Source organism: Musca autumnalis, unplaced genomic scaffold (assembly GCF_047663935.1).
Source record: "Musca autumnalis isolate F117 unplaced genomic scaffold, ASM4766393v1 scaffold_3, whole genome shotgun sequence".
Classification (NCBI taxonomy): domain Eukaryota; kingdom Metazoa; phylum Arthropoda; class Insecta; order Diptera; family Muscidae; genus Musca; species Musca autumnalis.
Genome location: NW_027411866.1, coordinates 182,153,217 through 182,225,305, shown reverse-complemented (window position 1 = coordinate 182,225,305; position 72,089 = coordinate 182,153,217). Strand labels below are relative to the sequence as shown.

Genomic DNA, 72,089 nt, shown 5'->3' with positions numbered 1-72,089 from the left:
AGTTCCCATTGAGGTTTGGAAATGGCGCTGGATATGCCACACGCTACGAAGACCTGTCGAAAACAATGCTCGTCAAGCGCTTCGTTGGAATCCCCAGGATAGAGGCCGGTGTGTTGGTGCACCAGCTAAAACTTGGAGAAGGTCGATCGACGCAGAACTACAAACTGCAAACTTTTCATGGAACGATGTCAATCAAGCATCGCACAACAGAGTTCGATACAAAAGAATGGTTGAGGCCTTATGCTCCACAGGGAGTGAAGGATAACATAGGAAGAAGAATGGTATAGAAACTTCCCCACCAAAAATTATGGACATAAGTGCAGGATTTGGTAGCCCTTATATAACGTTACCACATGATTTCAGGCATTTTAAACTTTTTATCTACATTTTCGGCTTAATTTGGCTATAATTTTGTTATGAGGTCAGTGGTTAAAAAAATTAATTACTGAAAAGGTAAAAATAAAAATAATTAAAAAAAAAATTAAGTTACAGTGTTTTATTTATAAATGCACTTAAAACTAGAAAATAATTTTTCATAAAGGATTCTCTCAAATAAAACGCTTACATTTGAATTAAAAATTGTGACAATATTAAAAGGCAAGTGTTGTATTTGAGCATTTATAAATAGAACACTGTAACATAATTTTTTTTAATTATGTTTTTTGTGTTTACGAAGCACTAAAACACTTCAAATCATGCTTGATCTTGCACAGAAATTTAGCAGTGATATCTTGCAAACGTTTTAAAGACCATGATCTGCGAATCTGCACCAGGAAAGTTCGCACTATTTATAGAGAATACAAGGCCGATATATTGCTGCCATACAGAAAATCCGATGGACTGGGAAAAGCTTAACCACAACACCTAAAGGTGACGCACTGTTTTATAGCTTCCACGACACAAAGCTTTAGTTTGGTTGCGGATTTGTAGTTGGCCAGAGGTTAAAATCCAAATTCTTCAACATCAGCTTTTTTGCGCTCATGATCCCACTGAAGACAAGGACGAACGGACCAAAGATATATGAACGAGCGCTTAGAAGAAACATAACACCGTTCTCCTGCCCATTACATTAAAATTATTCTAGGCGTCTTTAATGCCAACATTGGAAAGAAGACTGAGATATGCCCCCAGTCAGTGTGTATTAAAAAAATTATTTTCCCAAAAGTATGTGTTATGGGATATATTAACGTCCCGACAAAAACATAGGGGTTTTGAAGCTTTTGAGGTATTTATATGGGAGTAGGGAGTATTTAGATGTGGAGTAGACATGGAGATACTGAAATGCCGAAAAACTGGGGTTTTGAGAAATACCGGTGCCCGGGATTAACTTCTTTGAAGTTCTGAAGTTACTTATAATGGGTTTTTATTCATACATATGTATATGGAATAATAAGCCTCACCAATATGGATTGGAAGAAATATAATTTATCAAATCTGATAATAAGAGTTAAATTTTAAATAAATTTTTAGTAAAAAATTCAATGATTTCTATGAACCATACCAAAACTAAAAAAAACCTATCGGCAAGTCCTGTTGTTTGCTGAAAACCTGGCTAAGCCGTTGAAACTATGTTGCTTATTTTCTTTTCTAATATGTGTTGATCGTGTGGGCTGCAAAATATGAGTATGTGTGTTTTTTATATTTTTATTTATTTATTTAGATTCTGCACATTATTATGCCTCAGCGCCATATCGGCATTTAACCTTATAAATATATAAACATATTAATAATATATTCTAAATATAATGTGAATTCACATATACATTATATATGTATATTGTTAACAATTTCCCGATAAAAATTTTAGTTCAATTCAGGGTTCTCATGCTTATTTCTTAGGAAATGCTTACATGCTTTTTTAAACGATGAGATTCTTTCAATATTTTTAATGGAAGGTGGTTAAATTTTATTCTCCCTATAAAATCAATGCGTTGCTTTGTTTTCTCAAACCTGTATCTTGCAACCCAAAGATCTAGCCGATTTCTCGTGTTAATATTGTTTTGATTTTGTCTAAATTGAATAGTACAGTGACCAATCTTATTAATTGATTTATATACGTATAAAAGTAGTTGATATTCGTAAGTGCATTCGATTGGTGGCACATTTTTAGCTGTTCCGTGCTGTTTTATTATAGCTACAGTATCAAATAGCATTAGCTTCGCTAGCAACATTTTTGTGTAATGTGTTACTACGTGTTAACGTTTTTCATTGTTGTTGCATACATTTTGAAGAAATTTTAGCAAAGAAATTTCGATGCTTTTGATAATATGGCGTTAGCATTTTAAATTCTGGTCAATTCAATGTAGACATTCAAAATCCGATCCGATTTTAGCAAACTTATTTTTAAGATATTATTATTGTTAAAATATTATTCTAAATATATTTTTTGGTTCGATTAAAAAATTAGAGAAAAATATTTGGGAGTTCTCCAACTATTTCGCTAAAAATCCATACAATAATTAATGTTTACTGCTAAAACTTTATCGAGAAATATGGTTTACCATCACGAGAGCTCAACGGCTTACTGCGATAGCTTTAAGGATAGAAAATTATGAGTAATATTAAAATTGCAATCAATCAAAAAATATGAAAATTAAAAAGCCTTTTATTCGCGAATTAGTTAAAGTCGGTTGATGTGCATCTGATTTTGGATACAGCGAATCAATTTCTTTCAATATCTATGCATATTTCGATGTTTCAGTCAGCGGCCATTGTGTGCCGTCAGTTGCAACTCACAATGCCAAAACCTTAAAGTGGGTAAAAGTCGCGCAATTTACATACGATTTTGATGCACATCCGGCTTCATTAACGCCCATCAGAAATACGTCAATATTCACATATTTCTTATATATCTTCACGAACCGCGGATGTTCCTCCACATTCTATTTTGCGTAAAAGGCCCACATTACTCGCGTATCTCTGTAATTTATGACAAGCGTTTTCGCAAATATTATAATAGCTTATAAAGAATCCCATTAAGGTAAACATTTTTAAAGAAAATCGCGGTTTAGGATGTGTTAAAATATATTTTTGCGGAATTTTATATTGTCGATTGTTTGAGTGGAGTATTCTTTTTTTTTGAAAATTTTATATTTTCAAGGTATCTATATTCGCGGTTTTTGTGGATGGATTCGATCGCGGATGGGCTCAATAGATCCGTAAAAAACTAAATTCACGCGGTGTTCAAAGAAAATGCCACTTGTAAATTTTACACGCAAAAGATATGTTTTTAAAAAAAATTCACGCATCAAATTGTGGCCTTTTTACTCCAATTACGTAAAATCACGAGTTTTATAATCCTATTAAGAGTTTGGATTATTATCCTGTTGTGCGTCCGCATTATTAAATAAATTCAAAAAACCCCGAAATTCCGGCTTCAAAATGTCAGCATCAATTTTAGGTGGATGCACTGGATATATCGAATAATCATACACTAGTGTATATTAATTTTAATGGTCGACATTATGGGATCCCTCCTAAAACACTTCAGTTCGAGAATTCTGAATGGATGAAACTCGGATTCATCGATTGCAAACCATTTTTGGCTTTTACCATATATGAAATAGAAAAATGTTTGTACGTTTGTTTATTTGTGCTTTAGAGACTAAAAAACAGCTGAACAGATCTTTCTGAAAATTTCAGAGTATATTACTGCATCGCCTGAAATTAAAATAGCTTATTTTAAATTTTGAAATTTTGCGTTGATATGGCATCAGAATTGGAGGTACCTCCAGCAAATGTAAATTTTCTATGGGAATATCTATAGAATGATGACAGATGTAGTCTCCAAATTTGGCGAAACTAAGCGGGAAGTAATTATACGTTAACTCTTACAAAATAAGCGGGGTTGGGTCATCAATATAAAATATCATCTATTTTTTTATTTTTATATGCGAATATCTGTAGAATTGTAATAGATATATTCTCCAAATTTGTTCAAACTTAGTGGGAAGAAAGTATACATCATCTTTTACAAAATAAGCGGGGTGGGGTCAATACCAAATATCATCTATTTCAACCACTATAAGCTTGAAAGGCTTTCAACTCATAAGAAGTTATGCTCAAACCAATCTAACGTGTCTCGAGCAAAAAATGCGGGTAGGCAATGGAGGGAGAAGTAACCCCATATAATCCAACTACAAAAATTAATATTTTTACTTTCTTATGGTATTGAGAATTGTGGCATGTAAGAGTCATCACCATGTTACAGTCTATAATGTCATTAAATGAAAAGTAAAGTATGAAATTTGATACTTTCGATTCAACACTGTATTAAGTTTTCATTAACATCTTGCGAATCGTCATCATTGTACGGTGTCGCAATTGGGAGTTGCGTTTTAATGTCAACGATTTTTGTCGGTAACTCAAAAAATGAGTTAGAGAATCGCAATACTGATCTCCCCTTTATAAGCTCTAGAGCTTTTAAACTTATTAGAAGAAATGAATAAAGCAAACGTATATGAGTTAAAAATGTGGGTAGACAAAGAAAGTGAAGTAACCCCAATAGCATTAAACAATAAAATTTAATATTTCAAATTTATTATTGTTTCCGCAATCTACAAACTGTGTTATCATCACTCAAAAGTTCAAAATATCTCAACAGGGTAGGGTAAGCCGATAGTCACATTAGAAGGTCGGTAGTATATCAGTCTTACTATTTGTATCAGAAATTGGAATCTAATATCAATGTCAGATTCAGAGGAGGAAATAACCCTCAAAAGTATTTGTTAATCAGTAGAATATCAATGGAATCATTTAAAGTTATATGAGGTTGCACTTTTAGCAATTGTTAGGGAAATATAATGCAGAAGGATATTAGAAAGAAGTATCACCAATATGACGCCAATATTTCTGCTTCAGTGGAATAAACGAATTGTTCCACATTGTTTCCTAAAAGTTCTACTCCACAAAAGAGGGAATTTCACTAAATTTAGACTGAGGAAAAATAAAATAGATTACTACGTGTTAAACGCTACGGTAATTTAACGTTTCTTAAAGGCAACAATCCAACAATATCTGTTATAGTTTCCGATAAATAGTTATTTCTTTCTCCAGAAGTTTGCAAAATTGACGTATTTTCCAAAATTGGGAACAATTGTCGCCTGTAGGAGCAAGCCATCTAATTTTTTCGTTCCCTTAGTTTTAATATGTTAACTATCGAAAACCATTTAACAATAGGTGACTACAAAAAATTCCCGTTTTGGCCAGGAAAATCGATTTCTGTACCATTGTGTTCCGCAAAAGTTTGATATAAACCAGTTAAGGTCTACTCCTCGTATCGTGTTGAAAATTTAACAGCAGATCATGCTTTCTTGGGACCACTCCTTCATACACTTCTCGCAGTCGAATGTTTAAAAAACCCACTGAAGTGGTATTTTTGCATCATAAGAAGAAATATAGTGTTTTTTTTAGTGTATACTGTGTTAATTAGATCTGTCCATGGAATAATTAAGCCAACCATTTATCACACCTAACTCACAAACGTATTTTATTCTGTAAGTTTTTAAAGCTTCTTTCGTCACCTAAGGAAATGTTGATTTTTTGTACATACAAGTTGAGTATCTCATTTGGCTTACTTATGCTCAGGATACTTAGCTGTCAACAAAAGAGAATTAGTATTTTTTTCTTGTTATCTAAAAGCTTCAAAATATCACACATTAGTGGACCCATCATATGATGGTTAAGCTAAAACTTGATTGATTTTGTTTCACCCAAAACGTGAACCTATATTGATAATAGTTTGTAAAAATTGTTCCATCCAATAATACCGAAATATAGACACTCGTGGGAAATTAATATTACAACGAACAAGTAAAAGAGAGCTATAGTCGGACGGGGCCGACCATGTGATACCCTACACCACTTCCCCTGGGCACTAGTTTTCAGCGGAATTTATTTATATGATTGCGAAGTCTTCCATGTTCCATGATGTTGTGGGAATATACCTACATATGTATGTATGATTGCGACAAGTTGTATATAATTTTCATTACTTCGTAATGGACAGATGGACCATTTTGGCTACATATACATACATTTAATTCAAAAAATTAAAAATTTGTATTACGAAAGAAAAATACCAAAGGCATTTAGAAATAGCTTTTGGTGACTTTATCCGATTCGATCATTGAAAGAGATCAATATTTCGAGGTATTATACATATTACATTTTATCAAAGGTAGTATAAAAACAAGTAAGAAAAGTCTATAGTCGGACGGAGCCGACCATGGGATACCCTATACCACTATCCCTGGACAATCGCTCTCCACGGAACTTATTTTCAATGATTGTGAAAATTTAATTATCAAATATTAGAAATGTAATGTATAATACTTATGACCAAAACCAAAAAGTTATCTAGCATGACAAAGACATTTTTGTAGCAGGAAAGGAAAATTTAGTTCACACAAACTAAAATGTAATGAAACCCATTTATGTAGTACTACTACTTCCGGTGTTTAACCGCTACGTTATTGAAATTTTTACCAATTTCACACAAAAGTTTCAGTCCATTTAACCCGCTAAGTATTCTCTGATTTTCACGTTGGTTTGTACGCTTCTTCTTCATCATAAACTCAAACTTTGTTCAAAATTTTGCGGGTTATTATTTTGACCTACAGAGCCGCTACAAAATTGGTTAAAATTTTGTTTTTGGTCCATTTCATCCCCTGAACATTTCACGCTCATCACCAAAAACTAATCATTTCTATTCTGGCCCGAACCCAACCTCCTTAAAAAATTCGTTACAATCGGTCCATAATTGCGGCCTTAAGTTTGTTTACAATTTTTAATGGACGGACACACATCGCTAAATTGCTCGTCGAGATATATATATATTTGGCATACCAAATATGGGGTCTAGGACGAATATTTCGTGTTGTTACATAAACTTTTGGAGAGACAATATGTAGCATGGGATAAAAATTTGGTTCTCTACACAGAACCCATTATATATTAGGCAGTAGGCCCGTTATCTAGCAAACACTTTATTGCAATTTACATCAGAGGATAGGTCAGCAGTTTTTTTCCCATATGTAGGCTACTTTGCGAAATACATATGTCCTCAAGGAATTGATGTATAATTGCGACTTCTAGCGAGTTTATTATTACACTATAAACAAATAACGGAATATATTAGGCTGTAACTCTGTTATCTGATCATGCACACCAATATAATTGGCATCAATTGAATGGTCAAGCGTTCCACTTTCAAGTATATCTCACTTGTCCGGAATGTCACTTCCAGGAATTAAGATATAAGCAGTATATTAAAAATTTTCACACAAAAGTTTTGGTCCATTTAACCCTCTAAATATTATCCTATCGCCATCTCAAATTGCAAGCTTCTCCTTTGTGATATACTCTTACCTTATTTAAAATTACGCGTTGATCGGACTATTATTGAGACCTACAGAGCCGCTAGAAAATTGGATAAATATTATGTTTTTTGTCCATTTCACCCGCTAAATATTTCACGATCATCACCAATAAGAATAGGGATCTATTCTGATCTGAACCCGACCTCCATACAAAATTTCGTGATGATCGCTCCATAATTGCGGCCTAAAGCGTGTTTACAATTTATAATGGACGGACGGACACACATCTCAAAATCGCTTTATTTCGTCGAGATGTGAAGATTGGTATACCACATTGGGGGTCTCCGACGAAAATTTCGCGGTGTTACATGAATTTTTACCAAAACAAACTTATAATACCCTTTTCCACATTGTGGTATAGGGTATAACTACAAAACCTCGTACAGCATCGTAAATTGCATCAATTTAAGAAACAGAGACGTACTCTCAGCCCGTGTGAATTGAAACTTTCATTTACGGATGTATATATGTATGTTTTTATTTTATTTTTGGACATGCCGACTAAAATGTGGATTAGAATTAAAGTTCAAAAGTGTTGCGGAGGAGATACTTAAAGAAATGGACCGACATAGTCCATTGTGGAAGTGGATCTTATTTGGGAGTCATAATTTTTCGATAGATAGTGTGCCCTCTAGTTATTACAGTGAGTCATCGTATAATTTTTGGACCAGTATGCCAGGGAGCATGGACTTGTCCACGGAAGAGATAATATCGCTGAAAAACGAGATCACATCGAACAGCATCGGTATACATTTCCAAAGGATCTGCGAACAGTCTCTAAACTGTACTTAGACACAAATGTTGAACTTTTATGGAAGAGGTACCCTAAGGAGAGAACCGATATGGGTCATTTTATAAGTTAAACTAAATTTTGACAAAATATTAGGAGATCCAAAGTTTGGACCGAATTGGTTTGCCCCATTCAAGATAACCATTTAAATGCCATTTTTTTAAAATATTGGGGGAAGTACCGGAAGCTGTGGACCGGTATTGCCCATCTTGGAACTGAAAATGAAGTTTGGGAAAAATATGACGAAGGCCAACTTTTGGACCAAATCGGTTGATCAGTTAGAAAGTTATCGTGCTTTCCAGCCACTATATATGGTGCCATAGGGTTTTTACACTTTTTTTACATCTTCGATCTTAAACTAAGTTTTGACAAAATATTACGAAAGCCACATTTTGGACCAAATCGGTTGGTCCGTTGATTTTGATACTTTCCTATCATTATTGCGAAATTTTGTAGCATGGAAAGTAAAGGCAGTTCTTTATAAACAAATAAAAACTATAGAGGAAAAACGCACTTATATGTACGTTAGACAGTAGTTCCGTTATCTAACTGCTACAACGATGTAATTGCATTAAGTGAAAGGTCAATAATTGGTTTTCAAATTTTGTTTTCGTTAGTTGTCCGGCACCATTATGGGCACTATCCTTGACCAAAACTATAACCTCGCGCAAACATGTGTTAGTATTGAACTATAACAATTAAAATTGAGGGATCCCTGTATATACTAGGGTGTAACTCTTTTATCTGACCACGAACATCAACATAATTGGCATCAATGGAAAGGTCAAGAGTTCCTCTTCTTAATGTAACTTACGTGGGGTTAACATATTTTCCAGGAATAAGGATATAGTTATTTCACTAAAAACATTACCAGTTTTCACACAAAAGTTTTGGTCCGCTAAACCAACTCATCTTTATTTACAAGCATTTGTATGTCGTAAACATAAACCTTACTTAAAATTTCCCAGACCCAAAAGCAGTTTGCGGTGCCCACTGTAGCACAAGTTTTTGTGGGATCATTAAGAACATAACAATCTTATCCTTAAGCGAAACGGAATTAAAAATATCCATTAAAAATGTAAACTGTAAAAGTAACAAGTAAGAACGGCGATAAGTTCGGCCGGGCCGAACATGGGATACCCTCCACCGCGAGTAATACTGAAGTAAAATGGAGCAATAAGTTTCCTTTCGTTTATGAAGAAGACTAATTACACTGTACAACAAAATTGAACTTTTTATACCCTACACCACTATGTGGAGTTGGTTTTGGCCAAAAAGTTTGTAACGCATCGAAATAATGGTCGTAGACCCATACTTATATATACCAAAATGAATGTCTCGACGAGCTGAGTCGATCTGGCTATGTGTGTCCGTCCGTCAGTCCGTCCGTCTGTCCATCTAAACCTTGTAATCACGCTACAGGTCGCAATTTTGATCGGATCGTCACGAAATTTTTAATGTTGATGGGGGTCCCGGAGGGAAAGAATCCTATTGATTTTGGTGATGGTCGGATAATATTTAGGGGTCGGAATGCGTAAAAAACTTATGTGGATAAAAAGACAACGTTTTTTTCCAAAGCGAATATCTGAGCTTCTATATGGGAAATACTAAAAGCAAAACCTGACAATGAAAGTAGAAAATATCGCCTTTCTAATGATGTAAATTAGGTTCTCGTAGGTGATCAAACAACGAATATATCGCAATAGCCGCTAATAGAACCCAACTTTTTATTTTTGCGATTTTAATAATAATGACGAATATCACAGCTTCGTTTGGGGATCTTCCAAAAACAAAGTCTGACTATGAAAGTAGAAAATCCCATCTTTACAATGATGCAAACTAGGTCGGCGTAGATATCCAAATAATGGATATATCGCAACAGTCGGTAATACATCCCATTTTTCTATTTTTTTGGAAATCACGCTACAGTTCGCAATTTTGATCGGATCGTCACGAAAATTTGAGGGTTAATGGGGGTCTCACAGATGAAGAAGCCTATTGATTTTGGTGATGGTCGGATAATATTTAGGGGTCGTAATGGGCAAAAAACTTATTTGCATAAAAATACAACGTTTTTTTCCAAAGCGAATGTCTCAGCTTCTATATGGGGTATACCAAAAGCAAATCCTGACAATGAAAGTAGAAAATATCACTTTTCTAATGATGTAAAGTAAGTTCTCGTAGGTGATCAAACAACGAAGATATTACAATAGACGAAAATAAAACCCAAATTTTCATTCTTGCAATTTTAATTATAATGACGAATATCACAGCTTTGGTTGGGGACTTTCAAAAAGCAAAGCCTGACTATGAAAGTAGTAGATCCCATCTTAACAATGATGCAAACTAGGTCGGCGTAAGTGACCTACTAACGGAGATATCGCAATAGTCGGTAATACATCCCATTTTTCCATTTTTTGGAAATCACGCTACAGGTCGCAATTTTGATCGGATCACTCTTTGGTCATGGTCGGATAATATTTAGGGGTCGTAATGAGCAAAAAATTTATTTGGAGAAAAATCCAACATTTTATTCCAAAGCAAATATCTCAGAGTCTATAAGGGGTATACAAAAATCAAAACCTGGAAATGAAAATTTTCCACTTTCACCTTTATAACGATGTAACGTAGGTGGTCAAACAACGAAGATATCGCTTTAGTCGTTAATAGAACCCAACTTTTCATTTTTGCATTTTAATAATAATGACGGATATCACACCTTTGGTTGGGGACCTTCTAAAAGCAAAGCTTGACTAAGAAAGTAGAAAATCGAATCTTTAAAATTAAAGCGTAGGTGGTCAAATAATAGAGATATCGCAATAGTCGGCAATAGTAGTTTTTTCCACTTTTTCTGATATCACACTACAGGTCGGAATTTTGATCGGATCATCACGAAATTTTCTCACAGATATAGAAGACTATTGATGTTGGTGATGTCGATAGTAGTCAAATATAAAATTAAATATTAATTATTTTGGTTCAGTTCGCCTTAAGTCATTTGGTATAAAAGCCATATACGTGAAAACGTTCATATCTCCCTAAAAGAAATGTTTTCGAGTGAAAAGATTATGCACAGAGGTAGTGGTGTAGGGTATCACATAGTCGGCCCCGTACCGACTATAGCCTTTTCTCACTTGATAAAAATTACAATAAACTCCGTACAGATTATGAAAGAGGGCCGAAAAAAAGAAGACACGTGTATCGGCGTTTTGAATGTTTACGTCGAGAAGTAACATAAATAGGCGTGGCAGGTTCCGCCCATTCCTACAGCTTTTGAAATATTCGACATCAGATTCCTTGGAATCCTTGCATTTTAGGTATAAAGTGTTTTTGGCAATATTACTGACAACAATGCGGGGTATCTTTCTATGAATAAATTAACCCTCATGCTAGTCAATAAAGGGGTCTTTTTGGTCAATTTTTTTCAAAAACGTTTAAAAAGTCTTTCAAAATGAAATCGTATCAGATCAGAATATTCTACAAAATTATTTATCATAAAATTTTACTATAGGTCCCCGAATACACCAAAACTCTAAATTGTACCTAAATGCCAGGAATCTGCCAAAAGCAAAATCACGTTTTAGGGTTAATGTTGTACTTTATCTGAGTTTATTACGTTTTGTCCCACAAAACTTCATTCTAGATAGAAGACGTCAAAGACAAAAATATTTTCCATCAAATTCTAGTATAAGTCGCAAAATAAATGAAATATGTATTTACAATATATATCAAGAAAATATATACATCAAGTTGCCAGCAAAATACCCAAATATTTTTTGACAAAATTTATTTTGTTCTTTTTTCGAGTTGATGCATGAAAGTAACATGAAATTTAGTTTTAGACGAAAATTGTTAAAAGAAGAAATATTCTATTTCACTATAAGTCCCAGAACAAACTATATATCTAAGTAAAATACTTTGTTAAGAAAATGACGTTACAAAATTAGATATTATAGGTAGAAATTATTTGTTAAACTTTTAGACTCTTAATTAAAATTTATTCCATACTGAGTCAAAATCTCCTAATATACTTCACTTTTTGGGGATTGTGTCAAAAGAAGAAATATTCCAAATCAAATTTCATTATGAGTCTCTGAACAAAAGAAATTTGTAGCTATAGTATTTAACATCTCCCAAAGCTTTCGCTTTTTATACCCTACACCACACAGTGGTAAGGGGTATTATGTCTTTGTGCATTTGTATGTAACATACAAAAGGAAACGAAATGGACCCATAGTTCCTTTTGGAGATATACATATAATCACTTTCTGAGTCGATTTATGCATGTCCGTCCGTCCATGTATTTTTGTTCGCAACGTACAGGTCGCATGTTTTGTCCGATTCACCTGAAAATTGGGGACTACAACTTTTTTAGCCATAGGAAGAACGCTATTGCTTTTGGTGAAAATCGGTTCAGATTTGGATATAGCTCCTATATATATTTTCTCCCGATTTGACGTATTTGCTGCACCAAACACGCTATATATGTCCGATTTCGATGAAATTTGGAATGTGTGAATTTGATCTAAAAATAAATGTGCCAATTTATATCGAAATCGGTTCAGATTTGGATATATCTCCCATATATATGTTCGCCCGATTTCACGTATGTGCTGCACCAATCACGCTATATACGTCCGATTTTAATGAAATTTGGAATGTTTGACTGAATTTGGTCTAGAAATAAGTGTACCAAAATATATCGAAATCGGTTCAGATTTGGGTATAGCACCCATATATATTTTCAGCCGATTTCGCGTATTTGCTGCTCCAAATGTGGAATGTGTGACTGAATTCGGTCTGCAAATAAATGTGCCAAATTATATCAAAATAGGTTTAGATCTGGATATAGCTCCGATTTATTCACAGTGGTGTAGGGTATCATATATTCGGCCCCGCCCGACTTTGATCCTTTCCTTATTGGTTATATACGATATAGGTCCATATTCTACCGTGTTTATTCATTAGGGTTATGACTTTTTTACAACCTCATATCCCTGTATCACAGCATGATGAGTTTTGCCATAAGATAACATAAAATCATAATTATAAGGTGATTCGGTGAAAAAACCTCACGCACAAAATGATTTTAAAATTTGTTTTTATCAAAATTATGGACAATTTTTTGAAGTCACTGTAAGCAGATATACAATTGAAAATAAACTTTAGAGTCACATGAGATAATTAAACTGACATACCATTAATTTCTCAATTCTAATTTTCTTCAATTTTGAGAATCGTAATAATTTCGTAAACGCTTTTATTTAAAGATATAATTTTTTAACAGAAAACAAAAAATTTAAAATTTTTTCAAAGTGGTTTGTGCATGACCTTTTTCAATATTTGAATGAAATAAACATTATTATAGCCATAATGCATTGAAATATAATTCATTCAATTTTGACAGAGCAGGAGTAGCTGCCACCAATATAGGACTCGTATGTTAGATATATATTCACTGGACAATAGCCGTAGACTATCCCCGAATTTTCACATACAATATCAGGAACCTTTGACTTATCCTGATGACGTTATTTTAGTTTATAGTACTAAAATACGCAATTTTACAAAGTGCGGTCTGGGCTGTCAATATTTTCCCTGTATATATTCACCATAGATAATCCAAAAACAGTTTGGATCGAGCACATGTAATCTTCTGAAAGAATTTATTATCAAAAAACTTCAATAAAATATATATTGTGACCGCAGATAACGAAAATGTGAATAAAAACGGTAGAATATGGTCCTAAATCATACATGAAAAGCGAAAGCTTCTGTAGATGTTAAATATTATAGCTACTAATTTCTTTTGTTCAGAGACTCATAATGAAATTTAATTTGGAACATTTCTTCTTTTGACACAATCCCCAAAAAGTGAAGTATTTTAGGAGATTTTGACTCAGTATGGAATATATTTTAATTAAAAGTCTAAACGTTTACCAAATAATTTCTACCTATAATATCTAATTTTGTAACGTCATTTTCTTAACAAAGTATTTTTCTTAGGTATCTAGTTTGTTCCGGGACTTACAGTGGAGTATTGTGTAAAATATTTCTTCATTTAACACCTTTCTTCTAAAGCTAAATTTCATGTTACTTTCAGGCATCAACTCGAAAAAAGAACAAAACAAATTTTTTCAAAAAATATTTGGGTGTTTTGTTGACAAATTTGATATACATATCAAGCTTTTTGTAGAAAATTAACTTATGTTGAAACTGAGGTATGGGGTATTGTAACTCGCGATCAGTTTTACTATACCATAACTTTTGGCAGCGTTTCGGCAAAATAAACTGTTTTAGCCCGATTCACCGAGGGGTTTCTTAAAATAATAATTTGAGTGAAAGCTGTGGTCGTACTAATGTAAAAAAATCGGAAAAAATCGTTGAAATAAACGAGTTTCATTATGTTATTTTCCAATTAGTGGTTTTACAACACAATGTAGAGCTTAATTCTCAAAGGAGAAGTTAAAGAGCACACTTCAGAGTTGAAGTTTCTAATGTATGATTTTTTAATATATCCACTGTATCTACCTCAAACGGATGCTGACATTTTGAAACCTGAAAAATTGGGTTTTTTGAATTTTTGCTCTAATCGGGACGCGCAGCTGGATTTCCCTAAAAGCTTACTATTGGATTGTAGTACTCACGATTTCGCATGTTTTAATGTATAATATGAGGGTGTAGCCCTCACAGGATCACAGTAATCTGCGCCTAAACACGTAAACACGTTGTGCGTAAACTTTTCTCAAAAACCAATTTTTTTGGTTTAAAATTTACAAACGTCATTCGATTTCCGTGGAAACCCGCGTAAATTTAGTTTTTTTACGTTCTGAATCTAACAAGCCACGACGCGTAAAAATCCATCCACTAGATCGCCGGATATGATACCCCTCAAGTTTCGAAAATTTGCAAAAAATTATTTTGAAAATATCGCATATTAAAACCAGTTTTGGATGTGTCAGTTCTACGTAAATAAATAGATCGATACGCGTGTTTAAACTGCGCGAAAACAGATATTTAAAAACTCTCGTAAATCCAGAGATATTATAGATTTTTTCTAAAAATTGAGTGCGATGCTACATCCACGGTTCTTGATGGATCGCATTGAAACGGCATAGAAGGATGTATTTTTTAATGGTGATTATTGAAATCGGATGCGCATAAAATGTAAATGAACTTCGCGGAAATTATGACCATTTTACTGTATTTTGCACCCTTAAATGCAGCAGATGCTACATCGTGGCCGCCAAATAGAATTTGACAAACTGTACATCAAATAAAAGGGATTGATTCGCTGTGTTGGAAAATCGGATGCGCATCATGTCATTTTCAAAATTACGCGGTTTATATGCGCCTCAAATGTTGTAATATTCAATATAACATTATTTTAACGTTATGCCACAATTGGAATTCCTTGTGATTTAATATAAGGTTCTAATAATATTATCCAATAGGAAAACTATAACCGAAAAAATTTTTACAACGGAATATCATCATTAGTGCGTGAAAATTTGACGAAAATGCCGAAGAACTCAAACATTTTTTCTCCAACTTTTCCTATAAAACCATAAAAAAATAAAATTAGAATAATATGATTTTAATTTTTTTCGTAATATTTTCTTCGTATTTTTGCAAATAACATGAATACTATAGCCCCAACCTTCACAACTTAGGTTTCATTTTATTCCTCAAAATGTCTGGATGCTGTTATAATTTTTTTATATATTTTTCGTAACTATGAGCGCTATTGTTTCAAAAATATGTTTGTAAATACGTGAAATTATTTAACAAATTTGATTTTTCGCGAATCCATTGAGACTTCGCGATTATTTTTTGCATCAACGGAAAGGTTACGAATTCAGTTAACGATAATAGGATATAACAGCTAACTATATTAAACCGCGATTTTTTTAGAATTTTTTCTAGTTATCATAATTAAAACGGTCATATCTTTTGCGCGCAACGATCAAAGTTAGTAACGAAAACAGATTTGGAATGCTGATTTTTTTCTTAATCTATGTATTAAAAAATCATTGATGTAGTATCAAAAATTTTTTTTGATTTTTTTGAAATGGAAAAGACAATTTTAGACATTTTTCCTGATATATATTTTCTTGATATATATTGTAAATACATATGTCGTTTATTCGGCGATTTATATTGAAATTTGATGGACAATATTTTTGTCTTTGAGGTCTTCTATCTAGAATGAAGTTTTGTGGGACACAACGTAATAAACTCAGATAAAGAGTTTTGGTGTATTCGGGGACCTATAGTAAAATTTTATGACAAATAATTTTGTAGAATATTTTGATCTGATACGATCTCATTTTAAAGGATTTTTTAAACTTTTTTGAAAAAATGGACCAAAAAGACCCCTTTAGTGACTCGCATTAGGGTATATTTATTATTAAAAAGATACCCCGCATTGTTGTCAGTAATATTGCCAAAGACACTTTATACCTAAAATGCAAGGATTCCAAGGAATCTGATATCGAATATTTCAAAACCTGTGGAAATGGGCGGAACTTGCCACGCCTATTCAGGTTACTTTCCGACGTAAACTTTCAAAACGCCGATACACGTGTCTTCTTTTTTCGGTTCCTTTTTCATAATCTGTGCGGGGATTCTTGTAATTTAAAAAAAAAAGTTCAATTTTGTTGTACGGTGTTATAGCACTATACAACACTGAAAATGCAAACAACTTATAGTATGAATTTTTTGAAAGTACACATTTAGACTACAAAAGCCCTAGTATGGTTTTGTCCTGTCAGATCCAGTTCGGATTTTATGGCCTCATCTAAACCGGGCTAAGTCTACACTTTTTTGCATTTATCAGGCCTTTATCTCAGAAACGAATAGGAATTTGGCCTTGCTGTCTTTAGCAATATTGTAGCCTTAAATTAGTGGAACTTATATTTAAAAAAAACCACATAAGAAAAACTCCATCTAGGGCATCAAAATCTATAAAATATAGAAAATTTTACATAATTGCGGAAATTCTGTTAAGTATCGGCTAAACTATTGGGAGTTGAACCAAGTGACCTTTTGCAAAAAATTTCCAAATAATGTTCTCAACAATTCTTTAGAACATTCTGAAACTCTAAAATGATTACTTCATGTTGTTTCAGCGGTATTTTGCATTATATCTTTTACAACGCGTATTTCAAACACAGTTCACACCAACAGTTTATTCTCGCATTTCGGATTTCACTACATTATTGACATTTTTATTAAATCGTCGTTGACAAATATACTGAAAACAACGGGATGGAGGCATTTTACAACAATGACATGTTCTGAAAGTTGTGTATTACATTCCAGGGAATATTTTCCCAAAAGAAAATATTTAGATAAATATTCAAATATTCAGTTTTGGAGATATGGTGCGAAATGTATAAAAATTGTGGCATTTTTGCATATATTTTGCAATTTGAGGCAATAAATGTAGTTTTTAGAGTTTTATTTTTTTTTTTTTTTTTTATTTCTCCAAATATTTTATTCTTGTCCTTATCTACAAATTTGCTTCAGAGGCCAGAAGTAGATTCGCATTGGTTTCAGAGATATAGCTCCGAATTTCTTTAAAAACTCAATATTTATCCATGTTTAGATGGGGCCATAAAATCCGAGCTGGATCTGACACAATAAAACCCAACTAGGGTTTCTTGTCGTTTGGGTCGGTACTTTCAAAAAATCCTCAGTTCGAATTGTTTGCACAAGATCACCTTAAAAATATTGCCCAGTGTAAAAAGACATTCCTAACATAATTTAAAAACAAAAAGAAATGTAGGTACTTATTATTTCTTTGAATTTAATTTCGTGTTACTCGTCACAACATCTTAGTTTGACTTTGTGTCTGACGTGCCGATCGGGACCGTGCTTTCTCGAAATAAATGATTAATAGACTGCGGAATCCTATGCAAATGCATATATGGTTAGGATGGTCGTAGAGAAAATCTGATTAGACAGAAACTCGTTTTATTACAAAATAAAACGAATTATGCCCAGAAATTTTTGCATATTTTGCATATTCTGCATATCGTGCATATTTTGACATATTTGCACATATCTGCATAAAATGAGCATATGCAAAACCATATGCAAAAATGTATTCAAGGATTTGTGGTCTAAATATCCCACCGAAATGGCTGAAATTTGGTATTAAGTCGTCGTTAGGGGTATGCAACTTTACAACTGAAATCTGTCCGCATAGGTCCACGTCTTCACATAGCCCCCATAGAACGGTACCTACCGATATTCGGTATTTTGAAAGTTGTAGCTTCAATATCCCACCGAAATGACTGAAAATTGGTATTTAGTCTTCGTTGGGGGTATAAAACACTCCACCTGAAATTTGTCGGGATAGGTCCACGTCTTCATATAGCCCCCATAGAACGGTACCTCCCAAATTCCGAAATTTTGAAGGTTGTGGTCTCAGTATTCCACCGAAATGACTGAAATTTGGTATTTAGTTTTCGTTGGGGGTAAAAAAATTCCCAACTGAAATTTCTCGGCACAGGTTCACGCCTTCATATAGCCCCCATAGAACGGTACCTCCGGATTTCTGGTATTTTGAAGGTTGTGGCCTCAATATTCCTCCGAAATGGCTGAAATTTGGTATTAAGTCTTCCTTGGAGGTATAAAACTTTCCACCTGAAATTTCTCTATATAGGTCCACGTCTTCATATAGCCCCTATATAATGGTACCTCCCGATTTTCTGTATTTTCAATGTTGTGGCCTCAATATCCCACCGAAATGACTGAAATTTGGCATTTTGTCTTCGCTGTGGGTATAAAACTTTCCACCTGAAATTTGTCGGTATAGGTTCACGTCTTCATATAGCCCCCATAGAACGGTACCTACCGATATTCGGTATTTTGAAGGTTGTGCCCTCAATATCCCACCGAAATGGCTGAAATTTGGTATTAAGTCTTCGATGTGGGTATAAAACTTTCCACCTGAAATTTGTCGGTATAGGTCCACGTCTTCATATAGCCCCCATAGAACGGTACCTCCCGATTTTCGGTATTTTGAAGGTTGTGGCCTCAATATCCCTCCAAAATTATCTGAAATTTGGTATTAAGTCTTCCCTGGGGGTAAAAAAACTTTCTACCTAAAATTTGTCAGTTTGGGTGCAGGCCTTCATATAGCCCCCATAGAATGGTACCCCCCGATTTTCGGTATTTTGAAGGTTGTTGCTGTGGTAATACATTTCTCTATTTTATTGACTTGTCTAAAGAGAATTTAAAACAGAAAAATTGTACACACAAACATTTTTGTACCTATTATTGAAATATTTGTTGCATAAGAAAATATGTAAAATGCATAAATTTTGCATATGCAAAAATTTATGCATTTTGCATAATTTTGCATATGTCATATGTTTCGATTGCAATGTAATCAGAAGCCAAAAATATGCCCAGTCTCAAAATTTGACATGAATCGGACCAAAAATAGGGGTTGCATAAAATTCCGCTGTCTAATGATTAATTGCAAAAACATGTAAGCCACCCGCAAACAGAATGAAACAACAACAATTATTCGTTTGGGCTTTTTAAAATAGTTAAGTTTTTTTAATATAATTACTTTAAACTATTTCTATTACATGGTTGGGTTTTTTGTTCTATTTAAAGAGACAGAAAGTTATTTTTTGTTCATTTTGATTATCGGACATGCATATATATATGGTTGTGTGTGAGAAAAAAATATTAAGTTTTTTGAGTTCTTTTTATTTCTTTATTTTTTATTAATTTAAAAATATAAAGAAATACAAACATAATTTATATAAAACAGAAGCCTTTTTTGTGTTTAAGTCAAATCAATTAAAAAATAAAATAAAAAATAAATAAGTTTTGTTGTTATGAGGGGAGATGTACATTGAATTGAAAACATAACTAAAGGCAAATCAATAAATAGAATAAAACTTAAAAATAAACTTATAATGTAATAAAAAATTTTACAAAAAAAAATCTACATTAATCAGCTCAGACAAAAATTTACAAAGAACATACATAAATAAATATTTCTTATAATAACCAATAAATTAAATAATTTAATTATGAATATCAAATGGTAAAATAAATTAAGTTTTGTGTTGTTTTATTTTAATAAAAAAATATAACGATTACATTTTTTATTGTGATGTTCATGAAAATGACATGGAAAGAAGAGTACACGAAGTGATGGCGGTAAGGTAATAATAATGACAAGTTCAATCGAATATACATATGTGATGATTGTTGTTTTTCGTTTGTTTTTCTATTTTGCTAAACTCAAAGAGATGATTGAACTTGCGTGTGTTGTAATGTATATGCAAACCTGTTACTAAGATATTTGGATAAAATTGCATAAAATCAAGTCTTATGTGCTTAGGTATATTGATATGTGTTATCCCTTCAATTTAAGGACATATCAAGTGAGGAGGATTTTTTTCGAATAAAATTAAAAAAAAAAACTATATTTGCATATTTTGTATATGAGTGCTTTTCGACAGAAGAGTACTGGAACATTGGGTATAATTTTCAAAATCACAATCATTATTAACATGCATAACTAATAATTTTTTATGTTTTATATTTTGAATAAAAAGCAATTTCAACTTTGCCGCACAGTTAAAAAAACACAAATTATTCCCAAAATTTCGCATTGCCGAAAAACCATCATATACAAAATATAATCTAGCATAAAATATCAGACTGGGTGAATTTCTCACCATATAACAAAAATAATAATTTAATATAAGATAATAATAATTTATAATAATTTAATATAGGATTAATATTTAAAATTTACAAACTTGAAAAAAATATTTTGGCAAATAACATTTTGCATAGATTTATCAAACTATCAGTTAGTGATTTGAACAAAAATTAAGTACATAAAATTTTGAGTGTATATAAGTGTAGGTATTTGGGTTTACGGTCATCATATAATTTAGAGTGAACATCAAACATGCTTAAATCTAGTGTGTGGGTGTTTGTGTCTATTTTTTAACTAGTTAATTTATATCTGTATTTCTTTTCCTCATTCCATATGGAATAGACAAAACATAAACGTTCAACATTTTTGTTTGTTTTGATCTATTTTGGTTGTTTTTTTTTTTGCGGTTTTTTGATTATGGTTCCTCATCATTCCCATTGACTTGACAGAAATTTTCCAGAATTTTTTTTACATCTTCAACATATTCCATAAATTCCTTAATAATAAGAAAATCACGCAATTTCGGTGCATGTGTTCTATTAAATTCAACCGTATTGGCATTTAAATCCGGTTTTTCTATGTTCATATTTCGCAGCACATGTTCAGCTTCATGCATACTATGGTTAATTTGAGTTTTAAGGTTTTCAAAAAGTTCCAGTATTATTTTAATGTTAATATCCTCGTTATGTTCAATACTTCTTCTATTTTCATTGTTGTATTGAAGGGCAAATTCAACCAGCTGTTGGAAATTATGAAGATTCAAAAAGAAATCATGCATTTCCTGATGTAGCTGTAATGGAAGAAAATGGTGGAAAAAAGATTTGTAATAAATGTTTGTTGTATATTTTATTGTGGTATTGAAAGGAATATTCTTCTCGTAATGAAATTGGAAGGTTCATGCATGGCGGACTATAAGCAAATATATATACACACGGTTTCAATTCAATTTTGGTCCAAATACAATTTTTATACCCTCCACCATAGTATGGAGGGTATATTAAGTTTGTCATTCCGTTTGTAACACATCGAACTAATCATTTGCGACCCTATAAAGTATACAGTGGTGTGAAAAATAATAAGGACAGTGACATTCACAACTTTTGGTCGCTCCTAAAATGTGTCAAATGGAAGAATTTGCGATGGAAATTTGTTTTTGAAAATGAACATGTATTGCAATAAGAAATCCCGTTACGATTTTGTTTTCTTTCTGTTTAGTTTTTATACAAAACAAATATTTTTCGTAAAATCCGTGATTTCTGCTGTGAAAAATAATAAGGACAGTTTTTCGTTTTAGTAAAAATAAATTGATATTATTTTTTTGTGATTCTTTCCTGTAAGTAAAAGCGAAAAATGAATTAATTTCTATTCATTAAATGTTAAATCTACCGGTATTTTTTAGTTTTTCTTTGCAAATATGGGTAAAAATACGCATTGTTGTCACGCTACTCGAGAAATCATTAAATGTTTACATAAAGAAGGAAATTCACACAGAAAAAGCTTAGAATCTTTAAAAACAATGGTGGAGGATGCAGCTAAGTGAACTTCAAAGATAAAAGTCGTAGCAGAATTTCAAAAATTGCACCTGTAATAATAAATGCGTTATTCGATGATTAAAAAAGATCCTTTTACCACATCTTAACAAATAAAAGAGTATTTAAATATTAATTTTAACGCATCAACAACTCCTAAAACACTCTTTGGTGGCCACATTAGAACTTCCAGTGTCAGAAAAGTATCATTTTAATCGAAAAATTATACACTTCCCACGTAGTGGTGTAGGGTATAAAAATATTCAGCAAATAATACAGGTTGCTAGAAATCACATCGCTTGGTCTAAGAAAAATTGCGTACCATTCTTTGGTGTGATGAAACCAAATTTATTTTTTTGTTCCGATAGAGGAGTTTATCAGGGTTGAAGACCTAAAAATCAATAATATAACCCAAAATATGCTCTGAAGGCGTCTAAATATGGCAGAGGCAACAGCATGGTGTGGGGCTCATTTTCTTACTATGCTGTGGGGTCTTTTTGAAATCACCAGATTACATTGAAATTTTGAATAATATAATGCTTCCGTATGCTGAAGGGGGCGTGCCTCTCAAATAAGTCTTCAGCAAGGTTAATGACCCAAAAATGACGGCAAAATGAAAAAAGGTGTTCCAGGATAATTAAGTTAAGTTGTTAGAATGGCCCATACAATCCCTTGATTTGAACCCGATTGAAAAATGTTGTGGAATGAAGTTAAAAAATCAAGCAGGGTAAAGTGTCCATCATATTATGGCGACCTTTGGCAACTTATACAGGTTTCGTAGGACGCGATTCCAGTAGAGAAGTGCCAAAATTTGGTCGACTCGAAGCCCAGACGATGCGCTTTCGTTTTAGAAAACAAAGGATCGTCTACAAAGTATTAATGACACTGAAACACTTTATCTACCATTATTTAGTAAAAATCTGCATTAATTTCTTTCAAGTTTTGTCCTTATTAAAAGATGTCATGAAGTGTCCTTATTATTTTTCACACACCAAACTACGACAATTCGCATAAAATATAACAGATAAATAAAATATGGTTACAAGCAATCAAAATATTTGTATAATACTTTTCTTAACATTTTAAGAAAACAATAAATTTTATAAACTAATGTAATTTTCACTTTTTTAGTCAGTTTTCAATGCAATCTTGGTTATGGATTGAAGTGTCCTTATTATTTTTCACACCACTGTATATATTCTTGATCAGGATAAAATTCAAAGACGATCTAGCCATGTCCGTCTGTCCGTCCGTCTGTCCGTCTGTTGTAATCACTCTAGCGTCCGCAATAATTGAGATAGAGTGCTGAAATTTTGCACCCGAGGGTCTTTTTTCCATAGGCAGGTCAAGTTCGAAGATGGGCTATATCGGTCCACTCTTTGATATAGCCCCCATATAACGGTACCTCCGGATTTGAGGTATTTTGACGTTCTTCGGCCCATTTTGCAAACCGAATTAGCTATAATTTGGCACTTAGGGTTCATAGTGATCAACAAACTTATATCCCAAAGGATATGGGCATAGGTCCATGTTTTGGTATAGTCCCCATATAACGGTACCTCCCGATTTTCGGTATTTTGAGAATTTTAACCACAATTTTTAACCGAACTACCTGCAATTTGACATTTGAGGTTCTCAGTGGTCGTAAAACATCTCCACCAAACATCGTCAACATAGGCCCATGTTTTGGTATGGCCCCCTTATAACCGTACCTCCCGATTTTCGGTATTTTGAGCATTTTAGTTACAATTTTGAACCGAACTAGCTGTAATTTGACATTTGAGGTTCTTAGTGGTCATGAAATATCTCCACCAAACATCGTCAATATAGGTCCATGTTTTGGTATAGCCCCCATATATCGGTACCTCCCGATTTTCGGTATTTTGAGAATTTTAGCTACAATTTTTAACCGAACTAGCTGTAATGTGCCATTTGAGGTTCTCAGTGGTCATAAAACATCTCCAACGATACATCGTCAACATAGGTCCATGTTTTGGTATAGCCCCCATATAACGGTACCTCCCGATTTTCGGTATTTTGAGAATTTTAGCTACAGTTTTTAACCGTAATAGCTGTAACTTGACATTTAAAGTTCTCAGTGGACATAAAACATCTCCAACGAAACATCGTCAACATAGGTCCATGTTTTGGTATAGCCCCCATATAACGGTGTCTCCCGATTTTCGGTGTTTTGAGAATTTTAGCTGCAATTTTTAACCGAACTATCTGTAATGATCGGTATTTTGAGAATTTTAGCTACAATTTTGTCTATTCAAAAAGAATCGTCAATATAGGTCCATGTTTTGGTATATCCCCCCATATAACTTTACCTCCCGATTTTCGGGAATTTTCAGTGGTCACGAAATTTCTTCACTAAAATTCGTCAACATGGGTCCATTTTTGAGAGTCTACATTGTTTTGGTGAAAATACCCTCAATTTGACTCTTGAAGTTCCCTGCAGCTATAAAACTTTTCCGCCAAAAAATGTAAAGATAGGTTGACTCTTTGATATAGCCCCGTAGGTGGTACCTTTCACCTAGCTGAACACATTTGTTAGATTAGATAACACTGTGCAACAAAATGGAGGTGAAAGTCTGGGGCACGAAACATTCCTCTTGGGGAAGAAAGGCCTTGGTGAGTATATTATGAAACCCGAAGGACAGATCCGCCGTGAGTCGAACTTCCGCGTTATGGCGTGATGAAATTTTTGTTAGAGACCCTGTGGGCCATCAGGGATTAGCGTTATATATTTGTTCACTGTTGCTTAAGTGCTCTACAAAAACAACAAACAAAGATATAATGCTAATTCATGATGGCTTACAGGGTCTCTTGCAAAAACTTCATCACGCCATAACGCGGAAGTTCGACTCACTGCGCATCTGTCCTTTGGGGTTTTTAATATACTCACCATTGTCGAAAAGTTACACCTAAAATTGTGAAAGGACCCTAATTATTCCATTTTAATTAAGACTTTTTTATGGTGGAGGGTATAAAAAGTTCGGCCCGGCCGAACTTAACGACTTTTTACTTGTTTTATTTAATTTTTTTTCATTATCCAAAATCCGCGGTACTCATCACTCATTTTATAAATTATCTTTCCATTAGATTGATATTTAAAAAAAAAACTTACTTCTTTGTCGAATTTCACTTCTTTGCGCGTTGGATTACGAATTTCCAATTTAAGTAATTTCCATGTCTCTTTCATTTCATCCAATGTTGTATTTCCACGATGGCGCAACTGAAAAGAAGTAATAGAAAGAAAACAAATATTGTTATTTTCAAAACTGCAAAGCAAAAAAAATTAAATTCTACTCTACTTACGTAGTTTGAACATAGCCCCTTAATAAACTGCAACGATACATTAATTTGCTTGTACAAAGGACCAAAATTCGGATCATTTTCACAAATATTCATTTTGTGATCTGACAATATGTTTCCGACGGTGGTGGTGGTGGCAGTCGGTGCAGCACGTTGATGCAAATGATGATGCTGTTGCAATTGATGGTGATGGCGATGAACTTTCCTTAAGATGGGAGCTAAATATGATGAGGGTCTTTGGAATTGTTGTTGTTGTAAATGTTGTGACGAATAGCGATGTTGTGACGACTTTTGTTGTTGCTGTTGCAAATGGTGATACTGATGGAATTTTTGTAATATTTGTTGTTGTTGATTTTGATGTTGCCTTTGTTCTTGTAAGAGATTTTGATGATAACGTTCACGATAAACGTTCGAATGTAATATTAATCGCTGGCCTGATGCAGACGATGTTGTTGTATGGCGTATAGGTATGGCTTGGGTGGTCGGTAGCAGATGTGATGATGTTATGGCACAATATATAACTAATAGGATAAGTAATAATTCTGAAAAGAAAAAAGGAAATTTTTATTAAATTAAAGATGTTGGTAAATAAATGAGAATTATCTATATTTGAAATTATGAGAGGTAAGATTTTTTTTTTTGAAATTCGAGTTATTGCATTTGTAATTCGAAATATTCTGTTTGAAATTCTAATTATTCCATTTGTAATTCGAATTATTTTATTTGAAATTACAAATGAAATCATTCGAATTACAAATGAAATCATTCAATTTACAAATGGAATAATTCGAATTACAAATAAAATAACTCGAATTACAAATAAAATAATTCGTATTACAAATAGATTAATTCGAATTTCAAATGGAATAATTCGAATTTCAAATGGAATAATTCGAATTTCAAAAGGAATAATTCGAATTACAAATGGAATAATTCGAATTTCAAAAGGAATAATTCGAATTACAAATTGAATAATTCGAATTACAAATAGATTAATTCGAATAACAAATAGATTAATTCGAATTTCAAATGGAATAATTCGAATTTAAAATGAAATAATTCGAATTACAAATAGATTAGTTCGAATTTCAAATGTAATAATTCGAATTTCCAATAAAATAATACGAATTACAAATAGATTAATTCGAATTTCAAATGGAATAATTCGAATTTCAAATGGAATAATTCGACTTAAAAATAGAATAATTCGAAGTACAATTAAAATAATTTGAATTACAATTGAAATGTTTCGAATTACAATTGGAATTTCCGAATTCCAACTAAAATGATTCGATTACATCTGAAAAAGTAAAAAAGTGTCAGTCAGATTTATACCCTCAGCCAATGTGAAGTGAAACTTTCACCTACGGACAGATCGATTGTATTTAAGGTCTTGTGGCCCTTTTTGGGCATTTGAACTTGCTGACAAAAATCTGGATTAGGAATTAACTGCACTAAGACACAAATGTTGAACTTTTGTGGGTGAGGTACCCTTAGAGAGGACCGATATGGACCATTTTAGAAGTTAAACTAAATTTTGACAAAATATTAGGAGATCCAAAGTTTGGACCAAATTGGTTGCCCCATTCAAGTGATATAGTCATAGCATTTTAGTGGCATTTTTTTTTAAATATTGGGGAGAAGTACCGGATGTTGTGGACCGGTATTGCCAAATGAAACTAAGTTTGGATATAATATGACGAATACCCAATGTTGGACCAAATCGGTTGAACAGTTCGAGAGTTATCGTGCTGTCCGACCGCCACATATAGTGACATAGGGTTTTTTTATGTTTCGGGCTGTCTTCCCAAGAAATATGGACTTGCCCCTGAAAAAAGTTTTACCGTCGTAATGGAGGTACCGAATGCAAATCGCTTCAACAAAAATCAAAGTGCTTCGAGAGCAGGTCTTAAAGTGAACTTATCCGAAATTTTGTGTGTGAGGTACCAGAAGGAGTAGACAAATATAACCCATATTCGAACCTGATCTATATCTGGTAGAAATATTAGGATGTGTAAAGTATGGACCAATTCGGCCACTCCCTTCAAAAGTTACCGTACGAACAATTTTTCCGAAAAATGTTGAACTTTTGTGGGGGAGGTACCTGAAGGAGTGGACCGATATGGCTTATCTTCGAACTTAAACTCTGTTTGGACACAATATTACGAAAGTCAAAATATTAACCGAATCGGTTCATCCGTACGAGAGTTATCTTACGCTCCAATCACCTCACACGGTGTCATAGGAGTTTTTTTTTGCAACTTTCAGGCTATTTTCTCAGGAAGTGTGGACTTGCCCCTAATAAAACTTATACCGTCGTATGGAGGGCAGTGAGTACAAGTTGCTAAAACAAAAATCAAAGCGATTCGAGAGATGACCCTAAACTGAACTTTTCCGAAATTTTGTGTGGGAGGTACCCGAAGGAGTGGGCCGATTGAGTCCATATTTGAACCTTATCTAAGTCTGATACACATTTCACGATGTGTAAAGTATGGACCAATTCGGCCACTTCTTTCAAAAGTTACCGTACGAACAATTTTTCCGAAAAATTTTGAATTTTGTGAGGGAGGTACCTGAAGGAGTGATGGACCGATATGGCTTATCTTCGAATTCAAACTATGTTTGGACAAAGTATTACGAAGGTCAAATTTTGGACCGAATCAGCAAATCCATTCAAGAGTTATATTGCGCTCCAATCACTACACAGGGTGTCATAGGAGCTTTTTGCATCTTTCAGTCTATTTTCTCAGGAAGTATGGACTTACCCCTGATGAAATTTGTACCGTTGTATGGAGGGCAGTGAATACAAGTTGCTAAAACAAAAATCAAAGCGATTTGACAGATGGCCCTAAACTGAACTTTTCCGACATTTTGTGTGGAAGGTACCCGAAGGAGTGGGCCGATTGAGTCCAGATTGGAACCTTTTCTAAGTGTGGTACACATTTCACGATGGGCAAAGTATGGACCAAATCGGTTACTCCCTTCAAGAGTTATCGTGCGCACAAATTTTCCGAACATTTTCGAAATGTTTTGGGGGAGGTACCGGAAGGATTGGACCGATATAACCCATCTTCGAACTTAAACTAAGTTTAAGCAAAATATTACGAAAGCCAAAATTTGAACCGAATCGGTTGATCCGTTCGACAGTTATCGTGCGCACCAGCCAGCCAGACAGACGGACGGACATTGCTAAATCAACTTCAAATTGTCTGAAACAAATTTCGTCCAAACATACTTGGGGTCTAAAATCATTATTTCGGTGAGGCGCATTTTGCCCGTATGAACGTGTATATACCCTCGTTAGCATAAATGCTGAGGGTATAAATATTCAAAATACCGAAACATTTAGAAGTACCGTTGCATGGGGACTATCCCAAAACGTGGACGGACCTTCCCAATTTTTTGCTCTCGACATTGTCAGTGAACTATAGATATTTATACCAAAATTCATCTGCCAACACCAACTCCTTTTGTATTTGGCCACCGTTTATTTGAACTCGCGACATTGTCAGCGTTTTTTTTTTTTTTGAGGTTATGCGCCATTATCTCGGGAACTATGGACTTGCCCTCGAAAAAATTACAATAACGTAACGGGGGCCGCACGAACATCCTGTTACAAAAAATTTCATAACGATTCGTGGGGTTTCACTAAACTGCACTTATTTCAAATTTTGTATGGGAGGTACTTGAAGGAGTGGACCGATATAATCCAAATTCGAACCTGATGTATGCCTAGAGGTAGTATTACCAAATGCAAAGTTTGGTTCAACTCGGTTACTCCCTTCGAGAGTTATCGTGCGCACAAGTTTTGCGACAATTTTTGAACATTTGTGGGGGAGGTACCTGAAGGAGTGGACCTATATGACCCCTTCGAACTTAAATCAAATCTGGACAAAATATTTCGATACCCAAAATGTGAACCGAATCGATTGATCCGTTCGAGAGTTATTGTGCGCACCAGCCAGCCAGGCAGACAGACGGACGGAGATTGCTAGATCTACTCAAAATTTTCTGAAACGGATATCGTACAATCATACATGGGGTCTAAAACCATTATTTCGATGAGGCACATTTTTGGTCGTATCGAAGTGTATATACCCACTTTAGCCTAAAGGCTAATGGTATAAAAAGGGGTAGTAATTCATGGGAGGTTTTTTTTCCAAGTGCCAAATTATGTACTTGATTTGATTCCGTATCTAATGAATCACAAATTCAATATTTTATTATTATAAATGGCCAACTTGAAATCTGAACCGTTTTCAAGATAATTTGGGGAAATTTTTCTAATCCAAATTCTGCACACATTTTGCAAATCTTAACCGATTTCAATTTAATTTTCTTTTTCGGTGCATCAAATACATCAAATCGGCGGAAAATATATATAAGAGCTGTATCCAAATCTGAACACATTTCAATATTTAATGGCAAATTTATTTCTAGACCCAATTCCGTCATACATTCCAAATTTCATTGAAATTGGACATACACAGCGTGTCTGGTACATCAATCATGAAATGAAATCTGCGGAAAATATATTTGGGACATGTGTATGTCCAAATCTAAACCGATTTCAATATAATTTGGCAAATTTATTTCATTGAAATTGGACATACATAGCGTGTTTGGTGGATAAAATCCATGAAATCGGCCGAAAATATATATGGGAGCTATATCCAAATCTAAACCCATAATTTGGCAAATTTATTTCTATTATTTCAAATTATATTATTTCAAAATTTCATTGAAATTGGACATACATAGCGTGTTTGGTGCGTAAGATCCATGAAATCGGCCGAAAATATATGTAAGAGCTGTATCCAAATCTGAACAGATTTCAATATAATGTGGCAAATTTATTTCCAGACCAAATTCCGTCATATATTCGAAATTTCATTGAAATTAGACATACGTAGAGTGCTGGGTACATCAATCATGAAATGAAATCGGCGGAAAATATATATGGAACATATATCCAAATCTATACCGACTTCAATATAATTTGGCAAATTTATTTCTAGGCCCAATTTCGTGACACATTCCAAATTTCATTGAAATTGGGCATACATAGCGTGTTTGGTGGATAAAATCCATGAAATCACCCGAAAATATATATGGGAGCTATATCCAAATATGAACCCAATTCCATCGCACATTCCAAATTTGGAGCTTGTATCTGTAACAGTTCACATGATATCAGCATACAAAATAAACATTTTTTGGAGGTACCTCCAATCCTGAGGCTATATCTCCGGATCAAGGCGGAATTTCAAAAATTAATATAGCCTATTTTACATTCAGGCGATGTTGCAAAATACCCTCAAATTTTCAGCAAGATCTGTTCAGCAGTTTTGGAGGCTATAAATTACAAACAAACAAACGTACAAACATTTTTCTATTTTATATATAGATAGATGTTATATTTTTTATACTTTATATTTTAATATTGTATATTTTATATTTTTTATCTTTTATATATTATATTTTATTTCTAATTTTTTGTGTTATATTTTTTACATGTTATATTTTATTACTAGAACAAATAAAAAGCTGTATACCACTGTATTTTTAAATGTAAAATTGCATTCAAACAAAAAGTTTGGTGTACTCAGTCCAGTAATGTTTATTACAGTACGTGTCTGAATGTCTACTTCAGTGTTATGGCGCTTTTGGTGGCATTTAATGATATTATTGGGAGGTCGACCTACCCCACTGTCTACAGGATTGTGTGTGGTCAGCTGCAGTTTAGTAGCACAAGTTTGACAACCTTTCTTGTTTCTGTTTCTGATTTTTTTTGTTTCATTCATATAACAATGAGTTAAAACTCTCCTCAGCAACAACAATAAAAACGAGCGATAACAAGTTCAACAAATGCGGTAATTAGTCAGAAAAAACGTTCAATGCACATGTCGTATTTTAAGAATTTTTTAATTTGAGCCAACCAACTAAATGAGATCGTATGACCGGCCAATCATTCATTCATTCATTTAGCAGTTTTTTACTTCCATTCATATATTAAAATTATCATCAATCGTATTGTTGGTTTTGCTCTCGTCATGCTGTTTTATTTTACCGGCCGGCTTTCATATATATTTAGATATTTAGTATGTTTCACTGCTATAAATGTGGTTATTGATCTTGAAAGTTTCTGTGTCAGATGGTGTTTCATGTACTAACTCACTCACTGCTTAATGGCTTTTTTTAACTTTTACAATTATTCAATTAATGTAATGTGAAAAAATAGTTCATTTAGGAGGAATCGAAATGCCTATACCCTCCAGGAAACTAATATGCTCTGTTTCAGAACCTCAAAGAATTTACAAATTTTACAACTTTTTTTTGATATCATGAAGCAAAAATTTTTTTCGTAGTAAAATTGGTAGACGGTTCTGGAACAGAGCAATATTGATTCCTCTTGAGGTTATCACAATCCCATACCGCTAAGGAAACGGTTTTAAATTGTACTTAGTCAACAAAAAACTGAGTTCTCTGTCAGTACCAAACAGCTCATGGATCAAATGTTCTGTATGGGACCACCTAAATTGAACTAATAAAACGTGAAGAAATGAATACAAAAACTCTTTTATGACATTGTACTTTTTTCCTAAGCAGAATAAATCTAAACCTACGTATGATTTTAAAATAAATAACTTACATACATTTTTATTAATAATTATTAAATATCTTCATTAGTTCCATTAATGAGAGGGCAGTCCAATTATCTTCAAAATTAGCCCACACACAACATGGGCAATAATGTCTTGCAAACACTTTGAACTCCTACGCACAAACAATGTAAAACAAAATTACAATTTAATTAAAAGCAAAAATATACACGCGATTTATATCCTTCATTATTAGTAATAATATAAAAGTGCGTGTAAACGCCCATACTTGTTGGTTGTGCACACAGCTTCACCTACATACATTCATATGTAAGTATATACATTGTATTAAACCAACATGAATCAAACATACCAAACCTACCGCAGTATAATTGAGATCGTTTTGCTTTCTTCCATCATATGAATGTGAAAAATAAGAAGAAGAAGACGAACCTCAAGAATATTTTATAAAATCAATGAGAAATGTGACTGCATTCATGAAATACCTACACAGACAATAAACATTAGATAGTTTGTTTATTTAAAAAAAAAAAACTGTGAAATCTATTGAGCCAGTTAGCCATTGAGATAAAGGCAGTAGAAGAAGAAAACAAACAAAACAATGTATGAATGAATGCTGCTCAATGATCGCTTGTCGTTCAATTATTAACAAGTTAATCATCAGTTAGAAATGCGTGTGTGGCCTTGTAATGCCATTCGTAGCCATGCCATTGTTAACGATGCCACTAATTGCAATTGCAACCTTTCTCTTGTGGAGTTTGAATTGAGAAACTTCACATTGAAATTTGAGGATATAACTGGACTTACATAAATAGGTTTGAATAATTTACAGATTTTGTTTGCTATTAAATAAAATAATTATAATGATAATTATTTCAGCTGGATTAACCATAATTAATTTGTTTGTGTGCCTTCGAGAACCTTAAGATTTACAGATCTTTTTAATATTAGTAACTAACAAGTAAAAAAGTGTCAGTCGGCTTTGCCAATGTGAAGTTAAACTTTCACCTAAGGACAGATCGAATGTATATAAAGTCTCTTCAGAATTTTGTGGCCCTTTTTGGACATTTGAACTTGCCGACAAAAATGTGGATTAGGAATTAACTGCACTAAGACACAAATTTTGAACCTTTGTGGGTGAGGTACACTTAGGGAGGACCGATATGGGCCATTATAGAAGTTCAAAATTTGGACCAAATTGGTTGCCTCATTCAAGTGATATCGTCCTAGCATTTTAGTGACATTTTTTAAATATTGGGGAGAGGTACCGGAAGTTGTGAACCGGTATTGCCCAATGAAACTAAGTTTGGATATAATATGACGAAGACCAAATCTTGGACCAAATCAGTTGAACAGTTCGAGAGTTATCGTGGTCTTCGACAACCACATATTGTGACATAGGGATTTTTTACACCTTTCGGGCTGTTTTTCTAAGAAATATGGACTTGCCCCTCAAAAATGTTTTAAAGTCGTATTGGAGGTAGCGAAAGCAAATCGCTTCCACAAAAATCAAAGTGATTCGAGAGCAGGTCTTAAAGTGAACTTATCAGAAATTGTGTGTGAGAGGTACCAGAAGGAGTAGACATATATAGTCCATATTCGAACCTGATCTATATCTGGTAGATATATTAGGATGTGCAAAGTATGGATTACATCGGTCACTGCCTTCAAGAGTTATCGTTCGCACAATTTTTCCGAACATTTTTGAACTTTTGTGGGGGAGGTACCTGAAGGAGTGGACTGATATGGCTCATCTTCGAAATTAAAATATGTTTGGAGAAAATATTACGAAGGCCAAATTTTGGGCCGAATCTGATCCGTTCGAGAGTTATCTTGCGCTCCATCCACTACACACGGTGTTATAGGGGCTTCTTTCAGGCTATTTTCTCAGGAAGTATGGACTTGCCCCTGATGAAACTTGTACCGTCGTATGGGGGGCAATGAATACAAGTTGTTGCAACAAAAATCAAAGCGATTCGAGAGCAGGTCCTAATCTGAACTTATCCGAAATTTTGTGTGGGATGTACCCGAAGGAGTGGACCGATTGAGTCCATTTTGGAACCTCATCTAAGTTTAGTAGAAATTTCACGATGTGCAAAGTATTGGTCAAATCGGTTACTTCCTTCAAGAGTTATCATGAGCACAAATTTTCCGAAAATTTCGAACTATATTCCCTCGTTAGCATAAATGCTGAGGGTATAACTAAGACGTTCTTGATTTTAAACCAAATAAATACCAATTTTCAAAACGAATTGAAGCCATTTATTGAGTTAATCAACTTTAAATCAAAAAGAAGATTTATGCATCTCGATATTCATAAGGGTACCTGGCTGTCTCCTGATCAAAGAACAAGTAATCAAATTGATCATGTTGTGATAGATGGAAGACATTCATCGGGCGCGTTGGTTATACGATCGTTCCGAGGAGCAAACATAGATTCGGACCACTACCTTGTTGCAGCAAAGGTACGTATCCGTCTAAACGTTGCAAATAAAGCACGAACAGATACAACGCGGAAGTTGGACATCGGTAAGCTGCAATCACAACAGATAGCCACAGCATATTCCACTCAATTAGCCCAATTGCTTAATGAAAGCACTCCTCGTCCCGATAACATATCAGCACAATGGCAAAATATTCCCCACTTTATGCAAACAGCCGCAAAATCAGTACATGGATACCAGAGACCTTCACCAAGAAATCCATGGTATGACTAGGAGTGTCGTGCTGCGGCCTATAGTTCTACTTTACAATCAGTAGCAACGCCTAGCGCACGAGAGTGGTATCGGGAGAAAAGGAGAGAGGAGAAACGTCTTTTCCCCAGGAAAAAGAGAGAAATGAAAAGACGGGAGTGTTAAAAATTTGAAAAAGTGTGAAAAAGTTCCGAAAGTTCTACCAAAGAGTGAAACATCAAACTGATGTCTTTGGTACAAGCAGATCCTCCTGTAGAGACCAGTAAAGTAATTTGGTAACTGATACAGATAGTATGCTCAGGATATGGAAAGAACATTTCTCCAAACTGTTGGTATCCGATAGTAGCAAAAACGGCGAAGATACCACAGATCCAATCCCAGAAGATAGTATTGAATGTATACCGCCCAGCCAAGATGAGGTAAAGACAGCAATAAGTCGGCTGAAGAATAATAAGACAGCAGGAGCCTATGGCTTAACAGGCGAGCTGTTCAACACAGGAGGCACCACGCTGATAAGGTGTATTCATCAGCTAGTTAGCACCATCTGGCAGGAAGAACGAGAACCTGACGATTGGAACCTGAGCATCCTGTTCCCTGTCCACAAGAAAGGAGATAAGACTGTATGCTCTAACTATAGGGGCATTGCGTACAAGATAGTGTCAGGGATAATGTGCGAACGACTAAAGCCTATGATCAATGAAATAATTGGGCGGCTTTAGACCTGGCAAATCCACCATTGACCAGATATTTACCCTGCGGCAAATCCTGGAGAAGACCCATGAGATGCAGGTCGACACTTACCACCTTTTTGTTGATTACAAAGCAGCCTTCAACAGCCAAATACGTTCAAAAGTATTCCAAGCCATGTCTGAATTTGGTATCTCTGCAAAGCTCACCCGGCTTTGTAGAATGACATTAACTGATACTAGACCGTCTGTTAAAAGACGAAAGAACCTCTCCGAAGAGTTTTGTACCAAAAGAGGTTTCAGACAAGGTGATGGCCTCTCGTGTGATATTTTCAACGTTCTGCTGGAAAAGATTATACGAGATGCGAAGGTGAAAAGAAGTGTGCACAATATATACAAACAGCCATATGTTACTTGCTTATGCCGATGACATTGACATTATAGGTCGATCGGTAAAGGAAGTAACTGATACCTTTGAAAAAGTCGAAAGGACATCTGCTAAAGTGGGTCTAGCGGTAAACGGCGAGAAGACAAAGCTAATGATGTCGTCGCGCAATGCGTCCATAGAGATCGGGCCAACTCTTGACGTTGGTTCCTATAATTTTGAGGTAGTAAGGGACTTCGTCTACATCGGCACCACCGTAAACACAACCAACAACATCAGTTGTGAAATACGAAGAGGAATAGTGTTGGCCAACAGATGCTACTTCGGTCTGAGTAAGCAGTTTAGGAATAAAGCCACATCTCGTCAAACGAAAATATCTCGTCAGAAGCCTGGGTACTTGCACAAGCAGACAAGGCAGTGCTTGGTGTGCTTGAGAGAAAAATTCTTCGAAAGATCTATGGACCAATCTGCGTCGACGGTGAATATCGACGTCGTATGAACCACGAGCTGTATCTTCTATACAACGACATCAGTATACAGAAACGTATAGAGATGCAACGATTGCGTTGGCTAGGCCATATCATAAGAATGAGCGATGATGAACCCGCTAAAAAGGTGTATATATTCGAGCCACATGGCGGTGCACGCAGAATTGGCAGGCCAAAGAATAGATGGCGCAAACAAGTGGATGAAGAGATGACAAGGCGCGGTATTCCAGAAAGCGAAGCCTCCCCCACAAATGTTCAAAAATTGTCGCAAAACTTGTTCGTGCGCACACTCTCGAAGGGAGTAACGGAATTGAACCAAACTTTGCATATGGTAATACTACCTCTAGGCATACATCAGGTTCGAATATGGATTATATCGGTCCACTCCTTCCAGTACCTCCCACACAAAAATTGAAATAAGTGCAGTTTAGTGACACCTCACGAATCGTTATGAAATTTGTTGTAGCAATATGTTCGTGCGGACCCCGTTACGTCATTGTAATTTTTTTCGAGGGCAAGTCCATAGTTCCCTGCTGCACTATGTCGCGAGTTCAAATAAACGGTGGCCAAATATAAAAGGAGTTGGCGTTGGCAGATGAATTTGGTATAAATACTTATAGTTCACTGACAATGTCGAGAGCAAAAAATTGGGAACGTCGGTCCACGTTTTGGGATAGTCCCCATGCAACGGTTCTTCTTAATGTTTCGGTATTTTGAATATTTTAGCTAAACTTATCAACCAAATTGGTTGAATTTTGAGACATAGGTCCACGTTTTGATATAGACCCCATATAACGGTGCCTCCTGATTTTCGGAATTTTGAAGGTTTTAGCCAGTTAAACAACCAATGTAGCTGATATTTATACCCTCAGCATTTATGCTAATGAGGGTATAAACGCTTTCATACGGGCAAAATGTGTCTCATCGAAATAATGGTTTTAGACCCCAAATATGTTTGGACGAAATGTGTTTCAGACAATTTAGAGTCGATTTAGCAATGTCCTTCCGTCTGTCTGTCTGGCTGGTGCGCACGATAACTCTCGAACGGATGAACCGATTTTGTCCAAAATTTGGCTTTCGCAATATTTTGTCCAAACTTAGTTTAAGTTCGAAGATGGGTAATATCGGTTCACTCCTTCCGGTACCTCCCCCACAAAAGTTCGGGAATGTGCGCACGATAACTCTTAATTGAAGTAACCGATGTGGTCCATACATTGCACATCGTGAAATTTCTACCAGGCTTAGATGAGGTTCTAATATGGACTCAACCGGTCCATTCCTTCGGGTACCTCCCACACAAAATTTCGGAAAAGGTCAGTTTAGGAACTGTTCACGAATCGCTTTGATTTTTGTTGCAGCAACTTGCATTCACTTTCCCCATATAACGGTATAAGATTCATCAGGGGCAAGTCCATACTTCCTGAGAAAATAGCCCGAAAGGTACATAAAAGCCCTGTGACACCGTTTGTAGTGGTTGGAGCGCAAGATAACTCTCGAACGGATCTGCCGATTCGGTCCATAATTTGGCTTTCGTAATATTTTGTGAAAATATAGTTTAAGTTCAAAGTCCCCCACAAAAGTTCAAAAATGTTCGGAAAAATTGTGCGCACGATAACTCTGAAGGGAGTGACCGATTTGGTCCATACTTTACACATCGTAATATATCTACCAGATACAGATCATGTCCGAATATGGACTGTATTCGTTCACTCCTTCGTGTACCTCCCATACAAAGTCTCGGATAAATTCACTTTAATACCTGATCTCGAATCACTTTGTTTTATCAGGGCCAAGTGCATACTTCTTGAGAAAACATATGGCACCATATGTAGTGGCTGGAGAACATGGCAACTCTTGAAGCTTTGAGCTTTCATCCTAGTCCATATTTTTTTCGGGAAGTTCATACTCCCAAAATTTTGAAAAAAAAGTATTTTAATTCACACAGGCTGAGGGTATATCTATGTCGGCAAAGCCGACTGATACTTTTTTACTTGTTTCATTTGCTTTAGCTCACACACACCATATGAAATAAGTTAACAAAGTAAACAAGAAGTTATTTTCGGGTATGTTTTTCTTTTTTTAATTTGGATGTGTGTGGTGGTAGGCAACACTGCCATAAATGGAAACATCAAGAGTATGATTATTAGAATAAATCATACGTTCCACTGTCCAAAAACAGCATATCGATTGTAGTTTCTGAAAACAAGGGCCAAATAAAATCATATTTTTATGAAGTAAAACACCTTCACGTCTAACCCAAAAAGCACATTGACATTTTGTTAAAACAAATAATTTGTGCTTAATTAGTACAACAAAATATTGCAATCCCTGTATCCTTTTTCCAAAAGGAACTAGAAAGCTCTATCTGCTCCAGGGGTTCAATTCTTGTTCTATGAAAATTTTTATAAAGGAAATAAATGTCAAATGAAAAAAAAATATAAAGAAAATATTTTTCGTTTAAAATTTTCATAGAAAAAGAATCCAGCCCCAGGAACTAGATTGCCCAACTCTACCTCTGGGCACTAGTTTTCCACGGAATTTATTTTATATGATTGCTACACCCTATGCTATTGATATAATTAATTGATATTTTTGTATTTTTTATTATTGATATAATTTGCATCAAAGGAGAGGTCAAAAGTTAGTTTTTAAGCTTCGTGTTCGTAATTTGTAGGAATATGCCCCCAGAATTCAAAATGTGGACCGAAATTTCAACGCTAAATACAATCCGATAATTTTTCAGAATTGTTGGAATTTTTCTAGACCAAACCTCTAACTTCTTAAAATAATTGTCAGTATTAAAATATAACTGCGACCTCTAGTGTGATTATGGTTACATTTCACACAATTAAAACTGTGAGACCTCTGTATATACTAGACTGTAACTACGTTATCTGACCACTTACATAAACATAACTGGCATCAATGGAAATGTCAAGAGTTCCCCTTCTGCATATAACTTAAGGGGATGGAACATATCTTCCAGCAAAAAAGATATAGACATTAACTAAAATTTTTACCAATTTTCACACAAAAATTTTTGGTCCATCTAACCCTCTAAATATTGTCTGTTCATCATGTTAAATTGCAAGCATATTCTTTGTTGTAACTTCAAACCTTACTTAAAATTTCGCGACGATCAGACCATCATTGCGACCTACGGAGCCGCCACAAAATCGCATAAAAATGTTCGCCCTCCAAATATTTCACGATCACAAACAAGAACTAGTCATTTCTATTCTGGTGGGAACTAGACCTTTATACAAAATTTCGTGGCGATTGGTCCATAATTGAGGCCTGGAATTTTATTCAAATTTTTAATGGACGGACACATAACTCAAAATTGCTTTATCTACGACTAATATTTCGCGTTGTTACATGAATGTTCGAAAAAAAAACAAACTTATAACACCAATTCCACATTGTTGTGTGGGGTATAAAAAATAAACGAACTTTAGAACTCAGAGCATTTAATAGTTAAACATAAACAAAAAATAGATTTTGCTACGCCTATGGTTGGTGATCTCCACCACAAAAAAATGATAATGTCAAATAATTTAATATTTTGTTTTTACTCATTGTTTAACAAACGATAAGAAAGAATATTATCTAATAAATGTCATCACTCATCATCGGTGAAGAACCTATCCCAATGTACGTAATTGTTTATGAACATATGATATTTTTACACTAACAACAATAATAAAAAAAATACAAAATAGTGATTAATTTGTGTAGACTATGATGGCATAATTTAAAATATGCATGTCTACTACCATATATCAGTCATACCAGTGAACAGCCGGCGTCAAGGGAAGAAAAGACGTCAGAATTTGTTTACGACACGAATGTTTGATGGTGTGCAATCATAGATAATTTGAAATTTTTGATTTATGAATCAAGCAAAATACTTCTTATAGTTAAGGCCGAAAAAGTAAAAGTTGAGGTATGTATGTCCCAGCCTAAGAGAATAATTTTACTCATAATTCATCAGCTAGCTTGATTGTTTGATTTACGTGAGAAATTTAATCGCTTTATATATGTTCCTGTCCTGGATAATTTATATTTTGTTAATTATTAAACTCTTTCCCTTAAAAAAATATATAAATCAACAATAATATTAAGAACAACTGTTTAATACAAATTCATATATTTTGGAGTATTTTTTTTTTTGAGAAAATTAAAAACAAAACTAACGAAAAAACAACAAATTCATATGGAAAAAATCTAAAATTGTTTGCAACTTTTAAACTTAATTACTTTAATTAAACTTTATTTAAACTTAATACTTTCCAATAATATTCCCTTCATATGAGATGTTCATTTTTATTTTATTCATATCCCCACATGCTGGAACAACATTGTATTCTATCTTATATCGTATATTATTCTATATTTGCTCACTAATTGGCAAATAAATAAACCCACTCACAGGCTATTACGCTTGAATGCATTTGGTGACCTGTTTTAATAGTGTTCCATTATTGTGTATTCTATATTGTACAAAGGATTAGAAATAGGTGACACGTATACAGCGACATAATCTCGTATCCCAATAATTGCTTGTTTTTATTTCCTTTAATTACTACAAGTGTTGGCGATCTATATTCGTGCGTGGGCGTATTTAACAAAGGCGAAACATAAAACATGGAATATTTTACTTTTTCTTTTTGTTCCAACAACGGGATTGTTTTAATTGAAAATGAAGTATAATTTGAAAAAGAACATATAATATTACTTAGACTTAGGCAATGTAAAATGATAACAAAAAAGAACACTCAAACTTCATTTTTCGTACCTTCTTTTTTGATTCAAAATAAATTAGTGAAAAGAGTGTGTCGACAATTTCCTATAAACAGTTTATATACTCTCTCTGTCTTCAAATGGACGAAGTTCACAATCGTCTTTCAAGATTATAAGTTTTTATATGAACTTATCGCTTTGCACTTTTTATACTAGATAATTATGATTGATCAAAAAATCATACGACACTAATGACTCATTCTGTGTGAGAGGTGGTAAAGCCACATACTTAAGAATATTATAATTGCCTGATATTTTAAATCAAACAAATCAGTTTTTCTTTTATATGAAGCCAATGTTGGATTTTCACGAAATCTTTGCCAAATCGAAGAAAAAAAAATACATGGTCATTGAAAATTGACTCCGACTTTAATATGCATAGCTATATAGAAACCAAAATATACAAAAAAGAAAAAATTAAAAAAAAGTTTATTAGGGTGATTAGCTTATTGGTAGCTACATAAAAATCTGAACCGATTCTGCAAAGAAAATTTCGTAAAAATTCCGAACAGCCTATGGCACGAGTTATTGTTAACCGATCGCCATAAATTCCGTATCAAAGGAAAAATTTTAGAGGAGCCGATTTGACAAATGGTTGTAGCACTTGTATTGGACAATAAATGTGTCCTGTACAAAAATTTCGTGAAAATTGGCCTATGGAAAATAAGTTCTATCACTTGGCACGTGTTCTTTGTTAACCGGTCACCATATAATTTTGTATTAAAGGCAACATTTTGGGGATGTGCATTTCAATAATAAAAAAACTTTATTGATATCTACATTAGGCGATTTTCCTTGCGGCAATTGTCAGTTTGATGGAGAGAGAGATGAGGCCTATGGTAACCCTTTGCCTCTCAAAACCCCCTCTCTCCGGCAAACTGACAATAGCTGCAAGGAAAATTGACTATGGTAGTATGGACTTTTTTCGTCCCCTGTAACACTCGTTTTGAACAACAATTGTGACCTGCACAAAAATTTCGTGAAAACTTCCAATAGCCTATGGAAATAAAATTCATTCACTTGGCACGAGTTATTGTTAACCGATCGCCATAAAATTTGGTATTGAAGGAAAAATTTTGGAGGAGCCGATTTTGACAAATTTTTGTAGCACTTGTATTGGGCAAAAAATGTGTCCTGTACAAAAATTTCGTGAAAATTGGCCTATGGAAAAAAAGTTCTATCACTTGGCACGTGTTGTTTGTTAACCGGTCGCCATATAATTTTTTTGTATTAAAGTCAAAATTTTTGGGAATGTGCATTTCAATAATAAAAAGAAATTCATATCTACATTAGGCGATTTTCCTAGCGGCAATTGTCAGTTTGATGGAGAGAGAGGTGAGACATATGGTAACCCTTTGCCTCTCAACACCATCTCTCTCTCCGGCAAACTGACAATTGCTGCAAGGAAAATTGCAGTATGGACTTTTTTCGCCCTCTGTATAAACGTAATTTAATGACACTGCAGATCAAAATTTTCCAATCGAAAGAAAGTCTTTTTCTTCCTATTTCTTTTCTTTTTTAATATTCCTGATTGCGATTTTTGGACCCTAAGTTGCAATTGCCGCTGATTAAAAATCAATTGTAATATAAAAACAAAAATGAGATAAGTCTTCAAATATCGTATATATTGGCATTACAATTTACATTTTTTTATAGAGGGAGAGGACATAACAAGTTTGTTTTGCCAATCATGGAACACATCAAACTATTTTCCTAGACCTAAAGTTCGGCATACCAAGTTTCCGCTTATTCCATTTAAATAATGAAAAGCCTTCCGCACAAACCACATTTAATATCTTTATTAAATCATTTCGTTCATGAGGTTTTTTATTGAATCACCTTATATTGTCAACATAAATGCCCGAAGCCGTATCTCAAAAAAAGTCAAAGTTATTTTTTTGATTGAATCTAATACATAAGGCTAAAATACATGCTCTTGCAACATTTCAAGTTTCTACGTTAAAAAATAACGGTCATATTCAAGAAAAGGCATTTCGGAAAATGGGATAACATTGCATATGATTTATAATATCACATATACTGGCCTTCATAAGATAAATATTACATTAAACAGTTTTCCACTTTATAACGTTTTTTGCTTCTCCTCTAAAATTATTTTTTGTTAGTTACGACTTTGGCATTTATGGTGACGATATATAGTATACAATTCGAACACATATTTATTAATAAAGGCGAGTGCGTTTGTACTAGGTTGTTGGCTTTCACACAATAGGGTGATAAATTTTTCTTTGACGAGTTTTTTAATGATTACATCAAATCTTACATATAAGGCGATTTGCTAAAAAACCTTCATACAAACCAATTTTATAAATCATTTTGTGCGTGACGATTTTTGTATGGTATAAAAATTTAAAATATTTAGAGCAGCTTGTCCAGCAAAATTTGAAGGAAGGGGTTCCTGCGATGACGTGATTTCATGCCATCTTTTGCATTGGTTCAAACGAAGTCGTGAAAGATACGATCTTTTCATTAGCATTTGAACCAATGAAAAGGAAGTCGTGAATGATCCGATCTTTTCATCAGCATTTGAACCCATTCCATCGATCCAATAGAGATGAATTTTGTGTTCTAAGTATATAAGATTAAATATTTTTAATAGGCTTGATTTTTTCGGAGACTCGAAATCACAACCAACGTTGTTAAAACTCTCGTCGTAATGGTAATGTCATTGCAAAGGGTTGGTGGAAATGACATGGCAAAATATTGGTGAAAATTACATATCAAAGCATTGGTGTAAATGACATGCCTTGGATCCAAAAATGAATAGCATCTTTTAGGGTCCACGCTCATATAAAATTCAGCGATGAAGATGCTAAAAAGATGACATGCCAGATCACGTGCACCCATGATTGAATGACATCTTTGGGATGTGTTCTAGCGCACAGGCAAATTTGAAAAATTACTCTTAGATTTTTTGAACCACTAGACAATAATTAATTAATAATTGTTCCACAAAGATCCCATACGGGACAAGGGAGACTTCTCTCATATCAATGAGTGCACCCCGATTCATATTGGCTCAATGATAAGGGACCTACTGTTTATTGTCGAGTCCGAACGGCGTGTCTAAGACACCACTTTTGTAGAGAAGTTTTACAAGGCTGAAATACTCAGGAAATGTCGCCAACATTACTGAGGGGTATTTTGCCACCGTCGAAAAATGTTGAATGTTGACTGGCCGGGAATCCAACCCACGACCTTCAGCGTGCAAGGCGGGTGTGCATACCATTGCACCACGGTGGCACCCCACTAGACAATATTGATGTTTAAAACAAGTAAGAGAGGACTATGGTCGGACGGGGCCGACCATAGCCATTACACTAAAAATGTTACCAACTTTCAAAATTTCTGCTCCATTTAACCCGTTAAATATTATCTGATCATCACGTTAAATTGCAAGCTACTCCTCTGTCGTAAACCCAAACATTGCATAAAATTTCGTGCCCCGTAAGTTATATTTAGACGAGGAACTTTTGACCATTCCAACTATGCTGATTAGGGTTATGACTTTTTTACAACCTCATATCCCTGTATCATAGCGTGATGAGTTCCTACATAAGATTACATAAAATCTCCTGAAGAATGATCATATCAAAGGTCAACTAACAATACAAAAATAATAAAAACTTAATTATAAAGTGATTCGATTAAAAAATCACAAAAAGTTTTGAAAATTTTTTGAAGTCACTGTAAGCAGGTATTGAAAACAATGTGTAGGGGCACACGACATAACCGAAATGACATAACCGTTGGTTTCTCACCATTTTATTGTCGTATTATTACATATATATCATTTTATATTACACTGTGTGTAATTTTTTGAGTCATGTTTTATTAACCATATTCTGACTCCACAGTGTGATGAAACACCAAAAATGAGAAAGCACGTGTCTCGCCGTTTTTTCGTATCTCATCAACTTTCGGTTATAGGCCTGAAAAGGTTTGAGGCTTTAAAAAAGGGTCATTTAGTCAGGACTATATCTTCCAAACCGTTAGGAAATTTGAATTTATCTCAGAGGCAAAGTTGTAGCTCTTGTCTTAAAGAACAAAAATTGTGAACAAATATAACCCATCAAACTTCATCTGCAAGGTCAAAATCGCCATGGTCAAATTTCCTTTAAAATTTTTTCTCAAGTTTTGTTTTATAGTTATCAAACCGATCAAATTTGAAGCAAACGACCAACTACAAAAATGTACCTCAGATCTCAATTAATATCTTTCTAGAATATACGAACTCCGTAGAAAGGGATCTTAACGGCTAAAATAGCAAAATAATTGCGATTTTTATGCTCTTTTCTCGGCTTCTGCTCCATAGATACTAAACCCTTCAAAATTCAAGAAAACAATCAACCACAATAGTGTAGCAAAGGCATCAGTAAACAACTTTCTGGAACATGCGAAATGTCTATGAACGGTCCTTAATGGTAAAAATAGCAAAAATCTAAAATGTCGCGGTTATAGGTGAGGCACATGTCTTCTCATTTTTGTTGTTCTATCACACTGTGTAGTCAGAATATGGTTAATAATTTTCGTGTTGCACAGTGTTATATAAAATTATTTCATAAATCTTAAAAATTAAAAGTGGTTTTTGTGGGACCTTTTTCAATATTTATGTGAAATAAAAGCTATTTTAGTCATTAAAAGGCAAAAGGTCATTCACTCGTGCAACAGGAAATAATTTTTTGAGAATTTTTTTTTTTTCATTTCATAGAATTTTTTCAATTTTTTTTTTCAAAGTGGTTTGTGCGGAACCTTTTTTACAATAAAATGGAATTAATGTCATATTAGGCATTAGTAGGCAAAAGTTCATTCATTCTCACTACAATAAATCATTTTTGTGAAAGAATGTCAAAAAGTTATAACCCTAATGCTGATGTTTGTGGTCAAATAACATAGTTGCAGCCTAGTATATACAGGGACCCCACAGTTTTAATTGTGTGCAGCGTAACCATAATCACGTCAGAAGTCGCAGTTACATTTTAATAGTGAAAAATGTTTGCACAAAGTAAGAGGTTTGTTCAAACTTGAAAACCAACTCTTGACCTCTTCTTTGATGCAATAATAAATGATGCAAAAATATCAATTAATTATATGAATAACATATAATTATATAGTCCCCTTCTACTTGTTTTTTAATTCAAATTTTTTGAAATTATCAGCTTAAAATTTAAACTTTAGCCGATACTGAAAGCTGCAAATAAGTGGAAAAAAATCTATTCTGAAATTTAGCTATTTTCAAAGTGTGAAAACTAAATAAACAAATAAATATTTTTATACCCTCAGCATTTATGCTAACGAGGGTATATACACTTTCATAGGGGCAAAATGCGCTTCATCGAAATAATGGTTTTAGACCCCAAGAATGTTTGGACGAAATGTTTTTCAGGCAATTTGGAGTCGATTTAGCAATGTCGGACGTCTGTCTGGCTGGCTGGTGCGCACGATAACTCACGAACGGATGAACCGATTTGTTCCAAAAGTTGGCTATCGCAATATTTTGTCCAAACTTAGTTTAAGTTCGAAGATGGGTTATATCTGTCCACTCCTTCCAGTACCTCCCCAACAAAAGTTCGAAAATGTTTGGAAAATTTGTGCGCACGATAACTCTTGATGGGAATAACCGACTTGGTCCATACTTTGCACATCGTGATATTTCTACCAAACTTAGATGAAGTTCCAATATGGACTCAATCGGTCCACACCTTCGGGTACCTCCCACACAAAATTTCGGAAAAGTTCAGTTTAGGACCTGCTCTCGAATCGCTTTGATTTTTGTTGCAACAACTTGTATTCAGTTGTATTTGTTGAATCGATTTGCATTCGCTACCTCCATTTGACGAAAAACGTTTTTTCAGGGGCGAGTCCATATTTCTTGGGAAAACAGCCCGAAAGGTGTAAAAAACTCCTATGTCAACATATGTGGTGGTCAGAGAGAACGATAACTCTCGAACTGTTCAACTGATTTGGTCCACCATTTGGTCTTCGTCATATTATATCCAAACTTAGTTTCATGGGGCAATACCGGTCTACAACTTCCGGTTCTTCTCCCCAATATTTGAAAAAATGTCACAAAAATGCTAGGACGATATCACTTGAATGTGGCAACCAATTTGGTCCAAACTTTGGATCTCCTAATATTTTGTCAAAATTTAGTTTAACTTCTAAAATGGCCTATATCGGTCCTCCCTAAGGGTACCTCCCCCACAAAAGTTCAGCATTTGTGTCTAAGTGCAGTTAATTCCTAATCCACATTTTAGTCGTCAAGTTCAAATGCCCAAAAAGGGCCACAAAATTCAGAAGAGACCTTAAATACATTCCATCTGTGCGTAAGTGAAAGTTTCCCTTCACATTGGCTGAGGGTATACATCTGTCTGCAAAGCCGACTGACACTTTTTTACTTGTTTAAGATTCACTTTTTCGTTTGAATTCGCATTTAAACAAATTCATCGGTTACGTTTATTCTTGAGCTCTATAATTGAGGAACAGTTCTTTGTTTCAATACAAAGAACTAAGAGAACTAATGAGTCCAAGTGGCGTTGGACGAAACTAGTCTTCTCTGCCTTTCCCGAAACTAAATAATTTTAATAATTGCCTCCCACTTTAAAAAATTTTTTTGTTTTTAAATTTCAAAAACAATATCTAAAGACTAGAGTTTCATTTGCTCTCAGATTATTGGGAAAAATTAAAACAATTAAAATAATTCAATTTCAATTTAACTTCAAGACACTTTTTAATAACATCGTTACTCATTTTTCTCTTTTCAGATGGAAGAATTTCATTGATAATTACGTATGTATATAAACATTTCATTCATATAGGACTATTTTTAAAACCTTTACAATAGAAAGTTGAATTTCATTAATCATTTCATTCATTGAAATGCTGTAGTAATTGTAATGATTGACCGCGATCAGTTGCATGCATTGTAGTGATGATGACTCTCATTAAAGTACTATTTAAAAAAATCTCTGGTAGAAATTAGGAAAAAAATAATAAAATTTTTAACAATTCCAAAAACATTTTTAATTTTTATATTTTCTATTTCAAAATATGGAATATGGAAAAAAATTTAAAAAAATTATTGAGGAATTTTTAAAAAATTGATTGTAAATAATTATACTAGTATACGATTATAATTATAATTATACAAGTATGATACCGAACCATGGAAAACGAAAATAAAGTGGGTTTCTTAGATTTTCAATTTTAAGCAGGCTCATGCCATTCTTTTTTCGCAAAGGATTATTTCTATTTTTGCTTTCTTTCGAAGAATTGAATATTAGCTTTCAAACAAGACAATTTTTTAAGTCGGTTAACAATTGAAAAAAAAAACGTTACTATCTGCTCGCAAATTTGTTGTCTTTTAGTGCGTTTTTTCACACATCAACCACTGTATATAACCATTTAAATCGTTAAAAATATGCCATGTGTGAAAGACAATATTCGATCCTTCTAAAGAAAGAAAAAAAAATAATATAAATTCGTTTTTTAAAATTGAAAATCTAAAAAGTCACATTTTTTATCTACATTAGCTGTTATAAAATCAAAATAACAAGTTACCACTCTTCCATGGACTTCAAAAAAGCCGAATTGGTACATGAGAACTCCTGAATAATTTTGATATATCACAGTTTTATTTTAATACAGAAGACGAAGATGACCACGACTTCTTTTAATTAAAGCTCAAATAACTCACAACACTTATTGTGAACAATTGCTTTTTTAAACCCCACCAGAACAATTCATAACAAATCGACCTACTAAACCATTATTGTAACAAGAGCCTGGGACACTAAATTCGATGAATAATTAGTTAAATAAATAGTTTTAGTGTCCAAAGTGTAACTATTTATTTGTCGACTTTTAGTGGCCAAAAAATTAACCACTGGTTTTTAGTAACATGCCCTTGTTAAAATAATGGGTCCATTGATCGATTTGTAATGATTTTTTTTTGCCGGGGAATATTTGATTCTTTTAAAATATTTTGAAACAAAACATAAATTTTATCAACTTACTTGTTTTTTGAAATTTGTACAAATTTTGTAGACAATCATTGAGAAAACACAATGAGAAAATATTCGTTAAATGGCAGGATTCATATAAATTAACTAAGATTTTGGAATGTGACGTAGTTGTGGTGGCATTCGTATTTGCTATTTGAGATTCTATTGTAGATGGAGTTGAGCAAATACTTAATACTGGCCGGGATTGTGTTAGGCTGGATATTTGAGAGGAATTATGTGGGAACATTTGTTGCTGTTGCTTCTGCTGCTGGTGATGATGATGATGGTGACTGTGACTGTGATGTTGATGTTTCTCAGGATGCATCATTAGTCTATCACATTCGAGACATTGTGTCTGTGTCATTTTTCGACTTTTTAAAGACATTTTATAATGAGATCTTTGTTCTTGTTGTGTCATGTGAGTATCCTTTAGAGAATTTAGACAATTCCGTTTTCGTAAGAGAACAGTACGTGGATCAGCTTTTGGCTGTTTTAATGCAATTTCCGGCACATTTAAATCCATTTTGTTTGTTTGTGTTGTGTTTATAATTAATAATACTTTTTTCTTTGAATAGTTTGTTGTTGTTCTAATACTTTGCGTTTAATGTTGCTAATTTTAAACAATTGTTTTAACATATAGTTTTTTTAACAGTTAATTTTCTCTGTCATGTTATAATTTTTTAAAACTGTTTTTTTATTTTTTTTATTTGAATTTTATTTTCCGTTATTTTATTCTTTTTAAACAATTTCACAATTTGTTGTTTTTATATACAATAACGTTGATGATGTTGTTCTTGGGGTAAACAATACTGATTTGTCAATAATTAATATTAAAATTTTTTCTTCTTCTTTTTCTATTCTTTATGCAATTTTTTATTGAATAATTTTATTAAAATTCTCTGTTTGTGTTGCTTAGACTGAGATTTATATTCCTTCTTCTTGTTCAGGATTTCAAGTGTTTATTGTTTGACAACCAATTTGGTATTAATACTAAATCGTTACTAACCCTGTCTTATAAAACTCTTTGATAATGAGAAATTTGTTGGCAAAAAAACTCGTACGTGAGGGTGTATGTGTGCGCACGCTATTTCATTCACTTGTTGCTGTTGCATTGCTCACATGGTTACACTGTTGCTGCCGGACAACCAAACAAGTAAGCTTTCAATGTCATGGTGTGAGTGAGTGTGCCGAAGGCATAGCATCTTCATAGCCAATCGTTTAGTTGCTTTAACTCATTACCCTCAAATGTGGCCCACACGCAAGCACTCACACATAGCTGTCGGAAGCAAAAATCATAATAGAGAACACCACACATGAATGAATGTTGACGATTTTAAATTAATTTGCTCACACTCCGCATTTGCTCTGAGATTGACTTGTCGTAGTTCGTTTATAACGGCAGCAACGACATGTGTTGTTGACGATATTTATCGTGTGCACTTGACGATTGGCCTAACAGTTAACTTGTTAACAAGCTAAGTTCGTGTGCCGAACCAAAGCAGAGAATAATCAAAAAACAAACTCTCCCAACACTCTTTTGATGACAAAAGTTGAATGAAGATCAATCATCATCATTATCTCTCAGACATATATTTTGTGGGGCCGGCAAAAAATGTATCTTGTTGTTGTTGTAGGAAACTCCGATTACGCTCACACAAACGGAAACTGAGGCGTTTTTTGTGACGTCGACACACGATAACAATTAAATTTTTATGAATGAATGAGTATTTGCATATTATGTATGTACGTACATACGTAGTATGTACGTCTTTAGTGGGGCATACGCCTGCCTGCCTGCTGGCATCAACTCGGTTATCTCTTTAACCGCATTTGACACATCACTTACTGTTTGTTTACAATATTTTATTTTTCTATTTTTATATAATACAAAACATTAGTGGGCATCTTTAGTTGATGCTAAAAACAGAATATTTCATAGGAAACGGAATTGGGGAATTTTGGAACATGGTTTTAGTCGATTACAAATCATTCAGTAATTTTTCCATAAGTGATTTCACACAAAAATTGATAATATCTCTTTATTGGAAAACAGTTTTTCTTTGCAAGGTAAATTTCCTATTGGAATCAGTTTAACATAATAATGATTTGAGAAATAGATCTTTTTGGCAAAAAATAGTTGCATAGCTATATTCGCAATACATAATCATAAGATAATCATAATCATAAATTCATAAAAAAATTTGCTGTTTATGGTAAAACAGTACATTCGATGTGGAGCCCTTTTCATTTGTAATCTTCTTGCAAATATGAATATTATTCTGAGGGAGTAATTAAAATTAATATTATGCAGCTATTGCTCAATCTTACTACACTTATTATATTGTGTAATAGTCTCATACCTATGAAAATATGGCAACTATCAAATAATACATTCCATGATAACAAAACTTCGTAGAAGAGAGCCGAATCAAAAAGTCTCAACGATAAAAGTACGTTTAACTTCTCTCTAATACGTTGTTATATTATTATTTTTATCTTCATACAATTCATTCACCAAAATAGTTTATGAATAAACGCCAACCGCTGAATGAGTTTAATTTGTTTTCTTTACACAAGAATCAGCTATTGCAAACAATTATACAAACCACGGCATATGTACACCCCCTGCATTTCCTCTAACTGTAATCTCTAAACAAAAAAAAAATCAAAACTCTTGAGAAGCAAAAAGAAAATCAAAACGCTCCACAATTTTGGTTGAAGATATTTTATAAGCACGGACACTCCAAATTACTAAAGTAGGTCAAAAAAATTTACCTACAATTGTCTTCAATCGGGTGACACATTTGCGGTCTATATTAGAGTTTAGTCCTATGTTGAAAACATTTAGTGGTTCGTTTAAAAATGTAGCTAAAATCCTCATACCGAAAATCGGGAGGTACCTTTATATGGGGGATATACAAACCCAGCAAAGTTTGAAGGAAGGAGTTCTATGCGATGACGTGATTTCATGGCATATTTTCCATTGGTTCAAAGCAAGTCGTGAAAGATCCGATCTTTTCATTACGTAGCATTTAAATCCTTGCAAAGGAATTCGTGAAAGATCCGATCTTTTTATCAGCATTTAAATCATTTGTACAGATCACTACAAACAAACAAGTCGATTTGTACATCCCTACAAGTAGCGACATCAAAACAAAAAAGTATACATTTCCAAATTTTTTGTTATAAAATTACATAATTACAAATAAATGTAGGTTTACGAACTAGAGTGCTGTTGGAGTCCATGTCTAAATCTGAACTGATGAAACAAAATCAGTAGCTGAGAGTGGACGAAGTAAACTCTGTTGCGGTGCAGCGGCGGTGATTAAATTGAAAATTTGGGTGTAAACTTTATGCTGATAAATTAGTTCAAGTTTGTCATGAAAATCATATTTCAATACAGAATTTTCCATTTTCCAAACAAAGGGTTGGTGTAAATGACATGTCAAAGCATTGGTCAAAATGACATGCTTAGGATCCGACAATGAATGTCGTCTTAAGATCCGAAAATGAATGTCATCTTACGGTGGTCACGCTCATATAAAATTCATGAGTGAAAATGCTAAAAAGATGACATGCCAGAACACTTGCACCCATGATTCAGTAGCATCCTTGGCATCGAACATTTTGCTGTGAATACATGGACCTATATTAATAATTTTTGTGGAGAAGTTTTAACGGTACTTTTTATTCGCTTTATGCAAAAAAGGCAAAATATTTGCATGTCTTAATGGTTCCCCAGGATAGAACCACCCTAAGAATTTACACAAATCCTTTGTCAGATGTGGTAAACTTTTACAAAAAACTATTAATAATTATAAATAAAGGCCGTGAGTGTTGATTGCCAAAAAAATATTGTGCAAAAAATGTATATTAGGGTCTTGGAATTTGATGAAAATCAATGCTTAGAGCTCCAAAAAATATTCTTACGAAGAAATCGGTAGAAACAATTATTTTTATTTTATACTGAATTATGTTCAAAATTTTCAAGACTACAATAAAATTGCAAAAAATCACATTTGATAGGTTTATAGGCCCGAAACAAAGTAAAAATATGATAAAAAAATGGTAAAATAACAAAGGCTTCACTCTGTTATAATCGAAAAATTTTAGTGACAAATTTTGAAAAATTAAGAAAAAATAGTAATCATTCGAATCCCACTATAAAATAGGTCTTAAAATTTTAGTAATTAATCGTAGTTTAATACAAAAAATTTCAAGAAAATCGAAGAGTACAATCATTGATAAAAATTGATTTTAATTCGCGAAACTTGCATTCAAGCCCACTGTGCAAAATTTTTTTCTATTTTTTATTAGATATCTGATAAAACAACAAAAAATTACAAAAAAAGATTTTTAATTTGGACCAAATTGAAGAAGTTATGAGTAATTCTTTGCACATAGGTTTTACAGAATTTGACATTTTCAAGGCGCGATATCTCTGGAACCGTCAGTCAAAAAAGAATCTGAAAATATACTAATATGTGTTGCTGATTAACAGTATCACCACAGCAAAAAATAAAGGAAATTAAAAACATCATTTTGAAAAAGTGCCCGATTTCACTCAGAAATCCCCATATGTATGTTTTTCTATGTTTAGAACTGTTGTACAGTGGATCCACCCATTGGCCAAAAATAAAAAAATGAATGTCAAAATTTTGGTACAACATCTGACAACTCTGACAGCTATGACATGGACCTTTGACTAATATTTTTTGCTGTAAGTACAATCTATATTTTAAATGCAAGTAAAAATGTATTCAAAATATCTCGAAACTAATACGTATAGCAAAATATTATAGTGCATTTTGAAGGAGGAGGTAATAGCTTAGTTTTCATTAAGAAATAGTGTTTTAGCGTGTTGTGGAATTCTAGTTACCTACATATTATCATAGAGTATTTTGTAATACCAATTCGATCATGTCATGATGTCCACCTGGGCCCACCTCGGGAATAATTTTTCAAAGTAGGTCATGGGTTTAAGATTATCCAGTATTAAAATCAGCTGCCATCTAGTGCCAGACTATAAATGGTGGGTCGCTGACAAAAGCTGCTATAGATTAGGGTTTCTATGGATATATTAGCGTATAACTCTGTTATCTGACCACGTACTTTAACATAATTGGCATCAGTGGCAAGATGAATAAATCTTCTTCCAAATTTGTCTTAAGTTGGCGGTACGTTCCTTCCAGGAAGAACGCAATACGATCTATATTATAAAATTTTACCAATTTTCAGGCAAAAATGTTGATTTTTTTAATCCGCTAAATTGGTTGGATTTTATGTTGTTTTGGAGATTGTTTTGTTTCCCCAAGCCTATTTTTGCATCATAAGATAATCGGGGCCTTTTTTCATGTTATTTTGTACTAACAGCATAAGACAATTCTCACAGTATACCCCTCCAGAGGGGAAAGGGGGCAGAATGTTACGCTCGCGGTTTCTTAAAACACTCTTCGGGGCAGCACAAAGCTGTAACCGGCGCATTGGCTTGATTTTTATACTCTAAATATTTTTGGCCACTTTCTCCATACAAGTGGATCCACTGTGTGTTGGAATGAAATTTGTTTTAAATTCTACACTAGGCTGGGGCGACTTGTGTTGGTTGGATGTTTGTGGCTTCACTAGATATCACTTTTTCAATACATGATAGCTCAATTAATTCAGTTATTCTTCTATTATAGCGCACGAAAGAGGTGTCGGGAGAAAAGGAGAGAGAATAAACGTCTTTTCCGCAGGAAAAAGAGATAAATGGAAAAGCGAGAGTGTGAAAAAATCGAGATGTACAGAAGCCAGAATGAAGTCCGAAAGTTCTACCAAAGAGCAAAACAACAAAATGATGGCTTTGGTACAGGCACATCCCACTGTAGAGAGCAGCAAGGTAATTTGGTAACTGATACAGATAGTGTGCTCAGGATATGGAAAGAGCATTTTTCCAAACTGTTGGTGTCCAATAACAGCGAAGACGACGAAGATACCACAGATCCAATCCCAGAAGATAGTACTGAATGCATACCGCCCAGCCAAGATGAGGTAAAGTCAGCAATAAACGGGCTAAAGAATAATAAGGCAGCAGGAGCGGACGACTTACCAGCCGAGCTGTTTAAAATTGGACCATACCAATGCGGCTTTAGACCTGGCAAGTCCACCATTGAACAGATATTTACCCCTCGGCAAAACCTGGAGAAGGCCAAAGAGATGCAGATCGACAGCTACCACTTTTTTGTCGATTATAAGACAGCCTTCGACTTTCCCCTACGCCCAAAATTATTCCAAGCCATGTCTTGATTTAGTATCCCCGCAAAGCTCATTCGGCTTTGTAAGATGGCTCTAAATGACTCAGTTAAAATAGAAAAGAACCACCCCAAACACTTCAGTACCAAAAGAGGTTTCAGACAGCCTTTCGTGTGACCTATTCAACATCCTGCTGGAAAATAATGTACGAGGTGCAAATGTCAAAAGAAATGCCACAATATACAGCAACAGCAACATGTTACTTGTTTATGCTGATGTCATTGACATCATGGGACGACCAGTAAATTAAGTAACTGATACCTTTAAGAAGGTCGAAGGAGAATCAGCAAAAGTGGGCCTGATCCGAACCTTCGAAAAACTAAAATATCGCGGGGTCCTAGCACAATCAACAGAATATTGTAAATATTGTACACAAAAGATAGGTTTTATTAAAAAAATATATATAGCACTAAATGTTGATTACTGTAATGCTGTCTGGGATACGTAGTCATTATACATATTAAATAATCCGTAATCACCATCGCATCCATAAAGGGTGGATGCAGTGCAGATTTTAAAAAGTTATGCATTAGAAGTGTGATCTTCATTTTGTATTCTTTTACTTTTAGTTTGGGCAGATATCCGTAACTTAAACGCTTTGACCGGCAATCGAACAACAACTTAAAAAACGTCGTCAGCTTCAACGTGTTTTTACCCACTTTTATTCAGTTAGTGGTCATAACATCCACGTAAATTAACTTTTTTGGGCAAATGTTGGAGCTTTCTTAAAAAAACACTTAATTTGATCCAGCAATAGTCATAGTTATTAGTAAACTACAGTAGTTCGCGTATTGTAATAGTGCAAACCTGGCTTCAAGGAAACTACATTTTTTGACGTTCAATGACTTATTAGCCTAAAGGCTGAGGTTATAAAAAGTAAAAGGTCGTTAAGTTCGGCCGGGCCGAACTTAATTAAAATGGAATAAATAGTTTCCTTTCCTGTCCACAATTTTAGGAGCAAACAATTTTCCGCCACGGATACCTCAAATTTCAAAATTAACTGATCTAAGAAATGTGTTCAACCAGATGAAAGATACCATCTATGGTACCTATGTTTCCAAAAAGAAACTAATACTCCTAAATTTCAATTCAATTTTTATACAATTCTTTATATAAAAATAGACCCTTGGTTTTTTTTCATGAAGCTATTTTCTTTGATACCCATACTACGAGTATGAGTTTGAGTTAATTATGTTTTATTTTTCTAATTATGTTTTGTATATACACATGCCATCATATAGGAACACCTACTCTACTTTTGGGATGCACATAAAAACAAAACAACTTAGAATGTTAAGGACTCGTGGAGGTGTGGTGAGTAGGCTGTTACAAGAACATGCGTAGACAATAAATAGATTGACGTCAATTTTTAAACATGTCCATAAGGACTCAGAAAATTGTATATTACATATAGCATATACATACATTGTATATAACAGACTATTTTAGAGAATTTCTTAAGATATCCTATAAAATTCTTACAAAATATGATCATTGTACAATCATGTGAAAATATTGTAAGTTTGACTTGTGACTTGGATTTCCTTAAAATTTCCAATGAAAACGATGACATTTGTTAAATCTATTGTAGTTCTTCCATTTAAGTTTATTGAAAAAACACACACATAGTTAGAACAGTTAAATTTTCCTAACGTGCCTAATGAATGATTCAATATACAAACATCTCGGGTATCACATGCTCTCGATATGCAGTTCAGTTTAAAACTTTATTACCGTAAACGAGGACCGGTTTATTTTGCCGGTATAAATTTTACATTTGTTTGTTTTTATTTTAATTATGCTCGTTTTTTGTCGGTTAAAGGTTTTAAACTGAACCGTGACGACAGTTATTGGAAAACTTTGTTTCTCCATAAAGCCGATATGTTGTCTCTTAGCTTGAGAGACATATTGATATGGGAATCCCATATCGTAATGTTTCAAGTTCTCTTATTGTTGTTATATGTGAAATTATTTCGTTTTGCTGTACTAATTTTGTGACTCATTCATCCATTCCATGTTACTGTAATACTTCTTGATGAAACTAAATAACGTTTCTTTTGACTGAAACAAATGACAATGCTCGTTACCTTGAAAGTTGTTTCAATGGAATCGCATGTGATTTGTAGTTTTTTAAATACATTTCAAAATGTTCCAATAAAAATTGTTTCAGCACATCTTCATTCAAGAGCAATTTAATTGGAATGGTATTTCCCACAAATGGAAAGTTCAGTGGGAAAATATTTATCCATATGAAGTGTCCCTTTGTTCATGTTCGCTATAAATATTTTATTACAATTCAAATGCAAAGTTTGGGTTTTAATGAAATTTAAAATGAATGTAGGCTAAAAACGTCGTGCTTGGTAAAAATAATAATATATGATCCGTTTAAAATGTCAAAAACGATATAAAAATCGATACGATTATCGCTTTGAAATGGCGCCTTTTAAAACTTTTAGTATAATTTTGCTACAAATAGTTCGGGTTTCTTTCGTCATTCATTTCAAAATTTTATGAAACTTCTGTTGGTATCGTTTGTGATTAATGCTGTACAAAAAGGGCCTTCACTTCCATTTTCCAAAAAAATTTATTATGTTTAGTACCGTTTAGTTTACCAGGAAGAGTATTTTTTGTACCTTTTTAGTAACAACAGGTGTATATATTTTATTTTTAATCCGGCTCGAAGGACCAAAATGTTGAGAAGCAAATACACAACGATTGTCTCTGGTTGGATATTTTTAAATAAAATTAGAACTGAATATTCAACCAGAGACAGCGGTTGTGTATTTGCTTCTTAACATTTTGATTTTTGCCTCTTTGAAGCTAAAATTTTCAAAATACTGAAAATCGTATATGGGGGCTATACCAAAACATGAACATATATTGGCGATTTTTGGTAGAGAAGTTTCGTGGCCAATGAGAACCTCAAATGTCAAATTAGCCATTTCAGTTAAAAATGTTAGCTAAAATCCTCAAAATACCGAAAATCGGGTGGTACCGTTATATGGTATCACCAAACAATGGACAGAAAATCTTGAGGTACCGTCATATGAGGTCTACATCAAAGAATAGAACTATGTTCACCATTTTTGGTGGAGAAGTTTCGTGGCTACTAAAAACCTTAAATGTCAAATTATAGCTAATTCCGTTTGAAAATGTGACTAAAAACGTCAAAGTACCTGAAATCGGGTGGTACCGTTATATGGGAGCTATACCAAAACGTGGACCGATATAGCCCATCATCGAACTTGACCTGACTGCAAACAAAATTTCAGCGTCCTATCTCCATTTTTGTGGATGCTAGAGTGATAACCACAGACGGACAACAATAGATCGACTCAGAATTGTACCCTGATCAAGAATATATATACTTTATAGGGTCGCAAATGATTATTTCAATGGGTTACAAACGGAAACCAAACTTAATATACCCACCAAACTATGGTGGAGGGTATAACAAGTGGAGTTGGGTAATCTAGTTCTTAGTTCCTTGTACTAGTACCAAAACGTATGAGTGACATAAAAAATAAAACGTGTGATATTAAGTATACGCAGTTTGTTCATACAAAAAAGTGTGGACTAGGGTTATGACTTTTTGACATTTTTCCTCAAAAATGATTTCCTGTAGCAGGGATGAATGAACTTTTGCCTATTAATCACTATGCTATCGTTTATTCCATTGAAATATAAAAAAAGTTCACGCACAAATCGATTTTAAAAAAATATTTTTTTGAAAAAATATATGAAATGAAAAAAAAAATTTCAAAAAATTATTTTTTTTTCACGAATGAATAAATATAAGCCTACTAATAACTATAATAACGTTTATTTCATTCAAATATTAAAAAAGTCGCCAAAGAAGTCACTTTGAAAAAATTTTAAATTTTTTTGTTTTTTGTTAAAAAATTATATTTTTGAATAAAAGCGTTTACGACATTTTTACGATTCTGAGAATTGAAGAAAAATAGTGGGAAATAAATTTTATGTTTTCAGTGACTTCAAAAAAGTGTCCATAATTTTGATCAATTCAAATTTTAAAATCATTTTGTGCGTGAGGTTTTTTCACCGAATCACCTTATAATTAAGATTTCATGTAATCTTATGGCAAAACTCATCACGCTATGACACAGGGATATGAGGTTGTAAAAAAGTCATAACCCTAGTGTGGACCATTCCTGACGTTTAAAAAAAATATTTTAATTTTCTGCTTATTCCATGTTTTTTTTTACAACTGGAATGTTTCGAATTACATCTGCAAAAGATATAGTATTGATACCTCCAAATTTTCGAACCGAATTGACTATAATAATGCATTCTTCTTGAAACGTCAGAAAATAGTTTTAGCACAATTCTCATCTCCAGATGTACAATAGAAAATTCCTTTAATTATACCCTCCAACATAAGATGGAGGGTATAACTAACTTTTTGATTCCTTTTGTAACAATTCGATTTTTTATCAACATAAAAATAAGTCAATATAGCGTAATATTTAACATAGAACTTTGTACCAAACAAAACCCGATTCTCGGTACCTTAAAGTTTTAGTCGCATTCTCCTTCGGAAGTTTAGTGTTCGTTGGGGATATGTTCGCAAAGAATGGTCGGTACGAGCCCAGGGTACGTCCTGGTTTTCGGCAGAAGGGTACCTCCCGGTTTTTCGCATATTTGGTATTAAGTCTCTTCGGAGGTATTAAATATTTCTACAGAGATTTATTGATTTAGTTCCACGTCCAGATATAGCTACCGTAAAACAGAACCTACCGATTATAGATATTTTGGAGGTTTTAGTTTCATTAGCCTACCGATATGGCCACAATCTGGTATTTAGTCTTCTTTGTGGGTACAAAACCTTCGCGCATGGAATATTTCGTACAGCACGGTGCGCCTTAACTATATTTAAATGGAAGGTGCCTACACCTGGGAAGTTTTTACAGATTCTGAAACTACAATGCTCATAGATGAGAAATATCAAGAAACAAAAAAAAAGTCGCCGGAGGGGTTTTCAAATAAATTGCGTTTTAAGTTCACATTTTTAGGGGTTCTTTAGATTCTCATGATTTTGCTTCGAAACCGCGAGTCCTATGTAAATGGGCCTAAAGAAGCTGTTGTAGCTGTGAAAGTTCTCAACAAGATTGACCTTTACGATATTTTCGTAGGTTTTACCGTTTTTGAGATATAGAAGTTCAAATTGAGACAATGCACTGACTGTATCGCCTCCTTATAAAACAAAGTAATTACTGCAATTTCCCAAATTAAACTAATATATCTTGAAAACGGTACAACCTAGGAAAAAATAAATCATCCAGTATTGTAGAGAATTTTCACAGCTTCAACATTTTCTTTAGTCACATTTTGATATGACTTGCGGTTTCCAAGCAAAATCTTGAAGAACTAAGATAAAAAAACTAAAAATTTGAACTGAACCTCTATATCTCAGAAATGGTAAAACCTACGAAAAAATCTAAAGATCAGTCTTATAGAGAATTTTGATAGCTACAACATTTTCTTTAAACTCATTTCGATACGACTTGCGGTTTCCAAGAAAAATCGTGAAAACCTAAAAAAACTAAATATGTGAATTTTGATCGCGATTTATTTAAAAATCCCTCAGGCGATTTTTTCTTGTTTTTGGTTTTTTCGCGAAATCTCCCCATGTGTAAGCGGTTTTCATCAAAAGTTAGTTAAGGCCCGCTGAGCATGATATTGTTTTATAAGGAGGCGATACAGTCAGTGCATTGTCTCAATTTGATCATCTATATCTCAAGAACGGTAAAACATACGAAAATATTATAAAGGTCAATCTTGTGGAGAATTTTCACAGCTACAACATTTTCTTTAGGCACATTTACCCAGGACACGCGGTTTTCAAGCAAAACCGTGAAAACCTAAAGAACCCCTAAAAATGTGAGCTTAAATCTCGATTTATTTGAAAATCCCTCCGGCGATTTTTTTTTGTTTCTTGATGTTTCTCATCTATGAGCATTGTAGTTTCAGAATCTGCAAAAACTTCCCAGGTGTAAGCACCTTCCATTTAAATTTGGTTAAGACACACCGTTTTATATATTACTTCCAATTTTCGATATTTTCAAGGTTATATCCACATTATTCAACCAAAATGACTATATTTGGTATTTAATATTCCTTCGAGATATAAGATATTTTGGCAGAGAATTGTTGATATAGGCCTAAGTTTTGATATAGACCTCATAGAACGATGCCACTTGGTTTTTTGGAATTTTGAAAGTTTTAGCAACATTATCCAGCCGAATTGACTGAAGTTCGGCCAAGTTGAACTTAACGCTGTTTATACCCTACAACACTATGTGGGGAGGGTATTATAAGTTGGTTTTGGCCAAAAAGTTTGTAACGCATCGAAATAATGGTCGTAGACACATACTTATACATACCAAAATGAATGTCTCGTCGATCTGGCTATGTGTGTCCGTCCGTCTGTCCATCTAAACCTTGTAATCACGCTACAGGTCGCAATTTTGATCGGATCGTCACGAAATTGTGGATGTTGATGGGGGTCCCGGAGGGGAAGAAGCCTATTGATTTTGGTGATGGTCGTGCAATATTTAGGGGGCCAGAATGGGAAAAAAACGTATGTGGATAAAAAGACAACGTTTTTTTTTTAAAGCGAATATCTCAGCTTCTGTATGGGGTATACCAAAAGCAAAACCTGACAATGAAAATAGAAAATATCACCTTTCTAATGATGTAAAGTAGGTTCTCGTAGGTGATCAAACAACGAAGATATCACAATAGTCGCAAATAAAACCCAAATTTTCATTTTTGCGATTTTAATTATAATGACAAATATCAAAGCTTTGGTTGGAGACTTTCCAGAAGCAAAGCCGGACTATGAAAGCAGAAGATTCCATCTTTATAATGGTGCAAATTAGGTCGGCGTAGGTGATCAAATAACGGAGATATCGCAATATTCAATAATACATCCCATTTTTCCATTTTTTTGGAAATCACGCTACTGGACGCAATTTTGATCGGATCGTCACGAAATTTTGAGGGTTAATGAGGGTCTCACAGAGGAAGAAGCCTATTGATTTTGGTGAGGGTCGAATAATATTTAGGGGTCGGAAAGTTGTATAAAGTGGTTGACATAATTTCGGAACGAAATGTCGGTTTTTTCATCCAAATCTTCGTACAGATTTCTGAACGATTTCAGAATAATGTCGTATGAAAATCGGATATATCTTCCGAATCTTCGTAAATATTTCTGAACGATTTCGGAATAATGTCGTAGGAAGATCGAAAGAATATTCCTGATCAGCGTAATATTCTGAGTCGATCTATGCAAATCCGTCCGTCCCTCCGTGGTAATCACTCTAGCATCCACAAAAATGGCGATAGGAAGCTGAAATTTTGTGACGATGCGTCGTTTGTTTTCAGGGAGGTCATGTTCGATGATGGGCTATATAGGTCCACGTTTTGGTATAGCCCCCATATAACTTTACCGCCCGATTTCAGGTATTTTGACGTTTTTGATCACATTTTCAAACCGAATTAGCTATGATTTGACATTTACGGTTCCTAGTGATCAATAAACTTATATGCCAAAAGACATGGGCATAGGCCCTTGTTTTGGTATAGCCCCCATATAACGGTATATCACTATTTTCGGTATTTTGAGAATTTTAGCTACAATTTTTAACCGAACTAGCTGTAATTTGACATTTAAGGTTCTCAGTGGTCATGAAACTTCTCCACCAAACGTCGTCAACATAGGTCCATGTTTTGGTACAGCCCCCATATAACGGTACCTCCCGATTTTCGGTAATTTGAGAATTTTACCTACACTTTTTAACCAAACTACCTGTAATTTGACACTTAATGTTCTCAACGACCATGTAACTTATCCACCAAAAATCGTCAATATAAGTCTATGTTTTGGTATAGCCCCCATATAACGGTGCCTCCCCATTTTCGGTATTTTGAGAATTGTACCTACAATTTTTAACCGAACTAGCTGTAATTTGACATTTAAGGTTCTCAGTAGTAGTCATGAAACTTCTCCACCAAAAACATCAATATAGGTTCATGTTTTGCTATAGCCCCCATATAACGGTAACTTCCGATTTTCGATATTTTGAGAATTTTTAACCTAACTAGCTGTAATTTGACAGTGGTCACAAAACATCTCCTTCAAAAATTGCCAACATAGGTTATAGTCCCCATATAACGTCACCTCCCGATTTTCGGTATTTAGAGGATTTTTGCTTCATTTGATGACCGCACTACCTGAAATTTGCCATTTGAAATTCCCAGTGGTCACAAAACATCTCCATTAAAATTGTGAACATAGGTCCATTTTTTGGTATAGACCCCATATAATGGTACCTCCTGATTTTTGGTATTCTGAGGATTTAAGGTACAATTTTAGACCGAAGTATCTGCAATTCGTCATTTGGGGTTCTCAGTGGTCACAAAACGTCTCCACCAACAATGATCAACATAGGTCCATACTTTGATTTATCCCCATATAAGGTTGCCAGCCGAGTGAAGACATTTCTATATGCATTTTTTACCTTATTTAGGTATCAGTGGTCACAGAATATCTCCGCCTCAAATTGTGGACAGGATAGAAAATAATTATTCCATTTTAAGTCAGAATGTTTTATGGTGGAGGGGTTCGGCCCGCCCGAAATTAATACTCTTTTACTTGTTTTTATTGGAAGATTGTAATTTCAAACGTTGTAATAATATTTCCACTGTTGTTATTATTTCGTAGTTATAGTAGAACAAAGTAGACATTGTTTACGAATATGTTGAGTCTATCAGCACTAGCTTGAATTATTATATCGACGCCTCCAAACAATAGTATGCTAAGTCGACTTAGCATGTTTTCAAGTTCTTTACATTTTTATATTTAACGTCCTTTAACTTAAATTCTGTCAAATGTTGGTAATGATCGGACAATCCGAACAGAAGTTATAAACAAATATTTACTTAGCGTAGTACGGAAGTACAAAAAAATTTCCAAACTTTGAGAGCTTGTCCTGCAAAACTCGCTTTTCAGAATTAGCAAACTATTATTTGGAGGTGTCGAACGTCCTTTAACTTAAATTCTTTCTAATTTTGGTAATGATCGGTCAATCTGAACAGAAGTTATAAACAAATATTGACTTAGCATAGTACTGAAGTACAAAAAAATGTCCAAACTTTGAGAGCTTCTCCTGCAAAACTCACTTTTTAGACTTGGCATACTATTATTTGGAGGTGTCGATATGCTGCATTAATATTAAAAATATTTAAAAATTGTATATACGAATTTCATAAGCACACAATTTGTTTTTCGACAACGAACTAAAATGAAATTAGATACATACAAAAGGCGGTTGATGTGCAAAGGGAAATTTCTTTCCGACATTTCGCTGTCAATTCGTACCGAAATCGAAAGAAAAACAATGGTTTATTCGAAGGGAAATTTACTTCCGACATTCTCTCCGAAATCGGAAAAAAATCTGAACGAACTCCCTACGAAAAATCGTATAGAAATCGGAACGAAATCTGAACAATTTTGCTTCCGAAATTGTTCAGATGTGTGGGACATCCGACATTTGGTTTGCTGGGAAATTATAACATTCTAACAAAGACTACTAAAAACCTTGGTGCGAGAGATGTATGAAGGGATGGGTCCTAAATGTTATGTCATATCGGGGCCCATATCTCAGGAAGTCTTCCTAGCAAAATAGAGAAAACTGTAATTTTGTATTCATGATAACAATGACTACACCATATTAAAATGTCCACTCCCCATATTGGAAGTCATTCCTTCAAGTAGTTACCGTGCCAAATATAAATTTTAGTTGGTCAACGTAGAATTGTTTAAGGCTTTTGGGTCATTCTTGCAGGAAGCATAAACGAAACTTGTCCACAAATAAGTATATCTTTGTAATCAAAATCATATTGTTTGTTTGTTGTTTTATTGAATAATGAAATGTTTAAAGTAATCTTCGATCAGCCCTTAAACTTTTTTAATCTTTTGTGAGGATGGTACTCGGAGGTGTTGTATAATATAGACTATCACAGAACTTTATATATTTTTGAGAGATATATCACGATGTGCAAACGTTGGATACATTGGTCATGCACTCATTTCGATTATCGCGACTACCGATTTAAGGTCTTAATCCAGATAGCTAAAGACAATACTTTATGCATACTTAAGCAGATAAGTCCTAGATCTCCGTAGTATGTTATGTCTTATTGAACTGTTTTCATGTTTAAACATCTAATAGAAATTCCCACCTTTCGCCTTCAGGCATATACAAATCTAATTTGTATTTCTATTTATAGCTACAAATTTAATAAGCGACAACTTTTAACGTCTACAGAATGCGCCATAAAACATGTTCATTTACAAAGCCACAATATTCAAATGAATATAGATCAAAATGTAAATCATTTCATTTATAGTACAATAACCGTAATAAAGGTGAGCCACTTTAACTGGTTCAGACCTCGCAAACATTCATGTTCAAGACAAGTTTAATGACGTCACAAAAATATCCATAAAAATCAAACAAAAAATTTAAAATCGTTTTCAAATTTCAAGACAATATACAAATTAATTCCGATTTTATTTTTTGTTTTGAAAAGAAGAAGGCTCGTGCGCATAGGCACACTCAATCTTCCATACACATGTCTGTTCGTCTTCTCCAGCTCGTTGGAGCAGCTGTGTGTTGTGATCACACGTTTCTTCTCACGTTTTACATTTTAAGTTGTTGTTTGGTTTTATAGCTTTTTGTTTTCGTTTTCGATCATGTTTTTATTTTTATTTATTTTTTATTTTTATTTAAATTTTATTCGACTTGAGACATTGTCTTGGCGGAAATTATTCATTCATGCAACTTCGAGTCGTTTATATCATTTTGCCACATTTGTTTTTTTCTTTTGCGCATTAGCTTTGTGGCTGCTTATTGGTGCTGTTTGATTTTTTCGTCGTTTATTTTGTTTTAAAGGTGGCGGTGGCGTAAGCGGCAAGCACAGGTTATTTGTTGTGTTGTTTATAAGCAAAGCAGACACACAAAACGGAAGTAACTCCGCCGCCTTAGCGGCTGCGACAGCAGACGTTTTATTTGCAAGTTTTTTTTCTTGTTGTGGTTTTCTTTACATTGACTTTTTTGCAGAGCTGCATACAGCATTTGATTAAGAATTTTGTTGTTTTATTTTTTTTAACTTATGGTCTTGTAGTTGTTGTTGATGGTGTAATTCATTCATAAATTCTTAGACTTCTTCTTTTACTATATCGTCGCCTATTTCTGCACTTCACCTGAGTTCTTCACGTTGTTGCTGTGGTTGTTGTTGTTGCTCTTCAACTCTGTGGCATTTGTGGCAGAATATTCTTGTGTGGTATCCACACTGATCGTTAGATATGCGTAGAGTGTGGCATGTTTGAAAGGGAAAAGTGTTATGATGACATTACATTATCATCCGTGTGTAAGACATACTTTTCCGTGATTAGTTGCTTGTAAAAACCCGTATCACATGGAATTCTTAAATCACTACGCGGTCACACACGGCAGTATTTTATGCAACGAAATATTTTTATTTATTATTTTTTCTTTGCAGATATACATTTTTCTGTTTTCTTCTTTTTTGCTGGTAATTATTGCATGGCTATACCATGGCTAATTCTTTCGTTAATATCGACTCAAACGAACACCTTTCTTAACCGATCATCAACACGAAACTGAAATTGTCAAAGAACTTCCAACTTTAATTGAGTACTATCAATCGTATTGCAGTGTTAACCCTTTTGGGGAAATGGTGTCGTAAACGGGCAAAGGAAAATAGAAAATGTTCACATTAAAACGAAAATTCTGGAATAAACTGGACTATCATAATATATATTTTAATATGGATATAAATATATATACTACTAACGTACACACAAGTTAATTTCGGGGAAGGGGGAAACACTACGGCGCATTCAGTAGAGGGATTCTCTAACTCAATTTTCGAGTTACCGATAAAAAATGTTAAAATTAATACTTGTAATTGAGGCGCTCAGCGCCAAAACTAAGACTAAAAAAATGGTTCTGAGAAAAACGAAGTTAAGGGGGAAACCTATAAATCTGCGTGTTGCGTGTGCGTTCAGAAATACAAAAACAAAATACATGTATTTCAAATTGAAATAGGTTTCGCCCTAAAATAAAATACTTTTTTAAAATATTTTTATTATTTTGTTATTAATAGTAAATAAATATTTGTTGTAATATTTGGTTAATTTTAAACATAAGGCCTTAATAAATTTAGATAAAGTCTGTATTAAACGGTCAATAAAAAATTAAAGTGACTTAGGCCATTTTGGAATCCATTTAAAAAAACTATATTGATAGGAACTGAGGGTTAGGCCGTTTTGGCTCCATGTTTTTATACCCTCAGCATTTATGCTAACGAGGGTATATACACTTTCATACGGGCAAAATGTACCTCATCGAAATATTGGTTTTAGACCCCAAGTCTGTTTGGACGAAATGTGTTTCAGACAATTTGGAGTCGATTTAGCAATGTCCATCCGTCTGTCTGGTTGGTGCGCATGATAACTCTCGAACGGATGAACCGATTTGGTCCAAAATTTGGCTTTCGTAATATTTTGTCCAAACTTAGTTTAAGTTCGAAGATGGGTTATATCGGTCCACTCCTTCCGGTACCTCCCCCACAAAAGCCCGAAAATGTTCGGAAAATTGGTGCGCACGATAATTCTTGAAGGGAGTAACCGAGTTGGTCCATACTTTGCACATCGTGAAATTTTTACCAAACTTAGATGAGGTTCTAATATGCATTCAATTGGTCCACGCCTTCGGGTACCTCCAACACAAATTTTCGGAAAAGTTCAGCTTAGGACCTGCTCTCGAATCGTTTTGATTTTTGTTGTAACAACTTGTATTCACGGCCCGATACGGCGGTACAAGATTTATCAGGGGCAAAACCATACTTCCTGAGAAAATGTGTAGTGGTTGGAGCGCAAGATAACTCTCGAACGGATCTGCCAACCGATCCAAAATTTGGACTTCATAATATTTTGTCCAAACATAGTTTAAGTACGAAGATAAGCCATATCGGTTCACTCCTTCTGGTACCTCCCCCACAAAAGTTCAAAAATTTTCGGTAAAATTGTGCGCACGATAACTCTTGAAGAGAGGACCGATTTGGTCCATAGTTTACGCATCATAATATTTCTACCAGATATAGATCAGGTTCGAATATAGACTATATTTGCCCGCCCCTTCTAGAACCTCCCACAAAAAAATTTGGTATATGTTTACTTTAAGACCTGCTCTTGACTAACTTTGATTTCTGTTGAAGAAACTTACAATCGCTGTCTCAATTACGACGGTAAAAGTTTTTTCAGTGGCAAGTCCATACTTCTTGGGAAAACAGCCCGAAAGTTGTAAAAAACCGCAATGGCACCATATGTAGTAGCTGGAGAGAACAATAACACTCGAACTGATCAACCGATTTGTCTAAAATTTGGCCTTCGTCATATTTTGTCCAAACTTAGTTTATCTTCTAAAATGGCCGATATCGTTCCTGTCTTTCAACATTAGTGTCCAAGTGCAGTTTAGGGTCTGTTCGGAGATCCTTTGGAAATTTATTCCGATGATGTTCCGTGGACAAGTCCATGCTTCCTGGCTTAATAGTCCAACAGGTGTACGATAACCCACTGAAATGACTAGTGGGCGCGATATCTATTTAAAGATATGGCTCTCAAAATAAGATCCACTTCCCTCCTCTGCAAAACTTCTGAACTTTAATCCTAATCCACATTTTTGTTCTAATGTCCCAAAAGTGCCACAAATTTCTGAAAAGACCCTAAATATATTCGATTTGTCCGTAGATGAAAGTTCCAATTCACATAGGCTAAGGGTATATCTCTGTCGGCAAAGCCGACTGATACTTTTTTACTTGTTAAAACGTACAAAATTTCTTCAAATTTATTATAAACATAATTTTTAGAGTTTTAAGTAATACAAATTAATAATAATTATAGGTCTTCTTCCAGAATAACTTCTTCGGCTGTCGAATTTGTTCTTAAATTATTATAAAATGAATGTTTTATTGGAGATATGAATTTTTTTCAACTTTTAATAGTACTTTTCATTTATCATTTTGCGTTTGAATTTTACCGACTTTTGTCGGTAACCAAAAAATGAGTTACAACATTCCAATGCAAATACCAAACATTTTTGGCCTATATTTTCCACTGGGAAGGACCAATTATTGATGTGTATGTGACATTGGCTTTCATGTTATTCATTATGAATACTAGACCATATTTCCTGTTGGCCAAGCTTCACGTGGCCAAGCTTCTCATTCTAGGTATACAGTGATAAGGACATGTATACGAAGACAATAGATCCGTTGCTGCGTTTTTGGCCTAACCAACACATATTTTTTTATTTCATGTATTTGATTTGGCCCATGCGACTTAGGATGTTTCTGCATCCACATTTTGTCGAACTTTCCGTAGACGAAAAAAAGTTTTCAGCAAATTATTAGGTTCAAATTATCGGGATTTTTTAGTATATATTTTAAGTGGTTCCGGTTCCAGTAGCATAGTCAGTTTGATTTTTTTTGAAAATGTGGGTTAGGTCGTTTTGACTCTGGGCGCCTCAATTATGCTATATTAAAGTAAAATCTCTCTATGGTTATTTGCGATTTTGAACTTGAGAAATGAAATTGTGTTGATTTTATGTGTTCACAAATTTCGTTCTCTATGACAAGAGGTAAAGCCTGACAAAACTACACATTTCGACCCATAACAGCGTGTCTTTTTTACAAGTTTTTTTGTACCGGACAAACACAGTAGGTTTAGAAGCGGCTTATCCGGAATAGAAGCGGCTTTATCCGCATATAATCTTGACTTTACATATTCTCACAGGAAAAAGTCTAACGGAGTGATATGAGACGATCTTTGTGGCCAATCGACTGGTCCAAAACGTGCTCCCCGAAGTGTTCTTTGAAGCCAACTTAAGACCAGAATAGACATCAATAGTTATTGGTGATGATCGTGAAATATTTAGGGGGTGAAATGGACCAACAGCAAAAGTTTTATCCGATTTTTTAGCAGCTCAATGATAAACTGATCGACGCAAAATTTTAAGTAAGGTTTCTGTTTACGACGCAGATTTAACATGATGATCAGTTAATATTCAGAATATATCAGCGATGCAAATAATTTTGCATAATGAGCGGATAGTGTTTAGGTGGTGAAATTGATCATAACATTTGTGGAAGAAATTTCCAAATTGATTTGTTTGTCCACATTTCAAATTCTTGGAGACATATTCCGGCAAATTAAGAAAACCAAACTCAAAACCAACTCTTGACATCTTCCTTGACGCAAATTACATCAATGTAGAGGTAATAAAATTGAACTGATGTCTAATATATAAGTGAATTGGTTTATATATAAATAATTAATTAAATTTAATTTCGATGCCACAAAATATCCCAATCATTATAGAAAAATTTTAAAATCATGATAGAGAAGTTTTCAGTTTTTATACAATACTCCACTACGAGGGGAGGGTATTATAAGTTGATTTTGATCAATAAGTTTGTAACGCATCGAAATAATAGCCGTAGAATGATTGTCTCGACGAGATGAGTCGATCTGGCTATGTGTGTCCATCTGTCCATCACGCTACAGGCAGCAATTTTAATCCGACCGTCACCAAATTTTGGGTATTAATGGGGGTCCCACCGAGGAAAAAACCTATTGATTTTAGTAATAGTCGGATATTATTCAGGGGGTGGAATGTAAAAAAAAAACTTATTTGGAGAAAAGACCAACGTTTTATTTCAATGCGAATATCTCTCTTCTGTAGGAGATATATCGAAAGCAAAACCAAGGCAAGGAAAATAGAATATATCACATTTAAAACGATGTGAAGTAGGTTGTCATAGGTAATAAATAGTCGCAATAGTCGGTAATAAATTCCTTTTTCCATTTTTTGTGCAATCACACTGCAGATCGGAATTTTGATCGGATCTTCACGAAATTTTTGGGGGTTGATGGGGGTCTCGCAGAGAAAGAAGCCTATTGATGTTTGGCGTACATCCCATTTTTTATTTGAGTTGTGCTGACGATGCACTTAAATGCGTTTCAACAAAATTGACCTGTATTAATGAAGACATTCAGAGCAAAGGTGCTAAGCTATCCCAATTTTAATATTTTGAATTTTACCAGTCAAAAGCTTATGTACAGTGGTAGTGGTGTAATGTATCACATAGTCGGCCCCGACCCGACTATAGCCTTGGCTCACTTGTTTCATTTGTCCATTCTCTAAAAATCACCGAAAGCTATTTTTAAGAGTTTTTTCAACGGCGAAAAAATACCCCTCAGTGATGCTG

The 72,089-nt window shown here is 34.1% G+C and overlaps 1 protein-coding gene across 1 annotated transcript; it reads right to left on the bottom strand.

Moving 5' to 3' along the window:
* Nucleotides 1-21,140: 21,140 nt before the first annotated feature.
* On the bottom strand, nt 21,141-50,375 carry LOC141396745 (uncharacterized). The gene is made up of 4 exons (XM_073972381.1): nt 49,431-50,375; nt 25,720-26,258; nt 25,529-25,636; nt 21,141-21,659 (listed from the first exon to the last, which is right to left on the bottom strand). Exons 1-4 carry the CDS (start codon nt 49,939-49,941, stop codon nt 21,285-21,287), a joined length of 1,533 nt encoding a protein of 510 aa, XP_073828482.1. The 5' UTR covers nt 49,942-50,375; the 3' UTR covers nt 21,141-21,284.
* Between the last annotated feature and the right edge of the window lie 21,714 nt (nt 50,376-72,089).

Excerpts from the sequence above, each read along its gene's own strand:
- LOC141396745 (XM_073972381.1), bottom strand. The coding sequence starts at position 49,941 with ATGGATTTAAATGTGCCGGAAATTGCATTAAAACAGCCAAAAGCTGAT. Across the intron at positions 25,637-25,719 it reads AGGGGCTATGTTCAAACTAC|TTGCGCCATCGTGGAAATAC; the intron begins GTAAGTAGAGTA and ends ACTTCTTTTCAG. Across the intron at positions 21,660-25,528 it reads AAGTGAAATTCGACAAAGAA|CTACATCAGGAAATGCATGA; the intron begins GTAAGTTTTTTT and ends CTTCCATTACAG.